Genomic DNA, 72,089 nt, shown 5'->3' on the forward strand with positions numbered 1-72,089 from the left:
GTCACCTCCCTACACATGACCAGGGGGACGTGACTTCTTAGATGGTGCTACTTTGGCGCGAGCTGGGCAGACCCCAATAAAGTAACCAGTCAGCCCACAGAAAAAAACATGCCCCCACACCACGGCAAACTGCAGGCAACCCCGGTTGGGAACCAATTCCTTCCACCTGCATGGGTTCATCCGCCTACTCAGGTGTGTCCTCCTCCCTAGAAAGGACTACAGGGGGCACATTTGGTGTATGCCTCTCCCTCAAGCATCTATCCACTCAGATGGCAAGGGTCATGGCGGCCTCCAACGACCTGGGGGTGGCGTACTGCACAAGAGTATCCTGCAACCTTGGGGACAGACCCTGAGCAGTACTCCTCAACCCGGTGCTTGATTAGACGGAGCCAAAATTCCGCAAGCGAGACGCCATCAGGATCTCCATACACCAGCGCCAGAGCCGCGAAAAACTCGTCCACCGACCATAGAGATGGTGAATCGGTCGGCAGGGAGAAGGCCCAGGATTGAGGATCACCCTTAAGAAGGGATACAATGATTCCCACCTGTTGTGAATTCTCTCTTTGGCTTCCCTCTGGTGATTACTGAAGATAGTGGAGCTGGTCAGATTGACAGTTCACTTTCTGGGCTCCCTCTGGTAGTTACTGGAGGTAGTGGAGCTGATCTGATTGACAGAGGCTTGCCACCTGATAATGAGGAAGACGATTGGAGATCTGGGGTTTCTGATTGGGATTTAAGACAGCTGACTCCCTCTATCCCTGCTGGTGATTTTCTTCCTGTGCCTCCTGAGGACTGATGTCTCCTGCTCTTTCCCTGCATGTTCAGCTAAGTGGTTCATTTGCTATTCTGCTTGCATTTGATCTGGTTTTGTTTATCTCTGCTTTTTGTGGGTCAGCAAGCTACAGCTGGGGCTGTGCTGAATCACCGCCCATATGTTACTGCATGTGCCAGTTTGTTTTGTCCCCTTTTATATTGGTCTCTTTTTGCTTTGCTTTCAGAATATACCAGAGTGCTGATATAGTGGGGGGGCGAAGTCGTGCGACTTCAGTGTTTTTGTGCATCGGACGTGTTGGACTTTTTGCAGGGTTTTTTTGCGTGATTGCAGACAGTGTCTTTCCTTTCCTGTCCTGTCTAGTCAGTGTGGGCCCCATCGTTTGCCCAGTCTATTTTTCTGCCTGCGTTTGTGTTTTCATCTTGTCTCACCGACAATATATGTTTGAGGGCTATCTATTCCTTTGGGGTCTGCTCCGGGGCAGTTTAGATTTCCCCTTTCTTGCTTTAGGCTTAGTTAGCTCTCCGGCTGTGCCGAGGCGTCTAGGATCATCGTAGGTACGCTCCATGGCTACTGCTAGTTGTGTGGACAGGATCAGGGGTCTGCATCCGCTTAGTTACCAACCTCTCTGGTTTTCTGTGGCTTAGCCTGGGCCTGCTATCCTCCTCGGTGACCCATTCATAACACCCACCCATTGTTGCTCACTCCCTGATGAACGAGGGTGGAGTCTGAAGTATAACTTGCAGGCTTCCTGAAAAACCAAAAATGTATCTCTCCCTCCAGAAAACCTGTCAGGGAGAGATATTTTGGGTTTCTGGTTGGGCCTGCCTCTGAGCCGAGGCCCAGAACCCCATCAACTGCTGCAGCTGCTGCAACACTTCATCACGCAGCACCTTGTGCTGATCGGAGAGGGTCTGGAGCAGTTGGGCAAAGGCCTGCATTTGAGCCATGGCTTACCAGAAAAAAAAAATGTGCAGGTCGGTGTTAATGTCACGGAGTGACTGACCCAGTGTGACCCGACGCAACGCTTGGTCGGTCACCAAACAGCACAACACACAAGGGAACACCAAGGAAACAATAACAATTGTAGGCCCTGTTGTTAGGGAATGGGGGAATGGACATATCCTGCACTCACCTGAGTGAGTGATGTGCCCTGATCTCCCTATCATCCCTATACGCGTTCTTTCACCCCATTACCGAGCAGGATACCTAATCCCTCACTTGCCCTGCTCTTATCCCGAAGTAGGGAATGAGCAGGTGAGAGCACTAGTCCAACAAGAAGGGATGGAAAGACAGACACCAAAAGGGACAATGTAACAAAAAATGCAACACTTAGCTTTCTCTGCTGCAAAGCAACACACAGCAGAATAAAGACACCAGATACAACCTTTAAAACTGAAGCACCACTGCACCCAGGACCACATTGAAGCACCCATTTAGCACTGCTGGTCACACCGACCGGTACTGAGGAGCACAGTGGCTGGCATTATGGGCACAGTGGCTGGTACTGTGGGCACACTGACTGGTACTAAGGAAAAGGAAGAAAGAAAACAGAGAGAGAGAAAAAGAAAGAAAGAAAGAAAGAAAGAAAGGAGAGGGAGAGAGAAAGAAAGAACAGAGAGAGAAAGAACAGAGAGAAGAAAGAACAGAGAGAAGAAAGAAGAAAGAACAGAGAGAGAAAGAGGGGAAAGAAAGAACAGAGTGAAAGAAAGAACAGAGAGAGAGAAAGAAAGGGGAAGGAAAGAAAGAACATTGAAAAAGAAAGAAAGAACACAAGAGAAAGAGAGAGGGGACATAAAAAAAGAACACAGAGATAGAGAGAAAGAAAGAACAGAGAGTGAAAGAAAAAGGGGAAAGAAAGAAAGAGGGGAAAGAAAGAACAGAGAACAGATAGAAAGAAAGAACAGAGAGAGAAAGAACAGCGAGAGAAAGAGAAAGGAAGAACAGAGAGAGAGAAAGAAAGAGGGGAAAGAAAAAAACAGAGAGCGAAAGAAAGAAGAGAGAGAGAAAAAAAGGGGAAAGAAAGAACAGAGAGAAAGAAAGAGGGGAAAGAAAAAAGAAAGAACAGAGAGAAAGAAGTAAAGAAAGAAAGAAAAGAGAGAAAGAAAGGGGAAAGAAATAGAAAGAAAGAACAAAGAAAAAGAAGGCAAAGAACACAAGAGAAAGAAAGTGGGGCAGAAAAAAGAACACAGAGATAGAGAGAAAGAAAGAACAGAGAGTGAAAGAAAGAGGGGAAAGAAAGAACAGAGAGAACAGATAGAAAGAACAGAAAGAACAGAGAAAGAAAGAGAAAGGAAGAACAGAGAGAGAGAAAGAAAGAGGGGAAAGAAAAAAAACAGAGAGCGAAAGAAGAGAGAGAGAAAAAAGGGGAAAGAAAGAACAGACAGAAAGAAAGAAAGAGGGCAAAGAAAAAAGAAAGAACAGGGAGAAAGAAAGAACAGAGAGAGAGAAAGAAAGAGGGGAAAGAAAGAACAGAGAGAGAAAGAGGGGACAGAAAAAAAGAAGAGGGAAAGCGAAAGAAAGAGGGGAAAGAAAGAAAACAGAGAGAAAGAAGTAAAGAAAGAAAGAGAAAGAAAAGAGAGAAAGAAAGAGAGAAAGAAAGAAAGGAGGGGAAAGAAATAGAAAGAAAGAAAGAGGGGAAAAAAGAACAGAGAAAGAAAAAAAGAAAGATTAGAGAGAGAGAGAAAAAAAGAACAGAGAGAAAGAGGGAAAGAAAAAACAGAGAGAGAAAGAAAGGGGAAAGAAAGAAAGAACAGAGAGAAAGAAAGGGGAAAGAAAGAAAGAACAGAGAGAAAGAAAGAGGGGAAAGAAAGAACAGAGAAAAAGAAAGAAAGAGAAAGAAAGAACAGAGAGAGAAAGAAAGAGGGGACAGAAAAAAAGAACAGAGAGAGAGAGAAAGAACAGAGAGAGAAAGAAAGAGGGGAAAGAAAGAAAGAGGGGAAAGAAAGAACAGGGAGAGAACAGATAGAAAGAAAGGACAGAGAGAGAAAGAGAAAGGAAGAACAGAGAGAGAGAAAGAAAGAAAGAGGAGAAAGAAAGAACAGAGCAAAAGAAAGAACAGAGAGCGAGAGAAAGAGGGGAAAGAAAAAAGAAAGAATAGAGAGAGAGAAAGAAAGAACAGAGAGAGAAAGGGGGGAAAGAACAGAGGGAGAAAGAAAGAGGGGACAGAAAAAAGAACGGAAGGAGAGCGAAAGAAAGAAAGAGGGGAAAGAAAAAGAACAGAGAGAGAAAGAAAGAGGGGAAAGAAAGAAAGAACAGAGAAAGAAAGAAAGAAAGAACAGAGAAAGAAAGAAAGAAAGAAAGGAAAGAAAAAGAAAGAAAGAGGGGAATGAAAGAACAGAGAGAGAAAGAACACAGAGAGAGAGAGAGAGAGAGAAAGAAAAAAAGAAAGATTAGAGAGAAAGAAAGAACAGAGAGAGAGAGAAAGAAAAAGACAGGGAAATACAAAGCAGAAAATGAGAAAGAAACAGAGAGAAAGGAAGAAACAGAGATAGAGAAAGAAAGAAAGATTCTATAAAGATACTATAGCAGCCCAGCTCCCATTGTAATGCCCAACTGAGCCTCCTGGTGCAGGACTTATCAAGATCCGTTCACATGGCCGGCATCACCGATTCCAAGGCGATCCTGCTGTCTGCGCTGTCTGAGGAGGACATGGTAATGGATCTGAAGCATTCCTGGCTCCGTCACAATCTCCTCATGAAATTACCTCATTTCTGGTCAGCTTCCAGCACATCACTTCCGGTGGACCGTCATGTGCGAGTTTTAAAGTGCTCCTCGGAGCTCCACTGTGTACTCCTGTGTCCGTGGGAAAAGCCCGCTTTGTATGCCTCGTACACACTTGGCTCCGCTCCGTACATCCCGTACACACACACGCGGCTCCGCTCCATACACCAGGTACACACACGACTCCGCTCCATACACCTCATACACAAGTGGCTCGATACACCTCGTACATTTGCGGCTCCACTCTGTACACTTCATACACGCATGGCTCCGTTCCGTACACCTCGTACATGCACGGCTCCGCTCTGTACCCCTCGTACACGCGCGGCTCCGCGCAGTACGCCCCATACACACGTGGCTTCGCTCTGTACACCTCAAACACACTTGGCTCCATACACCTTGTACACCCGCGGCTCCACTTCGTACACCCGCGGCTCCGCTCCGTGCACCTCGTACACACGCGGCTCCGCACACCTTGTACACACGGCTCCGCTCCATATACCTCGTACACATGGCTGTGCGCCATACACCTCATACACACATGGCTCCGCTCCATACACCTCCTCGTACACACATGGCTCTGCTCTGTACACCTCATACACATACGGCTCCGCTACATCCACACTGTAAATCCCTCCTGACCCCACACAGAAACCCCATCCAGCACCATGACAACCATCACAGCAGAGTCCTGCAGACACAGAGGACCCTGATCATGTGACCCTGACTCCTCCCCTCCTGTGACCTCATCATAGGTCCTGTGCGCGCAGCCACAGAACAGCCCAGAGACATCATTGCAGGCTGTGGTGGGTCTCTGGGAGCCTGAGGGCGAGGATGGAGTCGGTGCATGGGGGGGCGTGGCGGCTCAGTGCAATGCGGGAAAAATAGGGATTGAAGCTTGAGGAAGATAATTTGCATATTCCAGGTGCCTTCTGGGAAAAGCGAAGAGTCTCCCTAAGCAAGAGGATCGTTGGATACAGCCGGTACCAGCTGCTTGGAAAGCATCGCCGAACCAGGGATTGAAGCTTGAGGAAGATAATTTGCATATTCCAGGTGCCTTCTGGGAAAAGCAAAGTCTCCCTAAGCAAGACATCGTTGGATACAGCCAGGACCAGCTGCTTGGAAAGCATCGCAGAACCACGCGTGTGCCTCTAGGACATTATTGCAAGAAAGCTTGCCTGATTGAGTAGATTACACAAGAAGGAAGACACGCAGCAAGTCAGCAGGATATAGGAGCAACATGGCAGATGTGACAACCTACATGGTGAGCTGCAACATGTGCTACATGTTCACAGATTGACCAGAAGAAGAATCCAACTTCACCTGCCAGAAGTGTAGATTAGTGGCCCTTTTAGAAGAAAAGGTGCGTGGTCTGGAAAAAAGAATTGCAACTTTGAAACTCATCAAAGAAAATGAAGACTTCCTAGACAGAACAGAAGCATCTCTACTGGTCACAGAAGGTGAAGAAAGTGTCAGAGAACCTCCAAAAGCAGACGAGTGGAAGCATGTGACCAAAAGAAGCAAGAAGACGATTGAGACATCACCAACCACACAACTGACAAACCGATACCAAGGCCTAGCGGAGGATGACGATGGTACACCTAAGGATGAGGCACAACCAGCAAGCAAAGAAGAAAAGGGCACACAGTAACACCAGAAGTGACAACAAAAAGTACAGCCAAGAAGCGAAGAAGAGTGGTAGTGGTGGGAGACTCACTACTGAGAGGCACAGAAGCAGCCATCTGCAGACCGGATATAACCGCAAGAGAAGTATGCTGCCTCCTAGGTAACATAGTAACATAGTTTTGAAGGCTGAAGGAAGACCTTATGTCCATCTAGTTCAGCCTATTTTTAGTGCGGCTGTTCAGCATTGTTGATCCTGGGGAAGGCAAAAAACGCACAGAGTAGAAGCCAATTTTCTCCATAGGGAAAAAAATTCCTTCCCCTAAGCTGGGTCAACCATGTACCTATAATATTATGTTATTCGTAATCTTTTATACTGCTACTCACAAGAAAAGCATCCATTCCTTTCTTAAATTCATTCCGTGAGTTGGCCATCACCACTTCCTCAGGAAGAGAATTCCAGAGCCTCACTGCTCTTACCGTGAAGAACCCTCTTCTATGCTGGTGCAGAAATTTTCTTTCCTCCAAACGAAGAGAATGCCCCCTTGTTCTTGTCACAGTCCTTGGTACAAACAGTTCATTGGAGAGATCTCTGTATTGCCCTATATATTAGGTCTCCCCTAAGTCTTCTCTTTTCTAGAATAAATAGGCCTAATTTTGATAACCTTTCTGGGTATTGGAGTGAACCAACTCCATTTATCATTTTAGTAGCCTGCCTTTGAACCCTTTCAAGTTCAGTAATGTCTTTCTTGAGCACCGGCGTCCAAAATTGCACATAATGCTCCAAGTGTGGTCTGACGAGTGATTTGTACAGAGGGAGAATTATGTTTTCATCTCGTGTCCCCAGACCTCTTCTAATGCATCCCATGACCCTATTTGCTTTGGTGGCAGCTGCCTGACACTGGGCACTCCAATTTAGCTTCTTATAGGCTAAGATGCCTAAGTCTTTTCCATGTCTGATTTCCCCAGCAGTTTCCCATTTAGTAAGTAATTGTAGCATCTGTTTCTCCTTCCCATGTGCATAACTTTACACTTATCTGTGTTAAACCTCATTTGCCATTTTTCAGCCCAATTCTCCAATTTACTCAAATCTGTCTGTAGTTGCAAACTGTCCTCCTTTGTGTTAACTACCTTACATAGTTTTGTATCATCTGCAAATACTGATATTTTACTGTGTAAGCCATCCACTCGATCATTAATAAATATATTAAATAGTAGGGGGCCCAATACAGAACCCTGTGGTACCCCACTAGTAGCCCTGGCCCAAGCTGAGTATGCACCATTTATAACCACTCTTTGTTTTCTATCACTAAGCCAGCTACCTACCCATCTACACACATTTTCCCCTAGCCCAAGCATTCTCATCTTACTTACCAATCTTTTATGTGGGACAGTGTCAAATGCTTTAGAGAAGTCGAGATAAATGACATCCAATGATTCTCCTTGGTCCATTTGAGAGCTTACATCCTCATAGAAGCTGATCAGGTTAGTTTGACAGGAGCCATCCTTCATAAATCCATGTTGATATGGAGTTAAACATTTAATAACATGGAGATATTCCATAATGGTATCCCTTAGAAACCCTTCAAAAACTTTACCCACAACAGATGTTAAGCTTACCGGCCTATTGTTTCCAGGTTCCCTTTTACACCCCTTTTTGAATATTGGTACCACATTTTCTTGCCGCCAATCAAAAGGAACAGACCCTGCTTCTATAGAGTCTTTAAATATAAGGAATAGAGGCCTGTCTATCACATTACTTAACTTCCTTAATACCCGAGGGTGAATGCCATCAGGGCCTGGTGATTTGTCAATTTTAATCTTACTAAGGCGGTTCTGCACTTCTTCCTGGGTTAGACAGGTAATACTTAATGGGGAGTTTACATTATCACTCTGCATTTCCCCTGGCAAATCCTTTTCCTGTGTGAACACTGTTGAGAAAAAAATATTTAAAACATTTGCTTTTCCCACATCGCTTTCTATGATTTCACCCTCATTGTTCTTTAAAGGGCCGACACCATCAATTTTAATCATTTTACTGTTTATATAATTAAAGAATAGTTTGGGGTTTGTTTTACTTTCCTTAGCAATGAGTCTCTCAGTTTCCACTTTTGCTAAATGTATTTGTTTTTTTTACACATTATGTTTTTTTCTCTATAACTTTTTAATGCTTCTTCATTGCCTTCTTGTTTTAGCTTCTTAAATGCCTTGTTCTTGTTATTTATTGCCCTTTTTATATCCTTATTTAGCCACATTGGTGTTCTCCTGTTCTTAGCCCTTTCATTTCTGTACGGTAAGGCTAGCTTGCAGTGGGTGTGTAAAACCGATTTCAATATTTCCCATTTATTTTCTGTGCTCCTATTTTTGAGGACATTGTCCCAATCAATTCGGTGAAGGTCCTCTCTAAGCTGATCAAACTTTGCTTTCCTGAAATTCAGCGTTTTCGTAACCCCCTTCCAGGGCACCTTACTGAAGGACAAGTGGAATTGTATGATATTGTGGTCACTGTTCCCTAGGTGCCCATCGACTTGTACTTCTGTTATTCTATCTGGCCTGTTGCTTAAAATTAAGTCCAGAAGGGCTGTCCCTCTAGTTGGGCCCTGCACAAGTTGTGACAGATAATTATCCTTGGTCACTGACAGAAATTGGTTTCCTTTCTGAGATACGCAGGATTCAGTTTCCCAGTCTATGTCGGGGTAATTGAAGTCCCCCATAATAATCACCTCATTGTGATTTGCTGCTTTGTCTATTTGTTTCAATAATACATTTTCAGTGGTTTCTGTTATATTTGGTGGCTTATAACAAACCCCTAAGAGGATTTTATTACTTTTCCCTCCTTGTATCTCCACCCATAGAGACTCCACCTCTTCATTTCCCTCTTGTATATCTTCTCTTAGTGTGGGCTTTAAAGTGGACTTTATATATAGACAGACTCCACCCCTTTCCTTTTTTTACGATCCCTCCTAAACAAATCATATCCTTGCAAGTTAGCCGCCCAGTCATGCCGTCGTCTAACCATGTCTCAGTTATTCCTACTATGTTGTATTTTTCCTCATACATTACCAACTCCAGATCTTCAATCTTATTGGTCAGGCTTCTTGCATTGGTAAGCATGCAGGAATGTAGTTTTGCTTCCTTTTTCTTAGCTTCCTTCTGAGTACTGTGACAGCCGTCTTCGAATCTGGGCTGCAGTAGGGACAGCACCCCGAGTAACCCCAAGACCCTTAACCCCTATACAGGGATCTGGAATTGTAGCAAGGCCCAGGGGGTAGCTGTTTGGTGGAGCAGTGGACCAGAGCAGGACAGCCGCCAAGGGGTTAAAACTAAAACCCGTAATCGTGGTCAGGAGGCAGGAGTCGGAGGCCGGAGGGCAGCAGAGGTGCAAAATCAGCAGGCAGAGGAAGAGTCAAAAGTCCGGGCCAAGGTCAGTAAAATCAGAAGGGCAGCAAAGGTACAGAATCAGCAGGCGGCAGAAGGGTCAGAAATCCAAGCGAAGGTCAGCGTCAAAAAATCGGAAGAGTGGCAGAGGTATAAAAACGGCAGGCAATAGAATGGTCAGAAATCCAGGCTGAAGTCAGAGTTAACTATAGCAATTCACACAGTAACACGCAGGGGAACCAAGAATATATCCGGCGGCTTGCAAGACCAGTCCCAAGGTATTTGAGGGATCAGGTCATCCCTCACAGGTTCCCGGACTGATGATGTAATTAGGACCGCCCCAGGACCAGGCCAGATGGTGATGCAGTAAGCCCTACATGACAGAGGGGCGGAGCCTGCGCTCACCAGATGCCTGTGCAGGAGCCTATTCTCTGACACTACCCTCACCCAGGGGAGAACCACGGCTCCTCCCAGTGGCCGAGGCAGGAACAGCCGTCCCCGAGTCCGACGGCGACGTGTCAGTCCGGCTCCCCCTAGTGGCCGAAGCCAGAACAGCAGGCCCCGAGTCTGACAGCAACGTGACAGTACCCCCCTTCTAAGAGGGGCCTCCAGACCCTCAAAACCCGGTTTGTCAGGGTGAAGGAGGTGAAGGACCTCTCCTCTGGGCCGTAGCCCTTCCAATGCACCAAATATTGCACGGACCCTCTCACCAAACGAGAATCAAGGATACCCTGGACTTCGTACTCCAAGGCACCCTTGACCAAAACTGGAGGAGGGGACTGGACAGGATGAATTCGGGAGAGGTATATCTTGAGGAGGGATTTGTGGAAAACACTGGGTATTTTAAAAGACTGAAGGAGCTTTAAACGAAAGGCTACCGGGTTAATTACCTCTAATATCTCATAGGGACCAATAAATCTGGGACCCAGTTTGGCAGATGGTACCTTAAGCTTAATGTTCTTGGTAGACAGCCAAACTTTGTCCCCAACTCCCAGGTGCGGCCCCTTGGACCGCCGTCTATTTGCGGCCGAAGCCTGTTTGACCTGGGAGCCTTTTAAGTTTGTGTTCACCTCCAACCAGATGGTCTTTAAGTGATGTATGGATTTCTCTACCCCCAGTTGCTCCGACATCTTAGCCAAAAATGAACCAAAACGTGGGTGCAAATCATGATTGCAGAAGAACGGGGTGGTTTTGATGGATTCTTGGTATTGATTATTTAGGGCGAATTCGGTTAATGGAAGATGTTCCACCCAATCGGACTGATGTTCCGAGACATAGCAGTGGAGATACTGCTCTAGGGCCTGGTTGGTGCGCTCAGTTTGACCTTTGGTCTCAGGGTGGTAAGCGGAGGAGAAGGATAATTCAACGCCAATGCGTTTGCAGAATGCCTTCCAGAATTTAGAAACGAACTGGGTACCTCGGTCGGACACGATATTCACCGGAGCGCCATGCTGTCGTATTACATGAATGACGAACAACTTACTCAAAGTTTCTGAATTACGTAGTCCAGACAGGGGAACGAAATGGCACTGCTTACTGAACCTGTCCACCACCACCCAGATATACACTCACTGGCCACTTTATTAGGTACACCTGTCCAACTGTGTGTTAAGACTTAATTTCTAATCAGCCAATCACATGGCGGCAACTCAGTGCATTTAGGCATGTAGACATGGTCAAGACAATCTCCTGCAGTTCAAACCGAGCATCAGTATGGGGAAGAAAGGTGATTTGAGTGCCTTTGAACGTGGCATGATTGTTGGTGCCAGAAGGGCTGGTCTGAGTATTTCAGAAACTGCTGATCTACTGGGATTTTCACGCACAACCATCTCTAGGGTTTACAGAGAATGGTCCGAAAAAGAAAAAAAATCCAGTGAGCGGCAGTTCTGTGGCCGGAAATGCCTTGTTGATGCCAGAGGTCAGAGGAGAATGGGCAGACTGGTTCGAGCTGATAGAAAGGCAACAGTGACTCAAATTGCCACCCGTTACAACCAAGGTAGGCAGAAGAGCATCTCTGAACGCACAGTGCGTCGAACTTTGAGGCAGATGGGCTACAGCAGCAGAAGACCACACTGGGTACCACTCCTCTCAGCTAAGAACAGGAAACTGAGGCTACAATTTGCACAAGCTCATCGAAATTGGACAGTAGAAGATTGGAAAAACGTTGCCTGGTCTGATGAGTCTCGATTTCTGCTGCGACATTCGGATGGTAGGGTCAGAATTTGGCGTAAACAACATGAAAGCATGGATCCATCCTGCCTTGTATCAACGCTTCAGGCTGGTGGTGGTGGTGTCATGGTGTGGGGAATTTTTTCTTGGCACTCTTTGGGCCCCTTGGTACCAATTGAGCATCGTTGCAACGCCACAGCCTACCTGAGTATTGTTGCTGACCATGTCCATCCCTTTATGACCACAATGTACCCAACATCTGATGGCTACTTTCAGCAGGATAATGCGCCATGTCATAAAGCTCGAATCATCTCAGATTGGTTTCTTGAACATGACAATGAGTTCACTGTACTCAAATGGCCTCCTCAGTCACCAGATCTCAATCCAATAGAGCATCTTTGGGATGTGGTGGAACGGGAGATTCGCATCAGGGATGTGCAGCCGACAAATCTGCGCCAACTGTGTGATGCCATCATGTCAATATGGTCCAAAATCTCTGAGGAATGCTTCCAGCACCTTGTTGAATCTCTGCCACGAAGAATTGAGGCAGTTCTGAAGGCAAAAGGGGGTCCAACCCCTTACTAGCATGGTGTACCTAATAAAGTGGCCAGTGAATGTATGTCTTCCCTTCTGAGGGTGGCAGGTCAGTAATGAAGTCCATGGAGATGTGGGTCCATGGACTCTCTGGGGCAGGCAAGGACTGGAGCCAGCCGGCAGGCCGATTATGGGGGGACTTGGCGCGAGCACAGGTTTCGCAAGCTAGTACGTAATCTTTACAATCCTTAACCACCGTCGGCCACCAAAAATTCCTAGTCACTAGTCTGGCGGTATTATTGACACCAGGATGGCCTGCCAGGACAGAGTCATGTGACTCCTTCAGAACTTGTAGACGAAACGGGGCTGGAACGAACAATTTCTGGGGGGGCGTCATGTCCGGGGTTGGCTATGAGGACCTACGGATCTCCTCCAGAAGGTCCAGAGACACTGCCGAGACAACGATCCCATTGGCCAGTATTGGAACTGGTTCTGAATCCTCAGCCTGTGAGGGGCAGAAACTTCGAGAGAGGGCATCAGCCCTTACATTTTTAGTCCATGGACGAAACGTGATCACAAAGTTAAACCTTGAGAAGAGCAAAGCCCACCTAGCCTGCCTAGGATTCAGTCTTTTAGCTGACTCCAAGTAAGTCAGGTTCTTGTGATCTGTGATCACTGTAACCTTGTGTTTAGCACCTTCGAGGAAGTGGCGCCATTCATCGAAAGCCCACTTTATGGCCAACAATTCCCGATTCCCTATATCATAATTTTTCTCAGTAGGAGAGAATTTTCAGGAAAAGAAGGCACATGGACGGAGTTTAGTGATGGAGGCAGTGCCTTGGGAAAGCACTGCCCCTACTCCAACCTCAGAGGCATCAACCTCTACCACAAAGGGGCGGTCTAGATCAGGCTGGATTAATATTGGGTTGGCAGAAAAACAATCCTTTAAAACAGAGAATGCCTGAAGTGCCTCAGGCTTCCAATTAACCACGTCTGCCCCCTTCCGGGTCAGATCCGTGAGCGGTTTGGCGATCTCAGAGAAGCCTTTGATAAATTTACGGTAGTAATTTGTAAACCCCAAGAATCGCTGCAGCGTTTTTAGAGTTTTGGGTTGCACCCATTCTTTAATGTGTCGGATCTTGGCAGGATCCATGCGGAACTGTGGCGCCCCAGAGGCTTAGTCGCCACAGCGGTACTGCACCTTCCTCTCTCCTAAGGTGTGGTGCCCCACCATCCAGGTAAGTTGGAGGCTCCTGACCACACTCCAACACTCGCACAATAGAGTAGTTCAGCATAACCACATTGCGGCTCTTTGCTTAGAGAGAAGCAGAGCACCTTTGCTGGTTCCCTGCTTGGAACACTAGACGTGCTGGGAGGTGGGTGGAGTTCAGTATATATATATGAGCGGGATGGTTTAGGAGGAGAGGTCAGTCTGACAGGAGGTCAGTGAGGAAGGAAGCCACTCGGGAGGAGTTGGGATCCCTGGAAGAGGGATGGAGGAAGGAGTGCTGCAGCTGCCTCAGTGACCTGAGCCGACTGGCATGGAAAGGAAAGGAAAGAAGGAGAAGGACGTTGACCTGAAGCCTGAGACTCCATAGAAGGGAAAGGACAAGTACGGAACGTAGGAGTAAAGGGAACACAGAGGATGTGGGTTAGAGGAAGAACCCTGCCTAGAAGTTCTAAGCGCAAGGCCGGGGCCCGGTCCCCGAGGTTGTATGAACACTAATGGTTCTGCAGCAGACACCGGTGGAGTAGTGGGCTGTAAATGCACTACTCCCATCTAAGACTTGAGGGCACAACAACAATACGGATAGAGAGCCGGGACTTAGGAGTAGAGAGTCCCCGAAGCAGGCTACAGCTGTCTGCCATGCAAGTAGAGTTCTTGGGAACATCTGTCAGGATGAACTCCAGAGTACCACGTTACTGGAGATCTTCACACTTAAAGGCACTATAGAGGAGATGTTCAGGAAAGGCACATAAGTTGGCGGAGTGTGGAAGGGAGCTTTCCATCTTGCCTGGAGGTTGACTGAGTCCCTGACCCGGAGGACATGGCACAGAAGCGGGCACTACAGACTATGAGTAAAGCTTTGGAACTACATGCCCTGGTGTCCTCCATTCCTTCCTGCGTCCGTCCGCCTGACACTGCTACATCCCCTGCGCCGGACACTACACCATCTAAGTGTCTCCACATCTACACTGCCCTGGGACAACAGCCCTGCCTGTGGAGGGCTATACCATCATTGCTGCACCACACCATCTGTCCCGGAAGATCTGTCTGCAGCGTCGGCTTAACACCTCCCTTGCCGAACACCACAGGTGGCGTCACGAACTATTCATCTAACTACATTCCACCATTCACATCTTCCTATTACTTGGGTGCCCAGGGCCATGGTCCGGGTCACCGCTGCTGTGACACGTCCCACTGATACCGGCCCGGTACCGAGTACCCTACAGCCCTGGGAGGGCGACCCAGAACCCCTTAGCAGAAATCATGTACCCAAAAATTGTACCTCCTCAGCCATAAAAACACACTTCTCCAGCTTGGCAAATAGAGAATGTTCTCTAAGTCTCTGGAGCACAGAACGGACATGTTGCGCGTGTGTAAGAACATCAGCAGAGTAGATCAGATTGTCATCTAAATAAACCACTACCTATACTCCACAGATATCCCTGAAGATATCATTCACAAAGTTTTGGAACACGGCAGGTGCGTTACTTAACCCAAACGGCATAACAAGATATTCAAAATGACCAAGAGGTGTGTTAAACGCTGTTTTCCACTCATCTCCGTCTCTGATGCGGACAAGATTGTAAGCTCCCCGGAGATCAAGCTTAGTGAACCAACGGGCTCCCAGTAGCTGATTAAACAGATCAGGGATGAGTGGAAGCGGATACTGATTTTTTACAGTAATAGCGTTCAGCTCACGATAATCAATACAAGGTCTGAGTCCACCATATTTTTTTTCCAGAAAGAAAAACCCAGCCCCTACAGGTGAAGTGGAGGGTCAAATAAAACCTTTTCATAGGCTGTCTGCTATGTAGTCATTCATGGCTACACGCTCTGGACCAGAGAGATTAAATATTCTCCCCTTAGGGAGACGAGCACCTGGGACCAAGTCTATAGGACAGTCATATACTATGAGGAGGTAATTTCTTAGACTCCACTATGGAAAACACATCCTCATAGTCCCTGAATGCATATGGTATAAAGGGGGTTTTAATTTTAATTTGGTTCACTGACAGCGACATACAGTGATTCTGACACTGTGGACTCCAGCGCACGATATCACCTAAGTGCCAGTCAATAACAGGATTATGCTGGCACAACCATGGCATACCTAAAACAACCGCATGTGATAAATTGTGAATAACAAAAAATGACATATGTTCTGTGTGTAATGCCCCCACTGACATAGCAATTTCTGTAGTAACAAATTCCGCTCCACCCTGGACAATAGATGTACCATTAATTACAGTGGTGTGAATAGGGGCATTATGTCTTAGCAAAGGTACACCAAGATTCTTTGCAAGCAAAAAATCCATGAAGTTGCCTGCAGAACCACAATCCACATAAGCCTTCACACACAGAGATTTCTTAGAAAACAAGAGAGAGACGGGTAACAAAAGTTTAGCCGCATTTGCGGGCAATACCTGAGCCTCTGGGCCAGCATGACCAGAGCTGCCCAGAGGCCGATGTCCCAGAAATGTGGCTTTCTGACGCTCAGCATTTCCCTTGAAGTCTCCAGGCTGCAGCATGCTGATATAGGAAGATGAGAGTGTTCCTTCAGGCTGTGCACTGAAGCAGGTGTTAGGCCAAGAAATCAATTCAGGCAGGAGAAGAAGGGAAAAAAAGTTCAGGAGACTGCTTTTATATATGATGGACATATATACAAAAAGCAATTTTTTGGGCCGGATATAATGTGACAGCCGTCTGCGAATCTGGGCTGCAGTAGGGACAGCACCCCGAGTAACCCCAAGACCCTTAACCCCTATACAGGGATCTGGAATTGTAGCAAGGCCCAGGGGGTAGCTGTTTGGTGGAGCAGTGGACCAGAGCAGGACAGCCGCCAAGGGGTTAAAACTAAAACTCGTAATCGTGGTCAGGAGGCAGGAGTCGGAGGCCGGAGGGCAGCAGAGGTGCAAAATCAGCAGGCAGAGGTAGAGTCAAAAGTCCGGGCCAAGGTCAGTAAATCCAGAAGGGCAGCAAAGGTACAGAATCAGCAGGCAGCAGAAGGGTCAGAAATCCAAGCAAAGGTCAGCGTCAAAAAATCGGAAGAGTGGCAGAGGTACAAAAACGGCAGGCAATAGAATGGTCAGAAATCCAGGCTGAAGTCGGAGTTAACTATAGCAATTCACACAGTAACACGCAGGGGAACCAAGAATATATCCAGCGGCTTGCAAGACCAGTCCCAAGGTATTTGAGGGATCAGGTCATCCCTCACAGGTTCCCGGACTGATGATGTAATAAGGACCGCCCCAAGGACCAGGCCAGATGGTGATGCAGTAAGCCCTACATGACTGACAGAGGGACGGAGCCTGCGCCCACCAGATGCCTGCGCAGGAGCCTATTCTCTGTCACCACCCTCACCCAGGGGCGAACCACGGCGCCTCCCAGTGGCCGAGGCAGGAACAGTCGTCCCCGAGTCCGACGGCGACTTGTCAGTCCGGCGCCTCCCAGTGGCCGAAGCCGGACCAGCAGGCCCCGAGTCTGGCGGCGACGTGCCAGTCCGGCTCCCCCTAGTGGCCGAAGCCGGAACAACAGGCCCCGAGTCTGACAGCGACATGACAAGTTGACTTGGGTCCTCTTTACCACATCTAGTATCCTTGATTAGTTTGTCCTTCTGCTGTATGTTCTTGTCTGCTGTGTTTCCTCCCATCCCCTCTTCTTCTAGTTTAAAGCCCTCCTGATGAGTGTGGCAAGTCTTCTGGCGAATGTGTGTTTCCCAGGTTTTGTGAGGTGTATCCCATCTCTTGCGAGAAGTCCATCGTAGAGGTAATTCACGCCATGGTCCAAGAATAAAAATCCTTAGCCAGTTGTTCACCTCTAGTATCCTATTCCATCTTTTGATGCCATGACCATCGACTGGGAGGATTGATGAGAAAACAACCTGTACGTTCCGTTCCTTTATTTTCTTCCCCAGAATTTCAAAGTCTTCGCAGATAATTGGTAGGTCATTTCTTGCCGTGTCGTTTGTGCCTACATGTATCAGTAGGTGCGAAGGCGCGAAGATCAAGTAGGTGCGAAGGTGCGAAGATCAAGGATGTGACCGATAGGATACCAAAGCTCATCAGTTCCAAGGACGTCCACCCATTTCTTCTGATACATGTTGGCACCAATGACACGGCAAGAAAGGACCTACCGACAATCTGCAAGGACTTTGAAGAGTTGGGGAAGAAAGTAAAGGAACTGGATGCACAGGTAGTTTTTTCTTCTATCCTTCCAGTAGACAGGCATGGCACCAGGAGATGGAACAGGATCCTTGATGCGAACAACTGGCTAAGACGATGGTGCAGACAACAAGGATTCGGATTCCTGGACCATGGCGTGAATTATCTGTACGATGGACTCCTCGCCAGAGACGGATTACACCTCAACAAACCTGGGAAACACACATTCGCCAGAGGACTCGCTACACTCATCAGGAGAGCGTTAAACTAGAAGAAGAGGGGATGGGAAGAAAAACGTTAGACACGAACATGAAACCAGATATTATACTGATGAATGATATGAGGTGTGGCAAAGAAGATCCAACACAACATACTCAGAAGGGAGGTAAGAACATTTCTAAAACAATCAACAGGGAGGAGATTGGAACAAAGCAAAGTTCTCTAAAATGCATGCTCGCAAACGCCAGAAGCCTGACAAACAAGATGGAAGAACTAGAAGCAGAAATATCTACAGGTAACTATGACATAGTGGGAATAACCGAGACATGGTTAGATGAAAGCTATCAGATTCTTTGGAGTAAATTCATGGACTTCAGTGCGCTGCCGTCACTTAGGAAATCCCAATCTTCTATCTGTTGCCTAAGGAAAATGCTGGTCTTGTTTGGCACCGAAGGGAAGGACGAACATCTGCCGGTCTGAGGACTGCTCTGCTCCAGTGTTCGACTGCAACTGGTGCGACTGGCGGATGGAGCCGTCACTTAGGAAATCCCAATCTTCCATCTGTTGCCTAAGGAAAATGCTGGTCTTGTTTGGCACCAAAGGGAAGGACGGAAATCTGCCGGTGTGAGGACTGCTCTGCTCCAGTGATCGACTGCAACTGGTGTGACTTATCCAAAGGTCCTGTGCGCACAGAACAGCAATATATGTGGTGTGCGGCTCTGCAGGTTGAGGTTGGTCTCTCTGGGAGGGCGAGAGAGAGAGAGACCCACCTCAACCTGCAGAGCCGCACACCACATATATTGCTGTTCTGTGCGCACAGGACCTTTGGATAAGTCACACCAGTTGCAGTCGATCACTGGAGCAGAGCAGTCCTCACACCGGCAGATTTCCGTCCTTCCCTTTGGTGCCAAACAAGACCAGCATTTTCCTTAGGCAACAGATGGAAGATTGGGATTTCCTAAGTGACGGCTCCATCCGCCAGTCGCACCAGTTGCAGTCGATCACTGGAGCAGAGCAGTCCTCAGACCGGAGCAGTCCTCAGACCGGCAGATGTTCGTCCTTCCCTTCGGTGCCAAACAAGACCAGCATTTTCCTTAGGCAACAGATAGAAGATTGGGATTTCCTAAGTGACGGCAGCGCACTGAAGTCCATGAATTTACTCCAAAGAATCTGAAGTTTTACGGTCACAGAGTTGACCTTTGGACGTGCAGCAAGCTGACTACAGATTTTATATGCCTGAACCTCTCCTGGAAAGGGTGAGTAGATTCTAATTTATTCTTCCAACAATAACCAGGATAAGACCCTATTGCGCTTTTTGTTCCTTTAGTTTGATTGCATAGATGAAAGCTATGACTGGGCAGTTAACTTACAGGGTTAAAGTCTGTTTAGAAAGGATCGTAGAAATCGGAGTGGAAGAGGGGTTTGTCTTTATGTAAAGTCTTGTCTAAAGTCCACTTTAAGGGAAGATATTAGCGAAGGGAGTGAGGATGTCGAGTCCATATGGGTCGAAATACGTGGAGGGAAAAATAGTAACAAAATTCTCTTTGGGGTCTGTTACAAACCCCCAAATATAACAGAAATCATGGAAAGTTTACTACTAGATAGATGAAGCTGCAACCCATAATGAGGTCCTTGTTATGGGGGACTTTATTAACTGGGAAACAGAGACCTGCGAAACCCATAAAGGCGTCAGTTTTCTGCTAATAGCCAAGAATAATTAATATTGTACAATTTCACTTGTCTTTCGCTAGGGGGACATGTCAGGGAGTCACAAAAACACTGAACTTTAGGAAGTCAAAGTTTGACCAGCTTAGAGATGCCCTTAATCTGGTTGACTGGGACAATGTCCTCAGAAATAAGAATACAGAAAATAAATGGGAAATGTTTCAGAACATCCTTAATAGGCACTGGAAGTGGTTTATACCTTGTGGGAATAAAAGGACAAGAAATAGGAAAAACCCAATGTGGCTAAACAAAAAAGTAAGAGGGGCAATTAACAGTAAAAAGAAAGCATTTAAACTACTAAAGCAGGATGGCACCGTTGAAGCTCTAAAAAACTATAAGGAGAAAAATTCTTTATCTAAAAAAATAATTAAAGCTGCCAAAAAGGAAACAGAGAAGCACATTGCTAAGGAGTACCTATACCTGTGCCTATACCCGACATTGCCATTTCTGTGTGTGGTTCCACTATTACTCCCCAGCAACAGGCCCGCTGTCTTGGGGTCATACTTGATTCCGAGCTTTCCTTTGCCCCCCACATTCGATCACTGGCTCGCTCTTGTCATCTGCACCTCAAAAACATTTCTAGAATTCGACCTTTTCTTACCTTTGACTCTGCAAAAACTCTCACTGTTTCTCTTATTCATTCTCATCTCGACTATTGTAACTCTCTTCTAATCGGTCTCCCTCTTACCAAACTCTCCCCTCTCCAATCTGTCTTGAATGCTGCAGCCAGGATCATATTCCTCACCAATCGTTACACCGATGCCTCTACCTTGTGCCAGTCATTACACTGGCTACCCATCCACTCCAGAATTCAGTATAAACTTATTACCCTCACTCACAAAGCCCTCCATGGCTCAGCACCACCCTACATCTCCTCCCTTGTTTCAGTATACCACCCTACCCGCGCCCTCCGTTCTGCTGATGATCTGAGGTTAGCATCCTCAATAGTCAGAACCTCCCATTCTTGTCTCCAAGACTTTACACGTGCCGCGCCAATTCTTTGGAATGCACTTCCCAGGTCAATACGATTAGTCCCCAATCCCCACAATTTTAAGCGTGCCCTGAAAACGCATTTATTCAGACTGGCCTACCACCTCAACACATTAACCTAATCTATCCCTGTGTGGCAGAGCCAAAAGTTTTACCATAACCAGGTTCCCCGCATCATTCTCCCACATGCTTTATGCATCCATTAGCCCTCTGTGTCCGTACTGTCACACACCTAACATTATGGCTGGTCCATACAATCAGGGCAACTGTTACCACCCACCTTTCGTGTCTACCTCTTTCCTCATAGACTGTAAGCTTGCGAGCAGGGCCCTCTTTCCTCTTGGTATTTGTTATAATCTACTGTATGTGATTATTGTTATGCTGTAATGTCTATTGTCTGTACAAATCCCCTCTGAAATGTAAAGTGCTGCGGAATATGTCGGCGCTATAAAAATAAAACTTATTATTATTATTATAAGGAGAGTAAAACTAATCCCAAGCTGTTCTTCAACTATATCAATAGTAAAAGAATCTAAAGTGAAAGTGTAGGCCCATGAAAAAATTGTGAGGAAAGTATGGTTGTAGATGATGAGGAAAAAGCTAATATATTAAACACCTTCTTCTCCACGGTATTCACGGTGGAAAATGAAATGCTAGGTGAAATGCCGAGAGACAAAGAAAAACCTATATTAAGGGTCACCAATCTAACCCAAGGAGAGGTGCTAAATAAGATTAAAATAGATATATCTCCGGGTCCGGATGGCATACACCCATGAGTACTAAGAGAACTAAGTAATGTAATAGACAAACCATTATTTCTTATATTTAGAGACTCTATAGCGACGGGGTCTGTTCCACAGGACTGGCGCATAGCAAATGTGGTACCAATATTCAAAAAGAGCTCAAAAAGTGAACCTGGAAATTATAGGCCAGTAAGTCTAACCTCTGTTGTTGGTAAAATATTTGAAGGGTTTCTGAGGGATGTTATTCTGGATTATCTCAATGAGAATAACTGTTTAACTCCATATCAGCATGGGTTTATGAGGAATCGCTCCTGTCAAACCAATCTAATCAGCTTTTATGAAGAGGTAAGCTATAGACTGGACCAAGGTGAGTCATTGGATGTGGTATATCTTGATTTTTCCAAAGCGTTTGATACCGTGCCACACAAGAGGTTGGTACATAAAATGAGAATGCTGGGTCTTGGGGAAAATGTGTGTAAATGGGTAAGTAACTGGTTTAGTGATAGAAAGCAGAGGGTGGTTATAAATGGTATATTCTCTAACTGGGTCGCTGTGACCAGTGGGGTACCGCAGGGGTCGGTGTTGGGACCTATTCTCTTCAACATATTTATTAACGATCTGGTAGAAGGTTTGCACAGTAAAATATTGATATTTGCAGATGATACAAAACTATGTAAAGCAGTCAATACAAGAGAAGATAGTATTCTGCTACAGATGGATCTGGATAAGTTGGGAACTTGGGCCGAAAGGTGGCAGATGCAGTTTAACAATGATAAATGTAAGGTTATACACATGGGAAGAAGGAATCAATATCACCATTACACACTGAATGGGAAACCATTGGGTAACTCTGACATGGAGAAGGACTTGGGGATCCTAGTTAATGATAAACTTACCTGGAGCAGCCAGTGCCAGGCAGCGACTGCCAAGGCAAACAGGATCATGGGGTGCATTAAAAGAGGTCTGGATACACATGATGAGAGCATTATACTGCCTCTGTACAAATCTCTGGTTAGACCGCACATTGAGTACTGTATACAGTTTTGGGCACCGGTGCTCAGGAAGGATATATTGGAACTAGAGCGGGTACAAAGGAGGGCAACAAAATTAATAAAGGGGATGGGGGAACTACAATACCCAGAGAGATTAGCAAAATTAGGATTATTTAGTCTAGAAAAAAGACGACTGAGGGGTGATCTAATAACCATGTATAAGTATATAAGGGGACAATACAAATATCTCTCCAAGGACTGTTTATACCAAGGAAGGTGACGGTCACAAGGGGACATTCTCTGCGTCTGGAGGAGAAAAGGTTTTTCCACCAACACAGAAGAGGATTCTTTACTGTTAGGGCAGTGAGAATCTGGAATTCCCTGCCTGAGGAGGTGGTGATGGCGAACTGAGTCGAAGGGTTCAAGAGAGGCCTGGCTGTCTTCCTGGAGCGTAACAATATTGTATCTTACAGTTATTGTTAGGTTCTTTAGAAGAACGTAGATCTGGGGATTTATTCTGACAGAATTTTATAGGCTGAACTGGATGGACTAATGTCTTTTTTCGGCCTTACTAACTATGTTACTATGTAGCGTCCCATGCGGGACGAGGGTGAGGGGTGTCAAAAATGGGACTGTCCCGTGAGAATCGGGACGGTTGGGAGCTATGGTGACTGTGTGGAAATTCTAAAAACATTCCTAAAAGAATCAAGTTTCTATGGGATGCCCGTTTTAAAGTTATGATAAACGCGGAGTGGAATAAAAGCACAGCCAGGCCCGGATTGGCAATGTAACCTACCGGGCATTTTCCCGCTGGGCCACGATATTTTCCATCGTAGCGGGCCGTGGGCCGGTGATGCCCGCTGATCCGACTACCGGCCCATTTTTCTGTCCGCCGGCCCTTTAAATCTGCCGTCACGAGGGTTGCAACTAGAATGGAGTGGATTGTATGAGGTAATGATGTCACCGGAAGGGGTGGGACTAGCGCCGTCTAGATTTGAGTTGATTTTTTGTGATCCTCATCATTTTAGCCACTCCAATCTAGACAGCGCTAGTCCCGCCCCTTCCAGTGACAACATTACCTCATACAATCAACTCCATTCTAGTTGCTACTGTCCCAAAACTAGAGGAGCTGCTGCTGCCAGAGAGATCTCTGTGCCGGCAGCTCTATGACTAACTGCTGGAAATCTGTGCCCCTCAGCTAAGTGCCCCCCTGTGATATATATGTCCCCCTGTGATCTCTGTGGCCCCCCCAACTATGTGCCTCCCAGTTATGTGCCCCCGTGACCTCTTTGGCCCCAGCTATGTGACCCCCCTGCAATCTCTATGACCCCAGCTATGTGACCCCCCTGTAATCTCTATGACCCCAGCTATGTGACCCCCCTGTAATCTCTATGGCCCCAGCTATGAGCCCAACCCCCTGTAATCTGTGCCCCATAGCTATATGTCCCCCCATGATCTCTGTTCCCCCTGTGATTTCTGTGCCCTCCAGTTATGTACCCCCCATGTGATCTCTCTGGCACCAGCTATGTGCCCCCTGTGATCTCTGTGGCTCCAGCTATGTGCCCCCTGTGACATCTATGGCCCCACCCAGCTATGTGCCCCCCTGTGATCTCTGTGACCCCAGCTATGTGACCCCCTGTGATCTCTGTGACCCCAGCTATGTGACCCCCTGTGATCCCTGTGACTCCAGCTATGTGACCCCCTGTGACCTCCGTGGCCCAAGCTATGTGCCCCCCTGTGATCTCTCTGGCCCCAGCTATGTGCCCCCCATGATCTCTGTGATTCCAGCCATGTGCCCCCCACCCCCTGTGATCTCTCTGACCCCAGCTACATGCCCCCCCTGTGATCTCTCTGGCTCCAGCTATGTGCCTCCCCGTGATCTCTGTGGCCCCAGCTATGTGACCCCCTGTGATCTCTGTGACCCCAGCTATGTGACCCCCTGTGATCTCTGTGGCTCCAGCTATGTGCCCCCCCTGTGACCTCTATGGCCCCAGCTATTTGCCCCCTGTGACCTCTATGGCCCCAGCTATGTGCCTCTCTGTGACCCCAGCTATGTGACCCCCTGTGATCTCTGTGACCCCAGCTATGTGACCCCCTGTGATCTCTGTGGCTCCAGCTATGTGCCCCCTGTGATCTCTGTGGCTCCAGCTATGAACCCCCCCTGTGACCTCTATGGTCCCAGTTATATGCCCCCCTGTGACCTCTATGGCCCCAGCTATGTGCCCCCCGTGATCTCTGTGGTTCCAGCCATGTGCCCCCCCCGTGATCTATGTGGCTCCAGCTATGTGCCCCCTGTGATCTCTGTGGCTCCAGCTACATGCCCCCAGTGATCTCTGTGGCCTCAGCTACATGCCCCCCTGTGATCTCTGTGGCCTCAGTTACATGCCCCCCTGTGATCTCTCTGTCTCCAGCTACATGCCCCCCTGTGACCTCTATGGCCCCAGCTATGTGCCCCCCTGTGATCTCTCTGGCCCCAGCTATGTGCCCCCGTGATCTCTGTGGTTCCAGCCATGTGCCCCCCCGTGATCTATGTGGCTCCAGCTATGTGCCCCCCTGTGATCTCTGTGGCCTCAGTTACATGCCCCCCTGTGATCTCTCTGTCTCCAGCTACATGCCCCCCTGTGATCTCTGTGGCTCCAGCTATGTGCCCCCTGTGATCTCTGTGGCTCCAGCTATGTACCCCTCTGTGACCTCTATGGTCCCATTTAATTGCCCCCTGTGATCTCTATGGCCCCAGCTATGTGCCCCCCGTGATCTCTGTGGTTCCAGCCATGTGCCCCCCTGTGATCTATGTGGCTCCAGCTATGTGCCGCCCTGTGATCTCTGTGGCTCCAGCTACATGCCCCCTGTGATCTCTGTGGCCCCAGCTACATGCCCCCCTGTGATCTCTGTGGCCCCAGTTACATGCCCCCCTGTGATCTCTCTGTCTCCAGCTACATGCCCCCCTGTGATCTCTGTGGCTTCAGCTATGTGCCCCTCTGTGATCTCTCTGGCTCCAGCTATGTGTCCCCCCTGTGATCTCTGTGGCTGCAGCTATGTGCCCCCCTGTGATCTTTGTGACCCCAGCTACATGCCCCCCTGTGATCTCTCTGTGGCCCCAGTTACATGCCCCCCTGCGATCTCTCTGTCTCCAGCTACGGGCCCCCCTGTGATCTCTGTGGCTCCAGCTATGTGCCCACCCGTGATCTCTGTGGCTCCAGCCATGTGCCCCCCCTGTGATCTCTGTGGCTCCAGCTACGTGCCCCCCTGTGATCTCTGAGGCTCCAGCTACGTGCCCCCCGTGATCTCTGTGGCCCCAGCTACATGCCCTCCTGTGATCTCTGTGGCCCCAGTTACATGCCCCCCTGTGATCTCTGTGGCTCCAGCTATTTGCCCCTCTGTGATCTCTCTGGCTCCAGCTATGTGCCCCCCGTGATCTCTCTGGCCCCAGCTATGTGCCCCCCGTGATCTCCATGGCCCCAGCTATGTGCCCCCCTGTGATCTGTGGCCCCAGCTATGTGCACCCCTGTGATTCCTGTGCCCCCCTGTGATATTTGTGCTCCCTTGTGATCTCTGTGCCCCTGTGATCTCTGTCCCTTCCAGCTATGTGCCCCTCCGTGATCTCTGTGCTCTTCAGCTATGTGCCCTCCTGTGATTTCTGTGTCTCCCCGGTGATCTATGTGCCTCCCTGGCGATGCCTTTCCCCACTAGTGCTGTATGTCCCCCTCTTTTTGTTTAATGCTCTACTCACTGTCCAAGCTAGAGACCCTCTCCTGTGCACGCCCAACGATGGACGTACCTCAGCTGTTCATCCTCCCCATCTCAGGGACCTGGGTGAGTCCCAATATGGAAACTTTGTTTTATGTATGTACAGCACTTGCACTATCACCTGTATACTGTATATACATTATATAGGTGATACTGGCTGCTAAATCTGTGTATACTGACAGTATCACCTGTATAATGTATATACAGCAGTCTATATACATTATATAGGGGATACTGTGACTTATAAATACAATATATGGGTGATACTGCTGTAGATATGTTACATAGGTGATACTGCACCTATACACACCAGTCACAGTATCACCTATATAATGTATATACAGCACTCACCTATATGATATATGCAACATAATATAGTATATAGTATAATGCTATCTTAATAAAGTGTATAATGTAGAGTTGTATGTATATAGTATAGAATGTACAGATGTTTATATAGTATGTAGCTGTGTATATAGTGTGGAATCCTCACTATATACACTGGCACATCTCTACACTATATATTATATACACAGCTCCACTCAATATTCCTTAACACAGTATATATTGTGGAGCTGTATATACTTCTCCTATCCTCCGATAAGTTTTGAAAAAAGTGGCAGACTCTTTATTAACCCATGTGGCAACGTTTCAGATTCATAACATAACCTTTCTCTGCTGTGGAACTGAAATGTTGCCACATGGGCTAATAAAGAGTCTACCCCTCCCCGCTTGCTCAGGGCCCCGACACTTGCGATACTCACCTCTTCCCGCTTCTCCGCTGCGGCATCTTCTGACTTTGATGTTTCAGGTCAGCGGGTACAATGACGTCACGTCTGTACTCCCTCTGCCTGAACAGTCACAGTGCAGAAAGCCGGAAGATGCCGAAGTTTAGGAGTTCAGAGCAGAGCAGCGGCCAGCAAGGAGAGGTGAGGATTTCAGTTTTTGTTTTTAATGTTTTGAGCAATATATGGGACCCATCATACCTTGGAGCATCATATGGGGCCCATTATATACTGGAGCATCATATGGGGCCCAGTATATATGGAGCCTCATATGGAGACTAATATAGGACCCATTCTGTTTGGAGCAATATATAGGGCTCATTTTAACTGTATGGAGTATTATATGGGGCACATTATACTGTTTGTAGCATTATATGGGGCTCATTATACTGTATGGAGCAATATATGAGGATCATTATTCAGTATGGAACATTATATGGTGCTCATTATACTATATGGAGCAATATATGGGGCTCATGGAGCAATATATGGGGCTCATTATACTGTATGGAGCACTATATGGTACCCAAAATACTGTGTGGAGCAATATATGGGGCATGTTATTCTGTATGGAGAGCTATATGGTGCCCACAAAACTGTATGGAGGACTATGTGGTGCCCATAATACTGTATGGAGCAATATATGGGGCTCATTGTTCTGTATGGAGCAATATATGGGCTTGTTATTCTGTATGGAGCACTATGTGGTGCCCACAATACTGTATGGAGCAATATATGGGGCTTATTATTCTGTATGGAGCAATATATGGGGCTCATTATACTGTGTGGAGCAATATATGGGGTTCATTATAATGTGTGGAGGGCTATGTGCCTGTGGTGCCCATAATACTGTATGGAGCAATATATGGGGCTCATCATACTGTATGGAGCAATATATGGGGTTTATTGTAATGTGTGGGGGCTATGTGGTGCCCACAATACTGTATAGATGACTATGTGGTGCCTATAATTTTGTATGGAACAATATATGGGGCTCATTATTCTGTATGGGGCAATATATGGGGCTCATTATACTGTATGGAGCAATATATGGGGCTCATTATAATGTGGGGGGGGCTATGTGGTGCCCACAATACTGTATGGATGACTATGTGGTGCCCATAATACTGTATGGAGCAATATATGGGGATCATTATACTGTATGGAGCAATATATGGGGTTCATTATACTGTATGGAGCAATATATGGGGATCATTATACTGTATGGAGCAATATATGGGGTTCATTATAATGTGTGGAGGGCTATGTGGTGCCCATAATACTGTATGGAGCAATATATGGGGCTCATTATACTGTATGGAGCAATATATTGGGTTCATTATTCTGTATGGGGGGTTATGTGGTGCCCAGAATACTGTATGGAGGACAATACTGTCTGGTTTCTGACCTATTGTAGAAAGTACAATAGATATCAGTCATGTAATGTAAGAAGTGAAATCTTTGGCATTGTATACCTATATTTCTTTGCTGTATCTGTGCATTATGAATTGTGGCACGTGTTAAAGAGGCCCACTGAGACTTTCACCCGGGGCCCACAGAAACCTGGAGCCGGCCCTGTATACACTGCACAATACCACTTCTCCTGTCTTGTTGTCGAAGAGGCGACATTGGACTTTGGAAGGGTCAATATCGGTTTAGTATTTTCAATATTACTATGGTCAAATGAAAATAAAATATTGGAAAAGTTGTTTAAATGGATTATCCCAAGTAATCCCCTCTCCTCTGGATAGGGGATAACTTTCCAGTTGCTGGAGATCTGACTGCGGGATCCCCATGATCCTGAAAATCGGAGATCTGTAGAGCATCATGTAAATGCAGCTGTGGTCGATCATATGCACTGTGGCGCCATTCCCATGTGGGTCTTCAAATATCTCCTTTTAGGAGAGTGATGAGGGGCCGACAAAGTATAGCAAAAATTCACTGATCGGGGTGGAGTGTTACAGTTTGTGGGCTGCTGGAGTTTGTGTGGCAGGGCTGCTTTTTTGTCCCAGTCCGGCCCTGATCACAGCACGTGTGTATTTGGGGCAGTTCCGCTTTGCGTTTATTGCTTGTGGGCGTTTGGAAGGTTATTTTTTAAGTAACTTGTATTTCTGGCAGTTTAGAAAAGCGCGTCGTCACAGGGCTGAATTTTCCTGTCAGACAAGTCAGAAATTTCAGCGCAGCGCAGGCGCATTAATTACACGGGCTCGGGAGCGCGCCTCCCTGTCGTGTCCAAACACCGGCGTGCGCGAAAACTGTAGTCTGCGTGCTGACGTCACATGAAGGAGGAAGTGGAGCGTTCTTCGAATCCATAATGGCGGAGGTGAGAGAGAAGCGGTGGTTCGGTATGTGACAGGGAGCGCTGCGGCCGCCTCTGCTTGTCCCGGCCTGGGGGTGTATGACCTGGCAGTGTAGGGTGTGTATGACCTGGCAGTGTAGGGTGTGTATGACCTGGCAGTGTAGGGTGTGTATGACCTGGCAGTGTAGGGTGTGCTGCTTTGGCGGAGTCTGGCGTAGGTTCTGGGCTTATGATATCTCCTGTCAGGGGGAGGTGAGAGCGAGGCAGCCGGGCTGGTGGCAGTACCTCTCCCCGGACCCTGCAGCTGCCCCAAGGGTCACTACATGCCGTCATCTGTGCCAAGAACAGCGGGGAGCGGAGCATCAGTGACCGGAGTGTGTGTGTTCTAATCATATGTAATATACAGAGTATTATACTGCAGTGCTGTTTATAGCCTCAGCCCTGGTATATAGGTAATGATATGTAATGGTCATACAGGCAATCATACTATAAAACTGTACATTGTATCCTATAGCCTCAGCCCTGGTATATAGGTAATGATATGTAATGGTCATACAGGCAATCATACTATAAAACTGTACATTGTATCCTATAGACTCAGCCCTGGTATATAGGTAATGATATGTAATGGTCATACAGGCAATTATACCATAAAACTGTACATTGTATCCTATAGCCTCAGCCCTGGTATATAGGTAATGATATGTAATGGTCATACAGGCAATCATACTATAAAACTGTACATTGTATCCTATAGACTCAGCCCTAGTATATAGGTAATGATATGTAATGGTCATACAGGCAATCATACTATAAAACTGTACATTGTGTCCTATAGCCTCAGCCCTGGTATATAGGTAATGATATGTAATGGTCATACAGGCAATCATACTATAAAACTGTACATTGTGTCCTATAGCCTCAGCCCTGGTATATAGGTAATGATATGTAATGGTCATACAGGCAATCATACTATAAAACTGTACATTGTATCCTATAGCCTCAGCCCTGGTATATAGGTAATGATATGTAATGGTCATACAGGCAATTATACCATAAAACTGTACATTGTATCCTATAGCCTCAGCCCTGGTATATAGGTAATGATATGTAATGGTCATACAGGCAATCATACCATAAAACTGTACATTGTATCCTATAGCCTCAGCCCTGGTATATAGGTAATGATATGTAATGGTCATACAGGCAATCATACTATAAAACTGTACATTGTGTCCTATAGCCTCAGCCCTGGTATATAGGTAATGATATGTAATGGTCATACAGGCAATCATACTATAAAACTGTACATTGTATCCTATAGCCTCAGCCCTAGTATATAGGTAATGATATGTAATGGTCATACAGGCAATCATACTATAAAACTGTACATTGTATCCTATAGACTCAGCCCTGGTATATAGGTAATGATATGTAATTGTCATACAGGCAATCATACTATAAAACTGTACATTGTATCCTATAGACTCAGCCCTGGTATATAGGTAATGATATGTAATGGTCATACAGGCAATCATACTATAAAACTGTACATTGTATCCTATAGACTCAGCCCTGGTATATAGGTAATGATATGTAATTGTCATACAGGCAATCATACTATAAAACTGTACATTGTATCCTATAGACTCAGCCCTGGTTTATAGGTAATGATATGTAATGGTCATACAGGCAATTATACCATAAAACTGCACATTGTGTCCTATAGACTCAGCCCTAGTATATAGGTAATGATATGTAATGGTCATACAGGCAATTATACCATAAAACTGTACATTGTGTCCTATAGACTCAGCCGTGGAGTATGGTAATATTATATAATGGACATGTGTAGGATTATACACTTTAGACTCAGCGCTGGTATATTGGTAATATATAATGTAGAGATTATTGTACAGTGTACCCTTTATTATACCCTGATATTTACTGTACATACATTACACACATGGATTTTAGACCATTGAGCTGTACACTAATCTAGTAGACATGTGGATTATTATACTGAAATGCATTTTATATGATAACGCTGGTATATAGGTAATTTATAATGGTCATATGGATTGTTATATTTGTATGCATTACATCCTTAGCAGGTTCAGTGTATAGATAGTGATATATAGCTTATTATCCTGCTCTTTTACCCTATAGTCTATAACCTTCTATATGCAACCTATGAGACAAATGATCAAAAACCCTGCAGTAACGAAGTAAAAAGCAAAAATGCATTTAAATAAGTTTTTAGTAATACTGTTTTTGATCAAAAATGGCATAAAAGCCGTCCCACCATCGACAAGGTAACTCTGATCGGGATAGTCCTACACTGTCTAATATTAAAAACCTTACCATGTGTCAAAGTTGACGTCTGTGTGAATAAGGGCAGACAAGGACCGGGTCCCAACCAGTGGACACCAGTCAGGGGAAGCCTTATATACAATCTCCAGCTCAGGAGAGGGAGGCCACACCCCGGCTTGCACAGAATGCAAAAATACAAAGAAAAAACACAAAAATTGAGCTTGGTTTGCGTTGGTATACATGCAGCACATAAACGCATGTTCACATTGGCCATAAAATATGGGTAACGTTTATATAGACAATATTAAGTTTATATTTGAGCTTGTATGTATAACAGTAGTATATAGAGAGTAACATATTATTGTTTGGTATAAGATAAGTAACAGTGGCGCTGATCCTTGGCACTTCATCAGTGATTTATCGTTGCAACATGGTACTTGGATACAGTGTGGCCATTGGCTGAATGCTTTCAGTCTCTACACCTTCTCCCCTTACCACATTGGAATGTTAAATTACATATGAAACGCCAGTGATGAGTGCTGCTGTTACTTGTCTCATACAGAAGATCTGCTGCTCTACGGTTCTCTAAGTTGAGCACCAGTGTTTGACATCTCTAGTATGGAGTTAGATGAAAAGTGTGAGACAGCAGGCCAGTGAATATTTTTATATCGCTGAATGAAATATTCCAGTTGCAATTGCAAAGCTTTATTCCTTACATAGTGGAATGTGATGAGAACAATATAAATCAAAATATCTCATGGAGGTCTATTTTTTGAATGATACTCAAAATCAAACTGGAAAATCAAATTACTGGGCTGATCCAGCTTTAGTGGAAATGCCTTAAGACAAGAAAATGATGCTCAGTAATGTAAATGCTCTCACCCCTAGAGGTACAGTAGCATGAGGCAGTGTCTACAACCCAATGAAGTTGCTCATGTAGTGCAGCTCATCCAGGATGGCTCATCAGTGTAAGCTGTGGCCAGAAGGGTAGCTGTGTCTGTCAGCACAGTGTCCAGAGCATTCAGCAGATACCAGGAGACATGGAGGGTGACATAGGAGGACATCAATCCAGCAGCGGGACGGCTCGCTGTTGCCTCCTTTGTGCAAGGATGGACAAGAGGAGCAGTTCCATAGTCCTACAAAATGACCTCCAGCAGGCCACAAACATCCATGTGTCTGCTCAAAAAGGTAGGAAACACTCTATGTGGTGGTATGTGGGCCCGATGTTCACAAGTGGGTGTTGTGCTTATAGCCCATCATGCAGGGCGATTGGCATTTGCTACAGAACACCAAGATTGTCAAATTCAACAATGACGCCCTGAGCGCTTTATGGATATGAGCAGGTTGATACTGAGCACATGTGACAAGAGTCTGGAGATGCCATGGAGAACATTCTGCTGCCTGCAACATCCTCCTCCAGCATGACCGGTTTGACAGTGGGTCAGTAGTGGCGTGGGGAGGCATTTATTTGGAGGGCTGCACAGCCCTCCATGTGCTAGCGAGAGGTACCCTGACTTCCATTAGGTACTGGGATGAGATCCTCAGACCTGTTGTGAGACCATATGCAGGTGCACTGCACCTTGGGTTCTTTGTGATGCATGGCAATGCTAGGCCTCATGTGGCTGGAGTGTGTCAGCAGTTCCTGCAAGATGAAGGCATTGAAGCAATGGACTCGCCTGCCCATTCCCCAGACCTGAATCCAATCGAGCACATCAGGGACATCATGTCTCGCTCCATCCACTAACGCTACGTTGCACCACAAACTGTCCAGGAGTTGACTGATGCTTTAATCCTGGTCTGAGAGGAGATCCCTCAGGAGAACATCCGCCACCTATCAGGACCATGCCCTGGTGTTGTAGGGAGGTCATACAGGTACATGGAGGCCACTCACACTACTGAGCATCATTTCCTTGTCTCAAGTCATTTCCACTGAAGTTGGATCAGCCTGTAATTTGATTTTGAGTATAATTCCAAATCCAGACCTCCATAAGAAATTAATTTTGATTTACATTGATATTTTTGTTTTATTGTTTCAATGCATTCCAGTATGTAATGAATAAAGATTTCAAATTGCAACTGGAATATTTCATTTAGTGATATCTAGAATGTTGTATTTTAGTGTTCCCTTTATTTGTTTGAGCACCGTATATACCTATAAGCCAGTGGAGAACGTAGGTCACAATGTAAAGCACAACAGGATAATTTACGTATCCATTACCTACAACACAGCAGTGTCTTTACAGTACAGTGTACAGTTGTGTAGTGTAATCTGCATTCCCACTAGTGCTCAGTCCATAGGGCATAAAAGACATATCCTATATAGTGGAAGGTACAGATTATACTACGCAACTGTACATTGTACTGTATAGACTCAGTTTTGTGTTATAGCCACTGTTATACTCAGATAATAGAATATTCAGAGCACAATAACAGTTGCAAAAATAATTACAAAAAAAGGAAAATGGTCTCTTTATCAAATTTTCAGTGAAGCCAGCACTGTGTAGGAGCAGAAAGTCAACAAAGGTCACAAAATAAAACTGTATAGACAAAACAAAATGAGATGAGCCGCTCAACACTCAGTGAGAACAGTGTCATAAAAACCCCACAGACCTTCAGTTTTTGTATTAATTCTTGTCCAGGCCGAACTACTCTAATCAGGAAGCATCCGTTAGTGTAGATGTTGCCGTATATTACAGCTTTACACTCAGTGGGTATTTTCAACGACTAAGTTGTTCAGATAACTGGTGTTATACAGTCTGTGTATGGATTATGATTGCTGTATGTACATTGTGAGCTACATTCTCGTCTCACGTATAGGTGATTATAAATATTATAAAATGTATTTCAGTTTTATGCTATAGACTCAGAAACCAGAATATAGGCAATATTTTTCTCTTGCTTTGTGGAGAAAAATGAATTTCATTATCCTTCCCATACCTCGCTTAAATCATCTTACCCGATATAATAATTACTGTTTAAAAGGGATTGTGTGAAGTTTTCAAGTTATCCCCTTATCCATAGGATAGTTTCATTGACTGTGTGGGACTCCTACTGATCTTGAGAACAAGTTTCTGAATGGAGCAGCCTGCTCACCTCTGATTAGGGCAGAGTAAAGTACTGCAGTACGAATGCGTCGGGTTTCTTTGACCTTTCCCTGTGCTTGCACGCTGCAATACTTTGCTCTACCCTCAACAGGACAGAGATGTACGCCTGCGCAGGATAGCAATGCAGAGGAGACTGTGGATGACGTAGGGACGCGTCATCCACTCACAACAAGAAGGGAGGCGCCGGACCACTCCTAGTCCTCAGGGTGTCTTTTTCTTGTCTTTTAGAGGGAAGGTGTCATCCAAAAAATTTTTTTTCAGCAATTGAAAAAATGTGAAGAATTAATGTGTACATTTTCTTAAAAAATATTATTGTTTGTTTTTAAATTTGTAAAATATGAAAAATAATTTTAAAAAGTTTGGCATTTCCACTTGTTAACACTAGGGGGAGCAGCTACTGAAGTTTGGCACAAAAACCTAGTGCAACTAGCTCACATTACTGCCCTGCAGTAATTATGGGCGGAGTCTGCTGACATGGATGTGGTGTCACTCCTCTCCTCCCCTTCTGGGTGTTTGCTAAGGGAAAAGAGAGGATGACATCTAGGAACACAGTGAGCTGCCATTTTGATGGGGTCTGCAAAGTTACTGACGGTCTTTGCATGTAAAGTCTGGATCAGAACAGGCCATCAATCAGCAGACATGTTTCCTGGATTTCTGTGGAGCAGACGGTCCATCCATGTGTATAAAACACAGCGCTCTATGTACAATCCCTGGCACCGAACAGGGCGCCCCCCATAGACCAGCACACTGCTCTCCTGAAATACTCTGTGCTGCTGTTGCCCTGCTCCTTCCACCATATATCAGGCCCCTGTCGCCTCGCTTTCACACATCGCCAGGACAGGACCTGAGGAGAGGAATGGGGTCTTCGGTCACTGAGGATGGCAGGCAGGAAGGATTCTGGGAGCAGGGTGACAGCAGCACAGAGTATTTCAGGAGAGCAGTATCACACGGGATAGGATTAGATACAAGGCTCAGCAGTCAGCATCATACAGGATAGGATTAGATACACAGCTCAGCAGACAGTATCACACAGGAGAGGATTAGATACACAGCTCAGCAGTCAGCATCATACAGGATAGGATTAGATACACAGCTCAGCAGACAGTATCACACAGGAGAGGATTAGATACACAGCTCAGCAGACAGTATCACACAGGAGAGGATTAGATACAAGTCTCAGCAGTCGGCATCATACAGGATAGGATTAGATACACGGCTCAGCAGTCAGTATCACACAGGGGAGGATTAGATACACGGCTCAGCAGACAGTATCTCACAGGAGAGGATTAGATACACGGCTCAGCAGTCAGTATCACACAGGATAGGATTAGATACACGGCTCAGCAGACAGTATCACACAGGATAGGATTAGATACATGGCTCAGCAGACTATCACACAGGAGAGGATTAGATACACAGCTCCGCAGTCAGTATCACAGGATAGGATTAGATACTGACTGCTGAGCTGTGTATCTAATCCTATCCTGTGATACTGACTGCAGAGCCGTGTATCTAATCCTCTCCTGTGTGTTACTGACTGCTGAGCTGTGTATCTAATCCTCTCCTGTGTGATACTGACTGCTGATCTGTGTATCACACAGGACAGGATTAGATACACGGCTCAGCAGTCAGTATCACACAGGACAGGATTAGATACACGGCTCAGCAGTCAGTATCACACAGGACAGGATTAGATACACGGCTCAGCAGACTTTCACACAAGACAGTATTACAGATATGCCCACACTGGTGAACCTTCCAGCCCCCCCCATACACTAGACTATGGGCTGTATAAGTCACTGTCCTCCTCAGACAGCCATAAAAGCTGTCATAAAAGGAAGGTGTCAGATTACCGGAGATCACTGGGGCTGTGAGTGAGGAGGCGGAGACAGAGCAGAACACAGTAGAACAGGAAGCACAGGGCGGAGCCTGGAGTAAGCAGGACAGAGGAGCATGGAAGGTCAGTCATCCGCACTCACCACTCTCCATCCTCCGGCTCCAGTGAGCGGTTCTCTCCTCTGCTGACCACCTTCTCCATATCTACAGCCTCTCCTCACAACACAGGACCTTTTATGCCACAAGTGGTCCTGTGATAGAGGGTAAGTGGAGCTCAGCAGATAGCACTGGGCTACAGTAAAATGGCCCCCAGCCACACCTACAGCAGTGAATGGTGCAGCCCACAGGGGCGTGCCCAGTTCACTGCTAATGAGGCTGCAATGTTAAGAGATAGAAGACAGTAGTCGGCTCCCAACCCTATGTCCAGGGACGGCCATATTTGTAGACTGTATGAGTCCTCCACAGATCTGCAAATCAAGATGGCAGCGCCCAGTAGCTACATTAAAACATTATTACAAACAAACCATAAATCCTGGTTAGTACAACATTTGCTGAAAAAACATGTTTTGTTACTTACTCTTTTTTTTGCAAATTATATAAAATTGCGGCACCTTCCCTTTAAGGTCAGCTTGGAGTCAGATCTACAGCATTGTTAGACTGCTTTATATCAACCCTCAAAGGCAGTGGCCGTATCTTATATTGGTCAAACCTGGTGGCAGATTTGCTCTAAAGCCCCCTTCACACACAGCGAGATCGCTAAAGTGTCACCGATTTTGTGACGCAACAGCGTTCTCGCTACATGTGACACGTACCTGCGACCCGGCCCGCCGCTGGATGTCGCTGATTGCGCAAGATCGTCCTGGTCCATTTCTCATCGTCGGCTTCCTGCTGGCGCCGACGAGCGACGCATGGACGCGGGCGGAAGACGTCATCAGAGCTGCGTGTGACAGGTAAGTACCGACCGCTGCTGCATCGCTGGTGAGATCTGCCTGTTTAACAGCTCACTAGCGACCATTTAGCGATGCACCAGCGATCCTGACTGGGTCGTATCGTTGTCGGGATCGCTGGTGCATCGCTATATGTAACGGGACCTAATGTTTTCACACTTTGTCCAAGGCATTACACTTTTTGATGCCTTTTGGCAACAGAGATATCATTGTACTTTCCTATATAGCTTAAAACCTATGGCTACTTAATAATGTGGAAAGTCCTTCTTAAGAAGTTTTCCTTTACTTGGCTCATCTGACAACTAATTATCACAGGTGTTTGTGATTGATTTCAGTGATCCAAAAAGCCCGAGACACATCCCCATTCATGAGTTTATTTGAAAAATGAAAATTCTTAAATCCATTTTGCATAATAGTTTGGCATGCGGTGTAATCGTGTTGCAATATCACCAACTTCTACCCTTAAAGGGGTTGTCTGGGCTTTTCACATAATCTCAGTGCATATCTGGGCTGCAGAATGCTGACAATAAGTAATAAGAGATATCTAGCAAACCCTGCAAACTGGCCACAGAAGGTAAATTACTTATTGTCCGCATTCTGCAGCCCAGATATGCACTGAGATTATGTGAAAAGCCCGGACAACCCCTTTAACTACTTGGTTCTTCACTGCAATCACTCACAGGAAGGGCTCTTGGGTCCTCTGTCTCTCTTAACCACCTTTTAGGCTGTGTTCACACATTGTTTTTGGTGGGTATTTTTGCTGCTTTTTTTTTATACAAATTTTAAGCTACATTTTACAGTACCAGCAAAATCTGAGATTTCAGATATCTCATGCACACAACACACATTGGTTTTAATTTCCTGATTTGGAAATCTGTTATGTTTTTGAAAACTGCAGCATGTCACATCCTTCTGCATTTTTTCCTGCTATTTTCAGTATTTTTTTCAAACAATGGTTAAGTGCAAAAACCTAAGGCCCGGGTGCACGCGATCCAGAAATAGCAGCGCTTTGGACGCAGCTCATGTTCGCTGCGTCCAAAGAGCTGCAGTCTATTGAACGCAGGTGAATCTGCATGTGTTTGCTGAACCGTCCAGAATCACCACGTTCAATACATTCTTTTGGTGAAATTGACATGATTTGGTCTGGAGAGATGAGCCCACGGAGACGTGTTGGTGTCCGCCGGTGAGCTGTGGGCTCATGGGGGCATGGGATTTCTTGAAATCCCATCCACTATGCTGTAACATCTGGCCGCTGTAGGTTTGACGCCGCATAACATAGTCATACCCGCAGTGATTACTGATCGTGGGCACATACCCTGTGCCCACAATCAGGAGCTGTTGCGGGTTTGACGCTGTTTATTTATGCAGCAGCCAGCTCTGACAGCGTAGTGGATGAGATTTCAAGAAATCCCATGTCGATTATGCGTCCACAGACGCCCCCTGGTTCACCTATGGAGACGGACATGCGGAGCATCTGTCCAGACCCACAGCATGTCAATTTCTCTTGCGGAGAAATCAATAGAAGGTATTGGGTGCGGTAAACCCGCACAGTTCAGTGAACACGTGCAGATTTACTTTCGTTCAATAGAAGATAGCGCCGCTCGCTGCTGATCGTGGCACCTGGCCTAAGGAAGTTAAATCATGTTTTTTTGGGGGCCACTAAACTTAATCAACATGCACAAGAGACAACAAAAACTCAGGAAGACCTGCTTTTTGTAAGCAGCTTCTTTACTGCCAAAAGAGCAGATTTTACCTGCGGTTAAACTTAGTTAAACTTTTTGCACCTTGTCATGTATTGTTAACTGATCATTTGTCACCTTTCTTCAGCGTGTGTAGCCCTGGGCATATAATGGAAATAAGGATTTATAGATGTTTCTGCTGTACTGTACAATACACACTATAGAAGACTCACTGGGGCTTTATATGGAGGGAAATTACATTGGTATGTTCTCAGTGTTTGCACTCTGGGATATTGTCACTAATCCAGGATTAGTGTTATAGATACTGTATCCACATAACCAACATTTATGGTATTTATTTTTTTTAAGCCAACGTTTCTGATGTGTTAAAAAGAAAACAAAAGGAATGTACACAAATAAAATTTCTTTCCCACTTTGCTGTTGCTCCCATGCAGATGATTTTATGGCATGGGAGCATGAACAATCCCTGTGCAGTCTGATCCTACAAACATGTTTTATTCCCTTTCATGTTTTTCACTTTTTGGATATGTGTAGGTGCTTCTCACAAAATTAGAATATCATCAAAAAGTTAATTTATTTCAGTTCTTCGATACAAAAAGTGAAACTCATATATTGAGTCAATAGAAGCAGAGTGATCTATTTCAAGTGTTTATTTCTGTTAATGTTGATGCTTATGGCTTACAGCCAATGAAAACCCAAGTCATTATCTCAGTAAATTCGAATACTTTATAAAGCCAGCTTGAAAAATGATTTTAAAATCCGAAATGTTGGCCTTCTGAAATGTAACTCAGTAAATGCACTCAGTAGTTGGTCGGGGCTCCTTTTGCATCAATTACTGCATCAATGCTGCGTGGCAAAGAGGTGATCAGCCTGTGACACTGCTGAGGTGTTATGGAAGCCCAGGTTGCTTTGATAGCAGCCTTCAGCTCGTCTGCATTGTTGGGTCTGGTGTCTCTCATCTTCCTCTTGACAATACCCCATAGATTCTCTATGGGGTTTAGGTCAGACGAGTTTGCTGGCCAATCAAGCACAGTGATACTGTTGTTTTTAAACCAGGTATTGGTACTTTTGGCAGTGTGGACAGGTGCCAAGTCCTGCTGGAGAATGACATTTCCATCTCCAAAAAGCTTGTCAGCAGAGGGAGGCATTAAGTGCTCTAAAATTTCCTGGTAGACGGCTGCTCTGACTTTGGTCTTGATAAAACTCAGTGGACCTACACCAGCAGATGACATGGCTCCCCAAACCCACTCTTCCTCCACACTCTGGGACCTTGATTTCCAAATGAAATGCAAAACTTACTTTTATCTGAAAACACCTTGGACCACTGAGCAACAGTCCAGTTCTTTTTTTCCCTGGCCCAGGTAAGATGCTTCTAGTGTTGTCTATTGGTCATGAGTAGCTTGACACAAGGAATGCGACACTTGTAGCCCATGTCTTGGATACATCTGTGTGTGGTGGCTCGCCCAAATTTTTGAATGGCCTTTTCTTAACATTGCTTTCAAGGCTGCAGTTATCTTGGTTGCTTGTGCACCTTTTTTCTACCACACTTTTTCCTTCCACTCAACTTTCCACCTTTGCAGGTGTTTTTTTTGTTAATTATTCTAATTTACTGAGATAATGACTTTTGGGTTTTCAATGGCTGTAAGCCATAATCATCAACATTAACAGAAATAAACACGTGAAATAGATCACTCTGTTTGTAATGAGTCTATATAATATGAGTTTAACTTTTTGCATTGAAGAACTGAAATAAGTTAACGTCTTGATATTCTAATTTTGTGAGAGGCACCTGTAGACTAGCAAGAAATAGGGGACAGATGAGGAGTATGATAAATTATATTAAACAGTTTGCATCTGTGTGCATAGGTGATGGAAATACAAAATGTGGAAGATGTTTTTAATCGTGTATTTGAAGCCAATGTATAGATTTAAAATGTAAATAACCTTAGGGTATGTTCACATGCGGCTTCTTTTTCTGCTGCAAAACCACTAGATTTTACAGTATCGGTAAAGTGAATGAGACTTCAAAAATCATGCACACAATTTTTTTTTTTTTTTACCCCTTCATGACCAAGCCTATTTTGACCTTAATGACCAGGCCATTTTTAGCAATTTTGGCCAGTGTCCCTTTATGAGAACTCAGGAATGCTTCAACGGATCCTAACGATTCTGAGATTGTTTTTTCATGACATATTGGGCTTCATGATAGTGGTAAATTTAGGTTGATAATCTGTGTTTTTTGTGAAAAAATAAGAAATTTGGCAAAAATTTTGCAATTTTCAAATTTTGAATTTTTATTCTGTTAAAGGGAATCTGTCACCCCATTTTAGCGCTATAAGCTGTGGGCACCGCACCGCATTCTGTAATGCTGTAGATAAGCCCCCGATGTAACCTGAAAGATAAGAAAAACACGTTGGATTATACTCACCGGGGGGGGGGGCGGGGTAGGGTGCGGTGGGTGTCGCGGTCCACCTTGCTTCTCCCTTGGCTCCTGTGCAGGCGTACTTTCGCTGCCCTATTGAGGGCAGAGTAAAGTACTGCAGTGCGCAGGCGCCGGGAAAGGTCAGAGAGGTCCAGCGCCTGCGCACTGCAATATTCTGCTCTGCCCTCAACAGGGCAGATAAAGTACGCGTGCGCAGGAGCTGAGAGAGAAGCGAGGAGGACATCATCGTATGAAGATGGGAGGTGCCGGACGGGACGGAGACACTCATCGGTCCGGACCGAACGCCGGGGTGAGTATAATCTAACTCTTTTTTTTCCTATCTTTCAGGTTACATCAGGGGCTTATCTACAGCATTACAGAATGCTGTAGATAAGCCCCTGATGATGGTGCTGGCAGCTGATAAGGCTAAAATGGGGTGACAGATCCCCTTTAAACCAGGGAGTTTTGTGACACAATAGTTAATAAATAACATTTCCCACATGTCTACTTTACATCAGCACATTTTTGGAAACAAAATTTTTTTGTTAGAAAGTTAACCAGCTGTTTCTCATGTTTACAACAAAATTTACAAAACCATTTTTTTTAGTGACCACCTCATTTGAAGTCATTTTGAGGGGTCTATATGGAAGAAAATACCCAAACGTGACACCATTCTAAAAATTGCACCCCTCAAGCTACTCAAAACCACATTCAAGAAGATTAACAACGCTTCAGGTGCTTCACAGGAACTAAAACAACGTGGAAGGAAAAAATGGACATTTTAATTTTTCAACAAAAATTTTCTTTTAGCATCAATTTTTTCATCTTCACATGGGCAACAGAATAAAATGGATCCTAAAATTTGTTGGGCAATCTCTCCTGATTACACCGATACCTCATATGTGGTCATAAACCACTGTTTGGGTGCACGGCAGGGCTCAGAAGGGAAGGAGTGCTATTTGACTTTTTGAAAGGAAAATATGCTGGAAAATTTAGCGGTTGCCATGTCGCGTTTGGAGAGTTCCCTTTGTGCCTAGACTTTGGAGCTTCCCCACAAGTGACTCCATTTTGGAAACTAGACACCCCCCCCCAAGGAACTTATCTAGATGAATAGTGAGCACTTGAACCCCCAGGTGGCTTCACAAATTGATCCGTAAAAAAAGTACTTTTTTTTTCACAAAAATTTTCTTTTAGCCTCAGTTTTATCATTTGGGCAGCAGGATAAAATGGATCCTACAATTTGTTGGGCAATTTCTCCTGAGTTCCACGATACCTCATATGTAGTCATAAACCACTGTTTGAGCGCACGGCAGGATTTGGAAGGGAAGGAGCGCCATTTGACCTTTTGAATGGAAAATTAGCTCCAATCAGCGGACACCATGTGGCGTATGGAGAGTCCGAGTGTGCCTTAACATTGGAGCACCCCCACAAGTGACCCCATTTTGGAAACTAGACCCCCCAAGGAACTTATCTAGATGTGTGGTGAGCACTTTGAACCCCAAAGTGCTTCACAGATGTTTATAACACAGCCGTGAAAATAAAAATATTTTTTTTTCCTCAAAAAATGACTTTTTAGCCCGCAATTTTTTATTTTCACAAGGGTAACAGGAAAAATTGGACCCCAAAAGTTGTCCAGTTTGTCCTGAGTACGCTGGTACCCCAAATGGGGGGAACCATTGTTTGGGCACACGTCAGGGCTCGGAATGGAATTAGTGTGACTTTTGAAATGCAGACTAGATGGAATGGTCTGCAGACGTCATTACGTTTGCAGAGCCATAACTCTATTTTGGAAACTGGACCCCCCCCATGGAACTTAACTAGATGTCTGGTGAGCACTTTGAACCCCCAAGTGCTTCACAGAAGAGCCGTGAAAATAAATCATTTTTTCCACAAAAATAATTTTTTAGCCCCCAATTTTTTATTTTCCCAAGGGTAACAGGAGAAATTAGACCCCCCCCAAAGTTTTTGTGCAATTTTTCCTGAGCACGCTGATACCCCATATGTTGGGGTAAACCTCTTTTTGGGCACACGTCGGGGCTTGGAAGGGAGGGAGCGCCAATTGACTTTTTGAACGCAAAATTGGCTGGAATCAATGGTGGCGCCTTGTCGCGTTTGGAGACGCCCTGATGTGCCTAAACAGTGGAAACCCCTCAATTCTAACTCCACCCCTAACCCCGACACACCCCAACTCCCAACCCCTTTATTTTATTACAATAATTGTCCCTACCTATGAGGGTGATTTACCATTTTTTTTTTATTTTGATCACTGTTATAGGACCTATCACAGTGATCAAAATTAATGGAATATGTTGCTTGGCCGATTCGACGGGCACACTGCGCATGCGCCCGCCATTTTGGAAGATGGCGCCCATGATCCATGGCGGAGGGACAGTGGGACTCGGAGGGTACCGGAGTGGGGGTGATCGGAAGGCGAGGGGGAGCAGATGATGACAGCGGCGGAAGATCGCTGCCATCAGTTTGGGGGGGGGGGGGGGTCAGAATACTGTCTCCAGCAATGGCCAATGATATTTCAGCATCGGCCATGGCTGCATTGTATTACTTCATCAAATTTCATTGATAAAATATTACTATCGCTCTGATTGGCTGTTTCACTTTCAACAGCCAATCAGAGCAATCATAGTTACGGGGGGGCAAAGCCACTCCCCTGGGGTGAAGCGCAAAGGGTCCTGTATGTGCGGGTCGGGTGACCTTTCAGTGACCCTGGTCACCCAACCCGCAAGAGGGTGATTTATACCATGATGCCTACGTAGACGTCACTGGTCGTATTGGCACAGGGTTTCATGACGCCTACATATGCGTCGTTGGTCGGGAAGGAGTTAATCTGCAGATTAATATTTTTAGTGCTTTTCACCCACTCTAATGAATGGGAAAAAATGTATCAAAACCACAAATATAAACCCACGCAAAAATATGCATTACATGCCAAAACGCTGGCTTTTTCTGCATGAAAAAAACACTGCAAAGGCGCTATGTGGGAACACAGGCCTAAAAATGTTGTTTCAGCATACAAGGAGGACTATTTACTGAGGACTTTTTATATGTAGGGTAAATACTGTTCCAATTATTCTCGATGCTTTTGAAAGGCAAGGAATAGACTATGACTTCAGTTGCATGATTACATTCTGACACATTATCGGTGATCCGCAGCGTTTTCTCCCAGTGGCAGTTAGTGGTTTCCATGCCAGCCCCTATAGAAGTGTAATTGTTCAGACTTGTGCCACAGTTACAGGAAGAATCAAAGTTGTGAATGTTTCTTGCATTGGCACACAAAGTACAATGTGAATCTTTTTTTTTTTTCTTCTTTCCTGGACTCACCTGAAGTCATCCTCTACACATAAAGCTTAGTGACATTTTTATTACTCCTTTTGCAGAGTCCTCAGATTCAGCGGAGTGACTGATAGTCGCCTTCCGAATCCGGACGCCATAGAAAAGCCATGGATGGGATGAGGTAACTGCAGACCTGCTACCAGAACCACATTTCAATGGATACAAAGTACAAAGAAGATCTCTTCAGAAAATATGTACAGTTCCACGAATCTAAACTGGAAGCTTCAGATAGTAAGCAGCGAGCAGTCAGCGATGAGTACCTCCGCACCGCCGCCTCGGCCCTACTCAGCCTGCCGAAAATTGATCCCATTTATAGATTCAGGCTGATAAGGTTTTACGAAGTCTGCGATAACTCCCTGAAAACCCTGCGAACATCCAATCTGCGCTCACTTCACAATGCAGCAGCTATGCTTGAGACCATCGGTATTAACCTGTTCCTTTACCCTTGGAAGAAAGAGTACAAAAATATTAAGGTGAGTCCTGCCCTTGGAGCAGGGCATCAATAGATGCGAAGTAAAATCAATTATATCCTACATTAACAGGGCTTATAGGTTGTTACTAGTGATGAGTGAACGTGCTTGGATAGCTTGTTATCAGAGTATCTTGGCGTGCTCTGATATGTTCGAGTCCCTGATGCTACATATTTTGCAGCTGTTACACTTGCAGGGATTGCCTAACAAACAGGCTGTCTTAACAGTGGCAAAACATGCAGCTGAAGTGACTCAAACATATTCATATTATTCAAGCACACCCAAGATGCTTGGATAACACATTATCCGAGCATGTCCGCTCATCACTGACTGTCATCCAGTTTTCTGTTGCCCGGTTATGGCGTAAAAATATAATTTTCTTCACCTTCTATAAGTCATTGTCAGTGAAAACTTTATAAATACATGACATCACTTAAGTACTTACATCTGAATTATACCCCAGAGCTGCAATCATTCTTCTGGTGAAGTTAGTGTACATACATTACTTATCCTGTACAGATCCTGAGTTACATTCTGTTTTATACTCCAGAGCTGCACTCACTATTCTGCTGGTGCAGTCACTGTGTACATACAGTGCCTTGTGAAAGTATTCAGCCCCCTGGAACGTTTCAACCATTTCCCACATATCATCCTTCAAACATAAAGATACCAAATGTAAATTTTTGGTGAAGCATCAACAACAAGTGGGACACAATTGTGAAGTTGAACGAAATTTATTGCTTATTTTAAATTTTTGTGGAAATTAAAAAACTGAAAAGTGGGGCGTGCAATATTATTGAGCCCCTTTACTTTCAGTGCAGCAAACTCACTCCAGAAGTTCATTGTGGATCTCTGAATGAAGCAATGTTGTCCTAAATGCCTAATGATGATAAATATAATCCACCTGTGTGTTATCAAGTCTCCATATAAATTAAATGCACCTGCTCTGTGACAGTGTCAAGGTTCTGTTTGAAGCACAGAGAGCATCATGAAGACCAAGGAACACAACAGGCAGGTCCATGATACTGTTGTGGAGAAGTTTAAAGCTGGATTTGGATACAAAATGATTTCCAAAACTTTAAACATCCCAAGAAGCACTGTGCAAGCGATCATATTGAAATGGAAGGAGTATCATACCACTGCAAATCTACCAAGACCCGGCCGTCCATCTAAACTTTCATCTCAAACAAGGAGAAGACTGATCAGAGATGCAGCAAGAGGCCCATGATCACTCTGGATGAACTGCAGAGATCTACAGCTGAGGTGGGACAGTCTGTCCATAGGACAACAATCGGTCGTACCCTGCCCAAATCTGGCCTTTATGGAAGAGTGGCAAGAAGAAAGCCATTTCTCAAAGATATCCATAAAAAGTGTTGTTTTAAGTTTGCAACAAGCCACCTGGGAGACACACCAAACATGTAGAAGAAGGTGCTCTGGTCAGATGAAACCAAAATCGAACTTTTAGGCAACAATGCCAAACGATATGTTTGGCATAAAGACAACACAGCTCATCTCCCTGAACACACCATCCCCACTGTCAAACAAGGTGGTGGCAACATCATGGTTTGGGGCTGCTTTTCTTCAGCAGGGACAGGGAAGATGGTTAAAATAGATGGGAAGATGAATGGAGCCAAATACAGGACCATTCTTGAAGAAAACCTGTTGGAGTCTGCAAAAGACCTGAGATTGGGACAGAGATTTGTCTTCCAACAAGACAATGATCCCAAACATAAAGCAAAGCAAAATCTACAATGGAATGGTTCACAAATAAACGTATCCAGGTGTTAGAATAGCCAAGTCAAAGTCCAGACCTGAATCCAATTGAGAATCTGTGGAAAGAGCTGAAAACTGCTGTTCACAAACGATCTCCATCAAACCTCACTGAGCACGAGCTGTTTGCCAAGGAAGAATGGGCAAGAATTTCAGTCTCTCGATGTACAAAACCGAGACATACCCCAAGCGACTTGCAGCTGTAATAACAGCAAAAGATTCTGCAACAAAGTATTATGTTAAAGGTGCCGAATAATATTGCACGCCCCACTTTTCGGTTTTTAAATTTACACAAAAATTTAAAATAACCAATAAATTTTGTTCAACTTCACAATTGTGTCCCACTTGTTGTTGATTCTTCACCAAAAATTTACATTTGGTATCTTTATGTTTGAAGGATGATATGTGGGAAAAGGTTGAAAAGTTCCAGGGGGCTGAATACTTTCACAAGGCACTGTACATTACATTACTTATCCTGTACTGATCCTGAGTTACACCCTGTATTATACTCCAGAGCTGCACTCACTATTCTGATGGTGCAGTCACTGTGTACATACATTACATTACTTATCCTGTACTGATCCTGAGTTACATCCTGTATTATTCTCCAGAGCTGCACTCATTATTCTGCTGGTGGAGTCACCATGTACATACATTACATTACTTATCCTGTACTGATCCAGAGTTACATCCTGTATTATACTCCAGAGCTGTACTCATTATTCTGCTGGTCACGATTCTAATTTAAACCAACTATGAACATGATGGCTCCTTAGTGTATCACATTCTACACCATAGCAATCTGAAGTGATGTGTTACATCTTTTAGACTTTTTATGCATTATATACAATTATCTGTTTTCATTAGCAATACCATTATAGTCCCAAGCGCCCCAAACACATCCAAGATATATTTCAGAGAGGCCAGCATTATATTGTCCTTTAGTCAAGAGATGAGCTTGAGGTGTGGCGTGAAGATGTTCCTTTCCATAAGTGCTCTTATAAGGTTTTTGGGTTTTTTTTTTTTTGGTTTTTTTTTTTGCAGCTGTAAAAAAAAAATGTGGAAGAGCAACTTGTGGTCTACCTTTCACCTATAGTTTCAGGAGGAAAACTACACAAATGGCTTATAACAGGAAATGTTGGTTAAAAAAAAAAGCTTTGAGATTTAAGAGCATGTCACACGAAGAGATATCGCTAGCAATATCGCTATAACTAGTGACGTTATAGCGATATTGCTAGCGATATCGCTGTGTCTGATACTTACCTACGACTGGCTCCCCCGCTGGTTATCGCTGATCGCGCGAGAACAGGCTGGACTGTTTCTCGTCGTCTGCTTCCTGCGGCGCTTCCTGCGGCGCTTCCTGCTGTGACAACGAGCGACGCGTGGAGCCGGGCCGGAGGACGCAGGATCGCCTGGTGTGACAGGAAGTAGCGACCCCCGTCCCCAGCGATGTCGCTAGTGAGATCTGCCTATGTGGCAGCTCACTTTCGACCACTTAGCGATGTACCAGCGATCTTGACCGCGTCATATCGCTGGTACATCGCTAAGTGTGACAGTACCCTAAGGCATGGACCTGAACAAGTATAAATTGTTTGACAAATGCATCCAATGTCTAACATCACCAACGTGGGGGCGATCGATCCCTTCAGATTAGAAAGAAGCTCACAAGTGTAGTACCAGCCAATCATTGACTTATATCGTCTCTGTATACAGCTCTGGCAAAAATTAAAAGACCATTGCACAGTTTTATAAAAATCACCTTCTCTACATGTCTGACAGCCATTCCATTCCAGTGTCAGATGAGTCTAATTTTCAGCTTTGCCCAACACCTGGTCGTCTGATGGTTAGACAGAGACCTGGAGAGGCATACAAGCCACAGTGTCTTGCACCCACTGTGAAATTTGGTGGAGGATCGGTGATGATCTGGGGATGCTTCAGCAAGGCTAGAATTGGGCAGGTTAATCTTTGTGAAGGACGTATAAATCAAGCCGCATACAAGGTTATCCTGGAAAAACAGTTGGTTCCTTCTGCTCAAGCAATGTTCCCCAACTCTGAAGACAGTTTTTTCCTGCAGGGCAATGCGCCATGCCTCACAGCTAGGTCAATGTGTGGCTGACGGACCACCACATCAAATCCCTGTCGTGGCGAGCCCAATCTCCAGACCTGAGCCCCATTGAAAACCTCTGGAATGTAATCACGAGGAAGATGGATAGTCACGTGCCATCAAACAAAGAAGAACTGCTTAAATTTTTGTACCAGGAGTGGCATAAGGTCACCCAAAAGCAGTGTGAAAGACTGGTGGAAAGCATGCCAAGACGCATGAAATCTGTGATTAAAAATCATGGTTATTCCACAAAATATTGATTTCTGAACTCTTCCTGAGTTAAAACATTAGTATTGTAAAGAAAGAAAAAGCCAGCTCACCCCTCTGGTATTCCAGGAGTTCAAGCTTGGAAACCTGCAGTGCAGCAGGATAAGCGTCCAAATGAATAGAAGAAATCCAGCTTCCCGTTCCTGGAGAAATTTCCTTTATTGGACAAAGTATGTATCTGAGCAGAGCAATGATTAAGCACTGCTAAGCTTGAAATGTGTCTGTTCTGTCCTACCTCTGGTGGTGACAATATGCTGATATGAAGTTAGTTTTTATATACTTTGTCCAATAAAGGAAATTTCTCCAGGAACGGGAAGCTGAATTTCTTCTATTCATTAGTATTGTTGTTTCTAAATGATTATGAACTTGTTTTCTTAGCGTTATTTGAAGTCTGCAATCACTGCATTTTTTTTTGTTCTTTTGAAAATAAATACAAAATTTAGCGCTTGGAAATTCGAAGACATGTCAGTAGTTTCTAGAATAAAAGAGCAATATACATTTTACTCAAAAATATACCTATAAAGAGAAAAATTAGACAAACTGAAAACTTTGCAGGTTTGCCAGAGCTGTAAGTGGTGGGTTTTTTAAGTCCTTTCCCAAATTGTGTTTCCCATCATTCTTGGGGAAATATTTTGGGATAAGACTCTAATCACATATTTGTGTCTAATTGGGGAAGTCAGGAGGTGGAGAAATAAGAATTTCATAGATTGCAAAAAGTAAGGGTACCGTTACACTTAAAGATGCACCAGCGATCCTGACAACGATACGACCTTGTCAGGATCGCTGGTTCTTCGCTACATGATCGCTGGTGAGCTGCCAAACAGGCAGCTTCACCAGCGATCAGCACCAGCGAACACGCTGGTATCTAAGGTAAATATCGGATTACTAAGCGGCATGCATCACTTAGTTACCCGATGTGTACCTTAGAAACCTGCGTGCTCGCTCCAGGAGCTGTGAGCTGGTTTCTAAGGTACACATTGGGTAACTAAGTGACGTGCGCCGCTTAGTAACCCGATACTTACCTTAGATACCAGCACCCAGCGACTGCTTAGAGCGCTGGGAGCCTCGCTGATCGTTGGCTCCCGCTGCCACACGCAGCGATGGGAGAGCACGATCAGCGATACCCGGCAGGGGGCCCGGTCGCTGATGTGTGTCACAGCGAATTCACTGTGGCGTCACAAAATCAGCGATCTCGCTGTGTGTGACGGGGCCTTAAGACACTTAGTCATTACCCCCACAGATAAAGCCTCTGACGCATAGTAAATGGAACACCATTGTGGACCCAAAGCAGGACTGAAAAAGGTGCTGTATTTGAAAACTGCAGCTTTCGAGGGTATGGAACAACTTGGCTTCATGCATCCAATTGTGAAACTTATTTCTATTCTAAGATCTATTAAAGTTTACTTTTTTCTTTCATTTAAATAGATTAGTTTTTATAGCAGTTGTAGCTCAATTTTTCTGAAACGGAGCTCCAAAATCCCCTGCACAAACATGGATTTGAAAAAGAAGTCTGTCTACTTGCATCCACCATTAGAGGATGTTTAGGTTGAGTTCATAAGAGTATGCAGGAAGCTGCCTCTAGTGGTGGCTGCAAATAAATAGAATTTTGTTACTTCTCTCTCATGGCAACCCTGAGGGTTTGGAGCTGTGTTTCAGACTGCTGTAACAATATATTATGTGTGCACATAGCATAGCATTTGACTTTACATCAGTCAAAGATTTTTGTCTTACCCTAACTGCTGTTTGTTTCCTCACCAGACATACACTGGGCCCTTTGTATATTACGTAAGAGCTGCTTTAATCGATGACGACATCCGGCATATATTAAATCATATGGGCTATATTCAAGAACAAGGGACAGTCTACAGACTGAAGGACCATGTGGACACCACACAAGTCAAGAGAGTCTCCTTTGAACTTTTTCTAGCCCGAGTTGAATGTGAACTTCTCCTAGAAATCTACCTGCAAGTAAAGGATAAAGGCTATTTAGAAGTTGACGTGGTAAACGAGCGTAAAAACAGCAACGAGGACGTCAGAGGATGCACGGACGAAATGAAGAGACGCGTGGAGTGCAAGGAATCCTTAAATGTATCCATGGCTAGGATGGTTCTTCAAAAATCTGCCAGTGAGAGGGCCCCATCTAAGGATTACTTCAAGCAAAAAGTAACAAAACCATCCAAGTCTGTTGACACTTATGACAGCTACTGGGATAGCAAGAATAAACCTCCACTTACTGCATCTCTCAGCCTGCGCAAGGAGCCTATCCTTGTAGACGCTGAAGACGACCTCCAAGATGAAATCATACGTCCCCCACACTCCCTGCTGACTATGTCTAGCTCTCTGCACGGCTGCTCCGATGAGTTTTTAAATCTTTCCTCCAACCCCAACGGGCTAATACGAGCCAACGCTACATACGGCTATTTCCCCAACGAAGACGATGTAGACTTGTATACGGACATGGATGCTAGATTACTAAATGTGAAGAGGCAGGAGCTGGCCAAGCCGGAATCCTGGCTGTTTGAAAGCAAAACAAATCCGTCTTATCACAAGCGTTCGCAAGTAGCCAAAGAGACTGTATTCATAAAGTGCCAAAACTGCGGCGTACCCTCCGGCAGCACCATATGCCAAAAGTGTGACAGTATGCTTCTCTGTAGACCCGACGGCCATTTGCTCAAACAGAACAACCTGTCAATCAAATCTACTGTACAAAATGATAGCTACTCCTCCGGATCAGCTCTGAGAGAAAAGTCTTCATACGGGACATCCTCATCCCAGGAACGCCCGTCTCAGCAGAATGCCAAAATGAAGACTTCAACCACGCTGCGCTGCGGCTTCTGCAACCGAGCTGGAGCATCTAACACCTGCACAGTTTGCTCCAAAGTCTCGTGCGATGCTTGCGTTGTTGCTTACTCTCACGAGTATTGTTGCCGAAAAAGCGATCATCACAGGTTTGCACCAAACAATCAGCTAAACTATAAATCCTCTCAACTCTCCCACCTTGTGTACAGATAAATGCGCAAATTGCTATTTTTTTTTTTTTTTTTATTTTGTTCCCCTTCTTCCTTTGAAAAAAGGGCTAAAGGACAGGACCTCTGAACTGGAATATCCCACTGACCGCTAGAACAATACCACATCGAAAAGGATTCAGGGAGAAGATCCCAATCAGTGTTTTGTGGTTCCTTACAGACCTTGCTGCTATACCATGGTGCAATAAATCCTTAGGCTTGCTATTTAAATTAAAATCCTTTCAAAGCAGGAGACGAAATATGTTTAGCGTGATATCTGTGTACTCAAAGCCATTATATGGTTCAGACTCTGAGAATAGAAGTTAATTATTTAAATCGTCGTTAACGAGAAGCGCTTAACCCTCCCCCACTACCACCACTTTGGTCCAGTTATTAATTTTTATAGCAAGTGTGTACTTTGAGGATTTGTTGGGTAAGTGTCTCATAAGGCGATGCTAATTTCTAAGGCAGAAGCATTTCTTATTATTTTGCAGATGAATTTTCAAAATCGCCACCCGCTATGGAAATAGGGTTTTTATTAACAATCATATCAACTAAATTGTGAAAGGTTTCTTGATTCAGGAAATTTTACTTAGTCATTCACGTCTGGTTTGCATGCAGTGATCCTGCCAAATGATATACAAGTTTCAGTGTCTGGCTGTTTTTGTCAAGTTCCTGAGACAGTCGTGCCCTGTTCTCTGATCTATGGCAGTTTTGCTGTGTATACTGTAGGTAAGTGGAGTTATTAAAAAAAAAATATAGTTCCAGATTCCTCCTATAAAATAAGTACGTTCATGTCACTTTGCCGTCTTTTGTTCCACAGAGAAATTTTATCAACGTATTTAAAATCCTAAATAAAAGTGGACTAAGATTTATTTGCTGATGCATTGAGCTGCCCCTCTGTACAAGTGTTTTATTGCGTTATGTTGCCTTCTTTATACATTTTGGTTTATATTTTACAGACTCTTTTTTTTGATTCATATGCAACTCTCTTGAAGGTTTTTTTTTTCTTTTTAAACATATGGAAGTTGTAGTGTGACTGTAAAGGAACTTGTTCCGCTGTAAAATTACATGTATTGTAGAGATGCAATGTCCAGTCATGAGAAATCTAAGGTAGATGCAAATCGCGGGTGGTAGTATGGCAAAACAAAGCTTTTTTTCTTTTAAAGGGAACCTGACAGCAGGTATATGATGCCCAATCCACGGCAGCATGTATCACACTGGCTGTATAATTTCAGCAATGTATATTTTGATTCGGAAAAGCTGCTGCATTTAAGAAAGATTCTTTAAAAGCCTCCATGGACCGAGCCACACAGGAGACTAGTTAGGCCGGTCCATGGCAGCTTCTCCCAACCAACTGCCAATGAAAGACAGGTCTATCCCTGTACACACATAGGGAATAACCTGTCATTCAACGGTATTGGTTGGGGAGACCCTGCCCGTGGACCAGCCTTTTCAACTAGTCTCCTGTGCGATTTTTAAATATGTTTTCCTTTGAAACACACAGCAGGTTTTAGAATCAAACATACTTGACTGAAGTCATACAGCCAGTGTCTAATACAAGATGCACGTGTGTATCATCTGTAAGGTTCCCTTTAAAGACCTATGGGATGGGTCCAATTCCAACCATATTCGTCATTTATCATGCCGTCTATTTATGCAATCAAAGTTTGATTAGAAGGATATCTGAGCAATATGACTCTCGACCACCCCAAGAATGAATGTACGTTGCACATTCATTAAAGTGATTAAAACAAAAACGAAAACCTCTGAGTATTCTCACTGGTTTCCAACCTCACCAACTATCATATCCTATTTTAATAAAGGGGAAATATGTCTTCACTGAATACAGATTTAGCGCATGACATATAAGTTCAGGAGAAGAAAGAAGCAGATTTCTCTAAGAAACAGTGGCATATAAAAGTTTGAGCACCCCTGGTTAAAATTACTGTTGTTGTGAACAGTTAAGCAAGTTGAAGATGAAATGATATCTGAAAGGCCTAAAGTTAATGATGACACATTTCCTTTGTATTTTAAGAAAAATACATATATTTTAATCCTTTACATTTAAAAAATTACCAAAAGAAAAATGGTCCGATGCAGAAGTTTGGGCTTGTAAACGATTTTTGTAGCCAGCCAAGAGTCTCACTTATTTGAGGGATTTTCATCCATTCTTCCTTGGCAAATTCTTCTAGTTCTGTGAAATTCCTGGGTTGTATTGTATGCCTGCTATTTTGAGATCTAACCACAGATTGTCAATGATCATATCAGGGGACTGTGAGGGCCATTGTAAAACCTTCAGCTTTCACTTTTTGAGGTGGTCTATTGTGGATTTTGAAGTGTTTTTAGGTTCATTATCCATTTGTAGAAGACATTCTCTTCTCAACTTCAGCTTTATTTTACAGATGGTGTTATGTTTGGATTTAATGAAATTTCAACAAATTCTTGATGCATTCTTCCCTCTACCCATGAAATGTTCCCCGTGCCATGGTCTGCAACACAACCCCAAAGCATGATTGATCCACCCCCATGCTTAATGGTTGGTGAGGTTATTTTCCTGAAATTCTGTGTAATATTTTCTCCACACACCTGATCATTATGACCAAATAGTTATATTTTAACTTCGACTTGATTCCAAAAGGCATCAGACTTGTTTAGATGATTTTTTGCATACTTTTGATGCCCTTATTTTATGGTGAGGACGCAGGAGAGGTTTTCTTCTGATGACTCATCCATGAAGGCCATGTTTGCATCACCTGCCCTTTCCTAATGATGATGGAGAACAAGCCATTACCCTAACAGGCTAATTAAGGTCTAAACCTTGATGAAAGTTGTCTAAGGCTGGTTTCACATTAGTGCATTTTACATGCAGCGTACAGCGCCGCTAAGCCCCATCCGGTCATCGCCTCCTATTGCACACGGCTGCATGCGATCTGCGCACCCTATCTTTAGCATAGGGTGCGCAGACCGTGCGCTAGTAGGATTTTGGCGTGCGCTGCGCACTTTTGAAGATGCGCCGGTGTGCGCCGAACGCACCGTGTTGCATTTTGGCGCGTTCGGCGCACCTTCAAAAGTGCGCAGCACACACCAAAATCCTACTAGCACACGGCCAGCACACCCTATGCTAAAGATGGGGTGCGCAGATCGCATGCAGCCGTGTGCGATAGTAGGAGGCAATGACCGGATTGGGCGGGGCTTAGCGGTGCCGTGCGCTGCATGTAAAATGCGCTAATGTGAAACCAGCCTAAAAGCACACATTTCCAATGGGCCAATGCAAAAATTTGAGCACCATTTTCCTTTTTGTAATTTTTAAAATGTAAAAGATTAAAATATTTTTTTTTTCTAAAATACAAAGGAATTGTCATCTTTAACATTAGGCCTTTTAGAGATAATTTCATCTTCAACTTGCTTAACTGTTCATAATAACAACAATCTTGACTAGGGGTGCCCAAACTTTTACATGTTACTCTATACTACAAAGTTTCTTATTTATAGAGAAAAAATATAGCTTGAACTGTAGGACTACTTTACTGTTAAGTCTCCCAGTAATTGGTCCTCTCTGATCACTTTTTCTATAGTTTATATTCCATAGACATATTTTTCAAATCCCTTTAAATTTGTCAGAAGAGTTTAAACCCAATGGAATAACAAATTAATAGCACTATAAGACCCCTAGCGCAGCTCATTAAAAGGGGTTTCCCATGTGAGACTCGTATCACCTTGAATTAGTGAAAAATGTTAGCTCACTAAGGGGTTCCATTGCTTGGGCCCTTATCAGTACTAAAAAGTGATCTTGTTCACCTGTTTCTTCCTCACTGTTCACGGTTGAATGGAGGACATCTACATGACTAAGGGAAATGGTGGAGTACAGTTCAGTCCATCCCTTTGAGAATGAATGGAGGAGCAGTGGTCATGTGCGACACTTGCTCCATTTATTCCCAGCAGCAGTGTGAAGAGATCAGGACTAGTGATGAGCGAATGTACATGGATAAGGTGTTATCCGAGCATGCTCGGGTGCTAAACGAGTGTCTTCGGTGTCCTGAAACATTATGTTCGAGTCCCAGCAGCTGCAAGTCTCGCGGCTGTTTGACAGCCACAACACATTCAGGGATTGCCTGTTTGCTAGGCCATCCCTCCATATGTTACTGCTATCGAGAAGCTGCAAGACATGAAGCCGCGGGGAAGCGAACATATTATTTGAGCACACTGAAGGCACTCTGTTAGCATACGATCATGCTCGGATAACACCTTATCTGAGCACGTTCACTCATGGCTAAACAGGACCCATTCTACTGATCGGTAAGTTCACTGGCGATCTGACACATGCTGTGATTAGTGTCTTTCTGGGAAGTCCCTTTAACTTGAGGTTTCTATGTGAGCCCTCATTGAGAAATCCCCCCCCAATCCCCTCCATTGATCTTTTCTTGAAGATTTAATAGTGTCCCGTCTCTCTATATAAAAAGTGGGTCTTCTGGGTGGGCTTTACAGCCTTCAATGTCTTGGGTTCATTCTTTGTCTCTACTGCATGAAGATTAGTAATTGCTGATTTTTTTTTTTTATTTTTTATTTTTTTTTTTTCCCCTCTCCCCTCCACCCAGTTTTTTTGGTATTTTTTAAAGAAATCAGATTTTTATATTGAGGCTTCAATACGCAAAGCAGACAATTAGTGTAATCACGGTGGCGTTGCGCTGCATGGTGTCGGGCTGTAATCCCTACCCCGACCTGTAGGTGGTAGCATCACAGTTCAGGTCTGTTCTCATTCCTTATGCCTTGAAGGATCCATGTGCCTCATACACAATCCAGAAGACTCCCATCTATCCAAAATCTATCCAATGTTACCACGTAACAACTGACATGAAGTGAAAAAAAATGCCATGTGGATTTTTTTTTATTTTTTTTTTGTATGTAAAAATAATTACAAAATTATTTCTTGTAGGAATTATATACTGTATATATGACGTCTTATAAACTGTATCATGTTTATGGCCTCTGCCAACAGGGTGCACCATGTATTAGTGAAAAGGCTAAACTGTGCCATGATCCTGCTGCAATAATCCCAGCAGTCATGTCTATTATGCTCTATACTGATTCTTGTTTTTTGTTGTCATACCGTGCTAATAAATCAGAATCCTGACTTGTTTTTTTTTTTCTGTAATTAGCCAGTTTGAGGTTTCGCTTGAATATCTTGAAACATCTACAAGTCCTGCGCTATTTCATCATCCACTACAGCAGTATCTGTTGCCATATATGCTACTTCCATGTATATACCTGGAAGCTGTGATCAGGAGCCTCACAGGCTTGGTGAAACCCCAGAGGCTCCTTAGAACAGGAGCAAGTAATACCCCAACCATTAGGTGAGCGTAGAGTATATAGTGTGGCAGGATTAATTCAAATGTCAATGTTAATTTATATTTAAAATTAAAAAAAAAATAAATTAAATCTTTATTGTTCGGTGAAAATTTGGCTGATTTTTGCTACTTTGGTTTTCATTTCTTTACAATTTCAAGATCGGTCTAAAAATCTAATTTTTTTTTTTTTTTTAAAAAGATTGAGAGGTTGTAAACATGTCTGGTTGGCCCTGCTATTGCGGCTGAAGGTTGGTTAAATGCAGCAGTGTAGGAAATATAGAGATGTAATATCCGCTCCCGCTGCTGGCCCCTGGGCCACTATACAAAGGCTGGGGTTAAACGGCAACCATAGCTGCACCAAAAGGTCCCACAGCCACTATGTGCTGCAGCCATCTAGTGACCAGTCACAAAATGTTGGGTCCAGTCAACTTTTTTTTGCGCCTTGCTTGTCGTACCCTTGCAGGTCCACCCAACTTGTGCAGCGGGCATATTCTTGTAACAGGCTGGGGCTTCATCAGGGCTAAGTTAGGATATATTGACAGCTATCTGGCAAAGAGAGTTGTTTTTTCACTCCCTTATTTCCAAGTAGATATCTTGAAATGTTGTAGAACTGATAGTCTATTAAAAAGCTGCACAATAAGAAACAGATTACCACTTGATTTTTTGCCGCCCCGTCCCCTAGCGTCTGGCAACGTCTATATTACCTGCACTCCAGCGATGAGCATTAGCAGTTACATTTGTCTTCTGCTTGCAGATGTGACATTGCAAGAACGTGCACAATGACTATAAACCAGCAGCAGGCGACCTCCCTGTTTCCACCATCCCTTGTAAATTTATAATGTGAATACCAAATGATGGCTGTTAGGTGTACATATGTAATGTGTATATAAGGAATGTCATTTTAGGAAGGACTTGACATTTATAACCTGTACAGCACCGATCACGTGAGATGTTACTTATAGCAGCCGCTTGCCGGTCCTCCATAGACAATGCCAGCGTCCTCCATCTCGGGGAAAATCTAGCACTACATGAGCGGAGCCTGCAATGCCACGTATCCTCTCCAGTGATCACAGCTCGGGTGGTGTGAGAGTCCTGTGGATATCTAGTGCCATACAAATGACTAGTCGTATGACCTGTTGAATTGCGAGTTATATTGATAGAGATATAGATATATATATATATATATATATATATAGATATAATTATTTTTGTGAATATTTGTTGTATGGGTTTGCTGTGATGGCGGTAAAAGATCGAAAATATAAACTCATATAATATCTGGATGTTTCGAGTTTTAATTCGGTGTGTGTGTGTAACGTGCAATGAACACAAACTGATTGTGTTTTTACATGGTGCCAGAAAATGTGTAATTAACCATCTGTCATATAAATTATTTTTTATTATATTTGCAGTTTGTTTTTACTTTGTGACATACTGAGAAAAAAACAAAACATTTCACTACCTGGATACCGGGAAAACGACCTCATCATGTGAAGAACACAACTCCCATCCTCCCGATGCTGCGCGCGTGTCACAGGACATGCGATAAGGTTTGGGCCACATGGTGACAGAATCAAAAGTACCACTACCAGCAAATCAGTCTTTTGATAGTAGGGAGACATGTGACAATCAAATAAAATATTGCTTTTAAATCTGTTAGAAAAGTAATTAAAAGTAGATACATAAAATGCCTCGAAGTATGGGGAACATCTGACAGAAAACAATAGTAGACCAGTCCAACACCAATGAGCAAAGCTCAAACAGTATGCGATAAAAATTATAGCATAAAGTTTGTTAAAATATATACTGGTTTTCCAAAAGTTACTAATAGCAGAAGTACATAGTCATAATTATCAAAAAGTGTAAGCAGCAAATGGTACATACATACAGTACTGGTGTACCATCAAAAACTAAGTAGCTAAAGTGCCAGTGCAAGTGGGCAAAAATGGGTATCACTATCAAAGGGTTTATTCCATAAGACAAGTACCAGACAGAGATCCGGTGTTGCATTGCAAGCAAGGACAGTGTAACGAATGGAAGCGGAGGCAGAGATGGTGACGTTCACATTCGTTTTTATTTTTTAAGTGGAACCTCGGGACCGCGGTCCAGGGGGCTCCGAAGAGGGCGTGACTAGTGAGCGCCGGGTACCCGTTGTAAAGCCCCTCAGACAGGGCCAGAATGGAATACTCGACATGTGCTACCTCCAGTTAGACCCCGACCTCGTGACAGCTGTCCCAGCGGGACCAAAAGGGATAACGGTAGTTACAGGAGAGTCCGTAATGAGCTGTATCCGGGTAGATGGTAAGGAATCGGTTCCAGTGACCTTCACACAGTCCTCAGATACGGATAGCTGTTAGCGGAACGGGATGGCTTAGGCCCAGATGGCTGCAGATATAACCAGGAAGCACAGGATACTGATATGCTGTGGAGACAGAGAGCATTAGACAATGCACAGAGACTGCAGGCGCAGCGCAGACAGGTTAGCATGAGAACCGGATGTAGCAATGATAGATACTCGTTGCTCCGGCGCTCTCCCTATGGAGGAGAGGCCAGAAATAGCAGCCAGTGCGCTGCCATTGGTTAATTGCACTTTTTGAATAATGCATGCTGCCCCTTTAAGAAGGCAAGAGAGCAGGCGGGCATGCTCTAATAGCCTTAGCTACAGGACGGCAGGAGGGAGGCCAGAATGCTGAGCAGCAGCATAAGATCCAGAGAGGGCCGGCTGCTGCCTATGTGAGGCTCGAGGTGAGTGCCCAGAACGGAGAGCAGCGGCAGGCCTGGACGCAGCGCCAGGACGGGGACCAGGTGTAACAGTGGCAGACCTGGGCGCTGCGCCAGGACAGGGACCTGGTGTAACAGACAGTACTTGTAGTGTGGGTGAATATTGGGCTCAGGCTGCTGCAGTCAGACGTCACTCCTGCTCAACGTATGTTTCTTAAAACCTTCAGGGGGTGTTAAGGGTTTGAATGGGTACTAAAGCTAACATCCTCACCTGTGCCCTCTTTGCGTGTAATCAGAGTGAGTTTCTGGGATCCAGACAGACTCTTGCATCTTTCATCCAGCCACTGAGATTTCTGGATTGTGAGTCATGGGGAAAGCAAAAGAATTGTCAACGGATCTACGGAAAAAGGTAGTTGAACTGTATAAAGCTGGAAAGGGATACAAAAAGATATCCAAGGAATTGATAATGCAAGTCAGCAGCATTCAAACTGTGATTAACAAATGGAAAATCAGGGGCTCTGTAAAAACAAAACCATGGTCAGGTAGACCAACACAAATTTTGCCCACAACTGCTTGGAAAATTTTTAGGGATGCAATGAAAAACCCACAAATAACATCAGCTGAAATAATGGACTCTGAAAACTAGTGGTGTGGCTGTTTCAAGATGCACAATAAGGAGGCACGTGAAGAAAAATGGTCTGCATGGTCAAGTTGCCAGAAGAAAGCCATTATTCTCGCCTACAATAAGCAAAACCACACAGACAAGCCTCAAAACTTCTGGAACAAGGTAATTTGGAGTGATGAGACCAAAATTGAACTTTTTGGCCACAACCATAAACATTACATTTGGAGAGAGCTCAACAAGGCCTATGATGAAAGCAACATCAATCCTACTGTAAAGCACGGAGGTGGATCGCTGATGTTTTGGGGATATGTGAGCTACAAAGGAACAATAAACTTGGTCAAAATTGAAGGAAAGATGAATGAAACATGTTATCAGCATATACTGGAGGCAAATTTGCAATCATCAGCCCGGAAGCTGCGCATGGGACGTACTTGGATATTCCAACATGACAACGATCCAAAACACAAGGCCAAGTCGACATGTCGTTGGCTATGGCAGAACAAAGTGAAGGTTCTGGAGTGGCCATCTCAGTCCTTGACCTCTAATATCATTGAGCCACTCTGGGGAGATCTCAAGCGCGCAGTTCATGCTAGACTGCCCAGGAATTTACAGGAACTGGAGGCTTTTTGCCAAGAAGAATGGGCAGCTTTACCATCTGAGAAAATAAAGAACCTCATCCACAACTACCACAAAAGACTTCAAGCTGTTATTCATGTTAGAGTGGGCAATACACAGTATTGAGAAATGGGGTATGTAAACTTTTGATCAGGGTCATTTGGATGTTTTGGGTTGTCATTATGATTTAAAAAGAGAAAACACAGTAGTTTGATAATAAATGGCTTCACCCAACCACTAACCATGAGTGGAGAAAAAGGTTTGGTGTTATCATTCATATTCTCTGGAAAAAAAAGGCCAAGAAAGCAAAAATTCTGCCGAGCTATGCAAACTTTTGCGCACAACTCTAATAAATTGTGTACAGTAGTTCAATGCAGGATGCAGAATTTTTTCATAATAATTTGGGAAAGTTGAGAAATGGCCTATATATGTCCTGTTCCTCATCTGAGGATCTCTGCTTTTAGTTGAGGTGAATCTGTGCTGCACTTTATGTCCATGCTCAATAGTGACCAATGCTTCGGAGTCAAGGAAATTGAGGAGTCAGAGGTTTGGCTTAACTCCACAGACCTGCTATGCAATAGTAGAAATATGTATTGCTGAGCGTTTTCTATTCATTTACATGCTGATTTAAAAGTATTTCATAATCAAGCATAAGAGTCAAACGTTTCACAGTGGTTAGACTAGTTGTGGTGCAGGAGTACTGTGATGGCTAAAACTACTTGAATAATAGAATATAGAATAATCCTTTATTCTGTGTATTGATAGTTTGCACAACATGTTTCAGTTAACAACTATAGCCTTCGTCGGGTACAATAAAGAAAATGGTAGGTTTACTTCTATAAATACATTAATAGAAAAAAAAAAAAAGTGGACCTGATTGGCGCCCAAACAGAAAATACCATCAATAAATACTAAAAATAATCCAGTTAAAAAGAAATTGTCATCAGGTTTTTGCTACACCATCTGATTGCAGTATGATATAAGGGTGGAGACCCTGATTCCAGCAATGATAATTTGCTGATTATGGCTGATTTGATTTAGAACACTGTCCACACCACTGGTTGGCAGCTTTCTGCCTATGCACAGTATTCAACCAATCAGTGATGTGGGTGGGGTTATACAGAGATCATGAGTATGGAGGAGTACATGGCAGCAGGTTTACTAGTCCTCTAGTGATATTCTCCTGATAAAACACTGATTTCTAAAAACTATAGCAAGCAACCCAGTAAGTGACACAGGGCCTCTTGCTCTACATTGGGCTTCTCTCCAGATTGGAGAGATTTCAACTATCCAGACATTTGTTGGGAATCTCAGGCAAAACTAACAGGTCAAGGAAATTCTTATCCTCTCTTGCTGACAACTTTATCTTCCAAAAGGTAGGGGAGAAAACAAGGGGAACTACTACCTTGGATCTAATCCTTATAAACAGGGAGGAAATGGTTGAGGAGGTAAAAGTGGCTGGGACCCTAGGAGGTAGCGACCATGCTATTTTAGAATTTTGGATAACTAGAGGAGGAAGACCTGTGAAGACTCCGACATCAAGGTTAGATTTCAGAAAGGCAGATTTTAAGGGATTCAGAAAGAGAATTGGAGGGATCCAATGGCTGGATATCCTTAAAGACAAAAATGTCCAGGAAGGATGGGAAATCTTGAAAAATGAAATTCTCAAAGCACAGTTGTTAACAATTCCGAAAAGAGGGAAGAATAGGAAGCATTTAAGGAAACCAGGATGGATGAACACAGAACTTAAGCACATGCTAAAAAGGAAGAAAGAAATGTTTATAAAATGGAAAGAGGGAGGCATATCTAAAGAAGAATATAATGCTGTTTGCAGAACCTGCAGGGCACAAATCAGATTATCTAAAGCTGAAAATGAATTGAGGCTTGCAAGAGATGTCAAAAGCAATAATAAAGGATTTTGGGGATATGTCAAAAGTAAAAGAAAAGTCAAAGATGCTATAGGATTTTTACAGGATGAAAATGATGAAATGGTAAGACAGGATGTTGAGAAGGCTGAACTTTTAAATTCCTATTTTGCATCTGTTTTCTCTCAGAAAGGAAATGTAACATCAACTGTTATTCACTGTCCTATTAAGGGAATAGAAGAATCCAGGATATCTATAAACAGAAAGATAGTGAGGAAACACTTAGCTAACCTAAATGAATTCAAGTCTCCAGGACCAGATGAATTACACCCCAGAGTACTGAAGGAGATAGCAGAAGAAATTTTTGAACCCCTCTCCATAATCTTTGAAAATTCTTGGAGAACAGGAGAAGTGCCAGAAGACTGGAGAAGAGAAATTGTTGTTCCGATCTACAAAAAGGGGAAGAAGGTGGACCCAGGCAACTATAGGCCGGTGAGTCTGACTTCTATACCAGGAAAGATCTTTGAACAAATTATTAAACAACATGTATGTCAATACCTGGATAAGAATGAAGTGATTAAACAGAGTCAGCATGGGTTTGTAACTAATAAGTCATGTCAGACTAACTTAGTTTCCTTCTATGACGGTATCACTGATTGGGTGGATCAAGGAAATGCTGTAGATATAGTATATCTTGACTTCAGCATAGCATTTGACAAAGTCTCTCATAAAATCCTTATTGAAAAAATGACTAAGTATGGAATGGACAAGGCAACTGTTAGATGGATTCATAACTGGCTTAGTGATCGGACCCAAAGAGTGGTCGTAAATGGCTGCACATCCAGTTGGAAGAATGTCTCAAGTGGGGTACCACAGGGCTCTGTCCTGGGCCCTGTATTGTTCAACATCTTTATCAACGATTTAGATGAAGGAATTGAGGGTAAACTGATTAAATTTGCTGATGACACAAAGCTAGGAGGGATAGCTAATACTAGAGAAGAGAGAGAGAGGATTCAAAAAGATTTACATAAACTGGAGAAGTGGGCAGCAACTAAGGCTAGTTTCACACTAGCGTTTATGAGCGCAGCGACGGCCTGCCCACGGCCGCAGCTAAGCCCCGCCCCCGCCGGTAGCTCCACCCACCGGCGCATGACGCTGCATGCGCCCTGCGTCCCCTATCTTTATCACAGGGGGCGCAGGCCGTGCGCAGTATGCGTTTGGCGGCGCATGCGCCTTTTTGACGGTGCAGTTTGGTTGCGTCGGCGCAGGTCGGCGCACCGTCAAAAGGATGCATGCACCGCCAAACGCATACTGCGCACAGCCTGCGCCCCCTGTGATAAAGATATGGGACGCAGGGCGCATGCAGCGTCATGTGCCGGTGGGCGGAGCTACCGGCGGGGGCGGGGCTTAGCGGCGGCCGTGCGCAGGCCGTCACTGCGCTCATAATCGCTAGTGTGAAACTAGCCTAACAATGGTTTTTAACAGGGAGAAATGCAAAGTACTACATCTGGGCAATAAAAATGAAAAAAGCATATACAGAATGGGAGGAATAGGGCTAAGTGACAGCACATGTGAAAAAGACTTGGGTATACTAATAGATCACAGACTGAATATGAGTCAACAGTGTGATGCAGCAGCAAAAAAGGGAAATGCAATTCTAGGATGCATTAACAGAAGCATACAGTCTAGATCACGTGAAGTCATTATTTCCCTCTACTCCTCTTTGGTCAGACCTCATCTGGAATATTGTGTCCAGTTTTGGGCACCACATTTTAAAAAAGACATCAACAAACTGGTGCAAGTTCAGAAAAGAGCGACCAGAATGGTGACCAGTCTGCAAACCCTGTCTTATGAGGAAAGGTTGCAGGATTTGGGAATGTTTAGTTTGCAAAAGAGAAGACTGAGAGGAGACTTAATAGCTGTCTACAAATATCTAAAGGGCTGTCACATTGTAGAAGGATCATCTTTATTCTCATTTGCACAAGGAAAGACTAGAAGCAATGGGATGAAACTGAATGGGAGGAGACACAGATTAGATATTAGAAAAAACTTTTTGACAGAGTGATCAATGAGTGGAACAGGCTGCCATGAGAAGTGGTGAGTTCTCCTTCAATGGAAGTCTTCAAACAGGCTGGACAGACATCTGACTGGGATGATTTAGCGAATACTGCTTTGAGCAGGGGGTTGGACCAGATGGCCCAGGAGGTCCCTTCCAACTCTACTATTCTATGATTCTATGATTAGGTGGCAAAAACCTGGTGACAGATTCCCTTGAAAGGTTTTTGAGCTCATAGATAATGTTTTCAATAGCAAAAGCAGATTAGAAATCTGCTCTAGCTATCCATTTATCCATATGTCTATCCATATCTTAGCTGTACCAAAAAGAATGAAAGCCGGGTAGCACACAGACTAACACTCCTTTTTTTTTTTTTTTTTTTAGCACCAGTCAGGTACACCTCATAGCTGCCCAAAAGGACGCCCAGGACAGGCGTTGCTCGTCTTCAGTAACACATCAACATCAATTGCATTCACCACATCTTAAGGTGCAGGCTTTGTTTTCAAGTGTAGGGGTGTGCAGTGTGAGGTTCTGCAGCAGCTGAGGTGTGCAATATGAGGTTCTACGGAACAGTATGAGGTTCTGCCCCCCCCTAGGGTTGGTCCTGGCTACACCCATGGTGTGAATGTAGCCTGAGGATCTAGGCTTTGTCTTAGCTGAGATAAGTCATAGTGATATATACAGTGTGTGTATATGTGTGTATGTATATATATATTTATTTACAGTACAAAGTTTGGACACACTTTCTCATTCAAAGAGTTTTCTTTATTTTCATGACCACTCTGAAGGCATCAAAACTATGAATTAACACATGTGGAATTATATAATTAACAAAGTGTGAAACAACTGAAAATGTCTTATATTCTAGGTTCTTCAAAGTAGCCACCTTTTGCTTTGATTACTGCTTTGCACACTCTTGGCATTCTCTTGATGAGCTTCAAGAGTTAGTCACCGGAAATGGTCTTCCAACAGTCTTGATGATGGCCACTCGTTTTTCTTTACTTAGCTGCTTCTTTCTTGCCATAATACAAATTCTAAGTAAAGAAAAACGAGTGGCCATCATTAATTTAAGAAATGAAGGTCAGTCAGTCCGAAAAATTGGGAAAACTTTGAAAGTGTCTCCAAGTGCAGTGACAAAAACCATCAAGCGCTACAAAGAAACTGGCTCACTTGAGGACTGACCCAGGAAAGGAAGACCAAGAGTCACCTCTGCTGCGGAGGCTAAGTTCATCCGAGTCACCAGCCTCAGAAATCGCAGGTTAACAGCAGCTCAGATTAGAGACCAAGTCAATGCCACACAGAATTCTAGCAGCAGACACATCTCTACAACCACTGTTAAGAGGAGACTTTGTGCAGCAGGCCTTCATGTTAAAATAGCTGCTAGGAAACCACTGCTAAGGACAGGCAACAAGCAGTAGAGACTTGTTTGGGTTAAAGAACACAAGGAATGGACATTAGACCAGTGGAAATCTGTTCATTGGTCTGATGAGTCCAAATTTGAGATCTGTGTTTCCAACCACTGTGTCTTTGTGCGATGCAGTAAAGGTGAAGGGATGGACTCTACATGCCTGGTTCCCACTGTGAAGCATGGAGGAGGAGGTGTGATGGTGTGGGGTGCTTTGCTGGTGACACTGTTGGAGATTTATTCAAAATTGAAGGCATACTGGACCAGCATGGCTACCACAGCATCTTGCAGCGGCATGCTATTCCATCTGGTTTGCGTTTAGTTGGACCAGCATTTATTTTTCAACAGGACAATGACCCCAAACACCTACAGGCTGTGTAAGGGCTATTTGACCAAGAAGAGGAGTGATGGGGTGCTACGCCAGATGACCTGGCCTCCACAGTCACCAGACCTGAACCCAATCGAGATGGTTTGGGGTGAGCTGGACCGCAGAGTGAAGGAAAAAGGGCCAACAACTGCTAAGCATCTCTGGGAACTCCTTCAAGACTGTTGGAAGACCATTTCCGGTGACTAACTCTTGAAGCTCATCAAGAGAATGCCAAGAGTGTGCAAAGCAGTAATCAAAGCAAAAGGTGGCTACTTTGAAGAACCTAGAATAATATAAGACATATTTTCAGTTGTTTCACGCTTTTTTGTTAATTATATAATTCCACATGTGTTAATTCATAGTTTTGATACCTTCAGCGTGAATCTACAATTTTTCTAGTCATGAAAATAAAGAAAACTCTTTGAATGAGGTGTCCAAACTTTTGGTCTGTACTGTATACAGTTGTGGCCAAAAGTATTGACACCCCTGCAATTTTGTAAGATAATACTCAGTTTCTTCCTGAAAATTATTGCAAACACAAATTCTTTGTTATTATCTTCATTTAATTTGTCTTAAATGAAAAAACACAAAAAGAATTGTCCTAAAGCCAAATTGGATATAATTCAACACCAAACATAAAAAAGAGGGTGGACAAAAGTATTGGCACTGTTCGAAAAATCATGTGATGCTTCTCTAATTTGTGTTATTAACAGCACCTGTAACTTACCTGTGGCACCTAACAGGTGTTGGCAATAACTAAATCACACTTGCAGCCAGTTGACATGGATTAAAGTTGACTCAACCTCTGTCCTGTGTCCTTGTGTGTACCACATTAAGCATGGAGAAAAGAAAGAAGACCAAAGAACTGTCTGAGGACATGAGAAACCAAATTGAGGAAGCATGAGCAATCTCAAGGCTATAAGTCCATCTCCAAAGACCTGAATGTTCCTGTGTCTACCATGCGCAGTGTCAAGAAGTTTAAAGCCCATGGCACTGTGGCTTACCTCCATAGATGTGGACGGAAAAGAAAAATTGACAAGAGATTTCAACGCAAGATTGTGCAGATGTTGGATAAAGAACCTCGAATAACATCCAAACAAGTTCAAGCTGCCCTGCAGTCCAAGGGTACAACAGTGTCAACCCGTACTATCCGTCGGCGTCTGAATGAAAAGGGACTGTATGGTAGGAGACCCAGGAAGACCCCACTTCTTACCCCGAGACATAAAAAAGCCAGGCTGGAGTTTGCCAAAACTTACCTGAAAAAGCCTAAAACGTTTTGGAAGAATGTTCTCTGGTCAGATGAGACAAAAGTAGAGTTTACAGGAGTAAAAAAGAGGCATTCAAAGAAAACACGGTCCCTACAGTCAAACATGGCAGAGGTTCCCTGATGTTTTGGGGTTGCTTTGCTGCCTCTGGCACTGGACTGCTTGACCGTGTGCATGGCATTATGAAGTCTGAAGACTACCAACAAATTTTGCAGCATAATGTAGGGCCCAGTGTGAGAAAGCTGGGTCTCCCTCAGAGGTCATGGATCTTCCAGCAGGACAATGACCCAAAACACACTTCAAAAAGCAATAGAAAATGATTCGAGAGAAAGCACTGGAGACTTCTAAGGTGGCCAGCAATGAGTCCAGACCTGAATCCCATAGAACACCTGTGGAGAGATCTAAAAATGGCAGTTTGGAGAAGGCACCCTTCAAATATCAGGGACCTGGAGCAGTTTGCCAAAGAACAATGGTCTAAAATTCCAGCAGAGCTTTGTAAGAAACTCATTGATGGTTACCGGAAGCGGTTGGTCGCAGTTATTTTGGCTAAAGGTTGTGCAACCAAGTATTAGGCTGAGGGTGCCAATACTTTTGTCTGGCCCATTTTTGGAGTTGTGTGAAATGATCAATGTTTTGCTTTTTGCGTCATTCTCTCATGTTTTTTTCATTTAAGACAAATTAAATTAAGATAATACCAAAGAATTTGTGATTGCAATCATTTTCAGGAAGAAACAGTATTAACAAAGCAGGGGTGTCAATACTTTTGGCCACAACTGTATATGTAATCAATATTACATAGTGTATTACATATTTACAATTTATTAGTTTTTTGTGTTCTAAAGTTGTATTCCAAGAAATATAAAGTTCTATCTAAATATCTTGATTATTGTATCATAAAAATGATTAAATGTCTGATGTTCACATTGTACTACAATTAATTTTTCACTTAAATATAAGCACTATATGTGGGAGTCGGAGTAAGGGAAGAGTCGGAGTCGCAGGTTTGGCTTACAGACTCCACAGCCCTGTCTAGAACATTATAGAATGCCGTAGATAAGCCTTGAAAGGCGGTGGCCGTAACTTGTATCTGCTAAACCTGGTGACAGTTTCCCTTTCAAGATGAGGTTTTGTAAAGAAGCACTCCCATGAAAATTTTTATCCTCTTAATATATTGCAGTCAACATATTATATAGCACTGTGTGCTTACAATTGCTCATTTTGCGATTCTACCCAGCTAATTCGTCTATTTTTCCATTAGGTCTATGACATAACGTGATTTAAACCTGACCAGCTGAACCCTTCTAAGGGTACCGGCACATTTAGCGATGCACCAGCGATCCTGACAACGATACGACCCGGTCCAGATCGCTGGTGCATCTCTAAATGGTCGCTAGTGAGCTGCCAAACAGGCAGATCTCACCAGCGATGCAGCAGCGGTCGTTACTTACCTGTCAGACGCAGCGATGAAGACGTCCTCCCGCGTCCACGCGTCACTCGTCGGCGCCAGCAGGAAGCGGCCAACGAGAAATGGCCCAGGACGTTCTCGCGCGATCAGCGATAGCCAGCGGGGGAGCCGGTAGGAGATAAGTATCACACATAGCAATGTCGCTGCTACGTCACAAAATTGGTGACGCTTAAGCGATATCGCTAGCGATCTCGCTTAGTGTGACGGGGCCGTAAGTGATATGGGGAAACAGGAAGTCCGTTTTCCCTGTATGACTGACTGGTCACTGTAAAAGTCAATGTCATGGGCAGGGGGGAGCAGCTGTGTCTGAAGCTGAAGAGAGGAATGATTTCTGCATGGACAAGAAACCTCCTGTTTCTACATAGAGTAGAGAAATAGATGGATAGAAAAGCAAAATGAGCAACTGTAAGTACACATTGTAAGTACAATGATTGCAATATATTAAAAGAATAAAAACTTTGATGGGAGTGCTACTCAATAATACATAACTCAGCACTGCTGTATCTACACTGAGCCACTGCAAAGTAATGTATCATTGCAAACCCTTCCAGATCCAATCTGACAGTGCTGTCAGCTCCCACCCCCTCCACACTCACTGCCGTTAGATGAGATCTGGAAGAGTTTGTAATGATTCATAAATCTCTACACAAAAGCTATAAAGATCAATGAGGAGAGGAGGGCGTGTTCTTTTGCTCTTGTGTGTTGCTGCCTGCTTATGATTGACTAACTTCATGCAGGAAAAGAAATACATGCCCTCTTGAAGTATAACATTCTAACCTGAACTTTAAAACCAATATCTCCGCAATGGAGAGGACACATGATAAATGAAAGACTACTTTTTTACTCTGTTCGGCAGCCGCTATTCCATGATGTGCTTAGTTTAACATGCTAAAACTGGTGAAGGGTTCTCTTTTTTTAAAAGTAATGAATTAGCCTGTTGCTTGTGCTCCTCAATTCCACTGATGTTTTTGTGAGTGTGTCCCTCAGCTTTATGTATGTGGCACCAAATGCAGGGCCAAGTGATTGGGTGCAGCCTGTACACATTCACCAGAGCAGCGGCGAAGATGCAGTCCTGAATCTGGGCAGGAGAATTAGCAAGATATTTAATTTTTACCACCACCATGACTAGTTATAAAAGTTGACAAGCAAGAGAAAACCCTTTAAACAACCATTAATGCTCCCTGCTTTCACAGCAGTATGCGGGTTATGGACTTGAATGCTAAATAATGATGTGATCAGGACCGATCTGTCAATAGCAGCTTGTTGAGTTTCTAGCAACAGTTGGAAAGATTTCAAATTGGCTCCTATTCTCTAATGCATTTACTGTTCACATCCAGTCGCCAAAAGAGCTAAGAACATGTGATTGGTGGTGGCCTCGGACTCTGTACTGCCTCTGAATGTAAATGGTAGTGTTCCTATTCACTGACAGCAAACTAGATTAAATCAACGACTGTAAATTGGATAATGTTTCATTTATACAATGATTAAGCTTAATTTATATACAATTGAAAACTTCTCAAGAAACACAAATACAATCTAAAGAAATGAGGATGTACGTGTGAGTGGTTCTATGTGCATTTGTGGTTACCTGCCAACCCACCCTAATTTTTAACACTTTTATCTCCACATTTATGTATATGCATGGATAGAATAAATGCCATAAAGTCAGCCGGGTTCAATCTGCACACTGCCACTAGGGGGGGATTGAAGCTCAGTAATGAGGAGCCAACAAGACCAACACCCAGAATATGCTGTGACTGCCATAATCCGCACTAGACAGGTGAATAAACATGTAACTGGACAGGTAGGAATGTAGGAGTTAGTGTAACCATCACTCTACTGTTGTAGTTGTATATTCGTTCCTCTAACTGTTTTTCTGCTGTGACTAATAGGGGCTACAGGGTTGCACACTCTAATAGGGTGGACATGTGTGAAGAGATTTTCTAAAGTGAGCAACCTCATATAAGGTGGCCAAAAATATCAA

At 44.2% G+C, this 72,089-nt stretch overlaps 1 protein-coding gene across 3 annotated transcripts; it reads left to right on the forward strand.

The window, feature by feature from the left end:
• The first annotated feature begins 28,980 nt into the window (after positions 1-28,980).
• SPATA2 (spermatogenesis associated 2) lies at positions 28,981-57,507 on the forward strand. 3 transcript variants are annotated; one of them, XM_073580588.1, is made up of 3 exons: positions 28,981-29,111; positions 44,802-45,230; positions 51,127-57,507. In XM_073580588.1, exons 2-3 carry the CDS (start codon positions 44,913-44,915, stop codon positions 52,378-52,380), a joined length of 1,572 nt encoding a protein of 523 aa, XP_073436689.1. In that variant the 5' UTR covers positions 28,981-29,111; positions 44,802-44,912; the 3' UTR covers positions 52,381-57,507. The 3 variants fall into 3 exon arrangements, with proteins under 3 accessions (XP_073436689.1, XP_073436691.1, XP_073436690.1); XM_073580590.1 differs by having other exon boundaries at positions 29,005-29,133; XM_073580589.1 differs by lacking the exon at positions 28,981-29,111 and adding an exon at positions 29,123-29,204.
• Positions 57,508-72,089: the final 14,582 nt, after the last annotated feature.

This window comes from Dendrobates tinctorius, unplaced genomic scaffold (genome assembly GCF_039654945.1).
Source record: "Dendrobates tinctorius isolate UK_male_01 unplaced genomic scaffold, ASM3965494v1 ptg000065l, whole genome shotgun sequence".
Taxonomy (NCBI): Eukaryota; Metazoa; Chordata; class Amphibia; order Anura; family Dendrobatidae; genus Dendrobates; species Dendrobates tinctorius.

Bases quoted from the DNA above. Each gene is read 5' to 3' on its own strand.
- SPATA2 (XM_073580588.1), top strand. From the start codon at position 44,913: ATGGATACAAAGTACAAAGAAGATCTCTTCAGAAAATATGTACAGTTC. The intron at 45,231-51,126 runs GTGAGTCCTGCC...TTTCCTCACCAG, and splicing joins AAGAGTACAAAAATATTAAG to ACATACACTGGGCCCTTTGT.